This window comes from Pristiophorus japonicus, unplaced genomic scaffold, assembly GCF_044704955.1.
Source record: "Pristiophorus japonicus isolate sPriJap1 unplaced genomic scaffold, sPriJap1.hap1 HAP1_SCAFFOLD_366, whole genome shotgun sequence".
NCBI lineage: Eukaryota > Metazoa > Chordata > Chondrichthyes > Pristiophoridae > Pristiophorus > Pristiophorus japonicus.
The window spans coordinates 230,630-302,718 of NW_027253499.1; positions in this window are offsets into that span (position 1 = coordinate 230,630).

The following is a 72,089-nucleotide window of genomic DNA, read 5'->3' on the forward strand; positions in this document are numbered from 1 at the left end:
CTGCTCCCACACCATACCCAGAGACAGATCACTGCTCCCACACCATACCCAGAGACTGATCACTGCTCCCACACCATACCCAGAGACTGATCACTGCTCCCACACCATACCCAGAGACTGATCACTGCTCCCACACCATACCCAGAGGCTGATCACTGCTCCCACACCATACCCAGAGGCTGATCACTGCTCCCACACCATGCCCAGAGGCTGATCACTGCTCCCACACCATACCCAGAGACTGATCACTGCTCCCACACCATACCCAGAGACTGATCACTGCTCCCACACCAAGCCCAGAGACTGATCACTGCTCCCACACCATACCCAGAGACTGATCACTGCTCCCACACCATACCCAGAGACTGATCACTGCTCCCACACCAAGCCCAGAGACTGATCACTGCTCCCACACCATACCCAGAGACTGATCACTGCTCCCACACCATACCCAGAGACTGATCACTGCTGCCACACCATACCCAGAGACTGATCACTGCTCTCACACCATACCCAGAGGCTGATCACTGCTCCCACACCAAACCCAGAGACTGATCACTGCTCCCACACCATACCCAGAGACTGATCACTGCTCCAACACCATGCCCAGAGACTGATCACTGCTCCAACACCATGAGACTGATCACTGCTCTCACACCATACCCAGAGGCTGATCACTGCTCCCACACCATACCCAGAGACTGATCACTGCTCCCACATCATACCCAGAGACTGATCACTGCTCCCACACCATACCCAGAGACAGATCACTGCTCCCACACCATACCCAGAGACAGATCACTGCTCCCACACCATACCCAGAGACTGATCACTGCGCCCACACCATACCCAGAGACTGATCACTGCTCCCACACCATACCCAGAGACTGATCACTGCTCCCACACCATACCCAGAGGCTGATCACTGCTCCCACACCATACCCAGAGACTGATCACTGCTCCCACACCATAACCAGAGACTGATCACTGCTCCCACACCAAGCCCAGAGACTGATCACTGCTCCCACACCATACCCAGAGACTGATCACTGCTCCCACACCATACCCAGAGACTAATCACTGCTCCCACACCAAGCCCAGAGACTGATCACTGCTCCCACACCATACCCAGAGACTGATCACTGCTCCCACACCATACCCAGAGACTGATCACTGCTGCCACACCGTACCCAGAGACTGATCACTGCTCTCACACCATACCCAGAGGCTGATCACTGCTCCCACACCAAACCCAGAGACTGATCACTGCTCCCACACCATACCCAGAGACTGATCACTGCTCCAACACCATGCCCAGAGACTGATCACTGCTCCAACACCATGAGACTGATCACTGCTCCCACACCATACCCAGAGGCTGATCACTGCTCCAACACCATGAGACTGATCACTGCTCCCACACCATACCGAGAGGCTGATCACTGCTCCCACACCATACCCAGAGACTGATCACTGCTCCCACATCATATCCAGAGACTGATCACTGCTCCCACACCATACCCAGAGACAGATCACTGCTCCCACACCATACCCAGAGACAGATCACTGCTCCCACACCATACCCAGAGACTGACCAATGCTCCCACACCATACCCAGAGACTGATCACTGCTCCCACACCATACCCAGAGACTGATCACTGCTCCCACACCATACTCAGAGACTGATCACTGCTCCCACACCACACCCAGAGGCTGATCACTGCTCCCACACCAAACCCAGAGACTGATCACTGCTTCCACACCATACCCAGAGACTGATCACTGCTCCCACACCATACCCAGAGGCTGATAACTGCTCCCACACCATACCCAGAGGCTGATCACTGCTCCCACACCATACCCAGAGACTGATCACTGCTCCCACACCATACCCAGAGACTGATCACTGCTCCCACACCATACCCAGAGACTGATCACTGCTCCCACACCATACCCAGAGACTGATCACTGCTCCCACACCATACCCAGAGACTGATCACTGCTCCCACACCATACCCAGAGACTGATCACTGCTCCCACACCATACCCAGAGACAGATCACTGCTCCCACACCATACCCAGAGACAGATCACTGCTCCCACACCATACCCAGAGACTGATCACTGCTCCCACACCATGCCCAGAGATTGATCACTGCTCCCACACCATACCCAGAGACTGATCACTGCTCCCACACCATGCCCAGAGGCTGATCACTGCTCCCACACCATGCCCAGAGGCTGATCACTGCTCCCACACCATACCCAGAGGCTGAGCACTGCTCCCACACCACACCCAGAGGCTGATCACTGCTCCCACACCATACCCAGAGGCTGATCACTGCTCCCACACCATACCCAGAGACTGATCACTGCTCCCACACCATACCCAGAGACTGATCACTGCTCCCACACCATACCCAGAGACTGATCACTGCTCCCACACCATACCAAGAGACTGATCACTGCTCCCACACCATACCCAGAGACTGATCACTGCTCCCACACCATACCCAGAGGCTGATCACTGCTCCCACACCATACCCAGAGACTGATCACTGCTCCCACACCATACCCAGAGGCTGATCACTGCTCCCACACCATACCCAGAGACTGATCACTGCTCCCACACCACACCCAGAGGCTGATCACTGCTTCCACACCATACCCAGAGACTGATCACTGCTCCCACACCATACCCAGAGGCTGATCACTGCTCCCACACCATACCCAGAGACAGATCACTGCTCCCACACCATACCCAGAGACAGATCACTGCTCCCACACCATACCCAGAGACTGATCACTGCTCCCACACCATACCCAGAGACTGATCACTGCTCCCACACCATACCCAGAGACTGATCACTGCTCCCACACCATACCCAGAGACTGATCACTGCTACCACAACATACCCAGAGACTGATCACTGCTCCCACACCATACCCAGAGACTGATCACTGCTCCCACACCATACCCAGAGACTGATCACTGCTCCCACACCATACCCAGAGACTGATCACTGCTCCCACACCATACCCAGAGACTGATCACTACTCCCACACCATACCCAGGCCATGATCACTGCTCCCACAACATACCCAGAGACTGATCACTGCTCCCACACCATACCCAGAGACTGGTCACTGCTCCCACACCATACCCAGAGACTGATCACTGCTCCCACACCATGCCCAGAGGCTGATCACTGCTCCCACACCATGCCCAGAGGCTGATCACTGCTCCCACACCATACCCAGAGACTGATCACTGCTCCCACACCATACCCAGAGGCTGATCACTGCTCCCACACCATACCCAGAGACTGATCACTGCTCCCACACCATACCCAGAGACTGATCACTGCTCCCACACCATACCGAGAGACTGATCACTGCTCCCACACCATACCCAGAGGCTGATCACTGCTCCCACACCATACCCAGAGACTGATCATTGCTCCCACACCATACCCAGAGACTGATCACTGCTCCCACACCATACCCAGAGACTGATCACTGCTCCCACACCATACCCAGAGACAGATCACTGCTCCCACACCATACCCAGAGACAGATCACTGCTCCCACACCATACCCAGAGACAGATCACTGCTCCCACACCATACCCAGAGACAGATCACTGCTCCCACACCATACCCAGAGACTGATCACTGCTCCCACACCATACCCAGAGACTGATCACTGCTCCCACACCATACCCAGAGACAGATCACTGCTCCCACACCATACCCAGAGACAGATCACTGCTCCCACACCATGCCCAGAGACTGATCACTGCTCCCACACCATACCCAGAGGCTGATCACTGCTCCCACACCATACCCAGAGGCTGATCACTGCTCCCACACCATACCCAGAGGCTGAGCACTGCTCCCACACCACACCCAGAGGCTGATCACTGCTCCCACACCATGCCCAGAGACTGATCACTGCTCCCAAACCATACTCAGAGACTGATCACTGCTCCCACACCATACCCAGAGACTGATCACTGCTCCCACACCACGCCCAGAGGCTGATCACTGCTCCCACACCATACCCAGAGACTGATCACTGCTCCCACACCATACCCAGAGACTGATCACTGCTCCCACACCATACCCAGAGGCTGATCACTGCTCCCACACCATACCCAGAGACTGATCACTGCTCCCACACCATGCCCAGAGACTGATCACTGCTCCCACACCATACCCAGTGACTGATCACTGCTCCCACACCATACCCAGAGGCTGATCACTGCTCCCACACCATACCCAGTGACTGATCACTGCTCCCACACCATACCCAGAGGCTGATCACTGCTCCCACACCATACCCAGAGACTGATCACTGCTCCCACACCATACCCAGTGACTGATCACTGCTCCCACACCACACCCAGACGCTGATCACTGCTCCCACACCATACCCAGAGACTGATCACTGCTCCCACACCATACCCAGAGACTGATCACTGCTCCCACACCAAGCCCAGAGACTGATCACTGCTCCCACACCATACCCAGAGACTGATCACTGCTCCCATACCACACCCAGAGGCTGATCACTGCTCCCACACCAAACCCAGAGACTGATCACTGCTCCCACACCATACCCAGAGACTGATCACTGCTCCCACACCATACCCAGAGACTGATCACTGCTCCCACAACATACCCAGAGACAGATCACTGCTCCCACACCATACCCAGAGACTGATCACTGCTCCCACACCATACCCAGAGACTGATCACTGCTCCCACACCATACCCAGAGACTGATCACTGCTCCCACACCTTGCCCAGAGACTGATCACTGCTCCCACACCAAGCCCAGAGGCTGATCACTGCTCCCACAACATACCCAGAGACTGATCACTGCTCCCACACCATACCCAGAGACTGGTCACTGCTCCCACACCATACCCAGAGACTGATCACTGCTCCCACACCATGCCCAGAGGCTGATCACTGCTCCCACACCATGCCCAGAGGCTGATCACTGCTCCCACACCATACCCAGAGACTGATCACTGCTCCCACACCATACCCAGAGGCTGATCACTGCTCCCACACCATACCCAGAGACTGATCACTGCTCCCACACCATACCCAGAGACTGATCACTGCTCCCACACCATACCCAGAGACAGATCACTGCTCCCACACCATACCCAGAGACAGATCACTGCTCCCACACCATGCCCAGAGACTGATCACTGCTCCCACACCATACCCAGAGGCTGATCACTGCTCCCACACCATACCCAGAGGCTGATCACTGCTCCCACACCATACCCAGAGGCTGAGCACTGCTCCCACACCACACCCAGAGGCTGATCACTGCTCCCACACCATATCCAGAGGCTGATCACTGCTCCCACACCATACCCAGAGGCTGAGCACGGCTCCCACACCACACCCAGAGGCTGATCCCTGCTCCCACACCACACCCAGAGACTGATCACTGCTCCCACACCATGCCCAGAGACTGATCACTGCTCCCAAACCATACTCAGAGACTGATCACTGCTCCCACACCATACCCAGAGACTGATCACTGCTCCCACACCACGCCCAGAGGCTGATCACTGCTCCCACACCATACCCAGAGACTGATCACTGCTCCCACACCATACCCAGAGACTGATCACTGCTCCCACACCATACCCAGAGGCTGATCACTGCTCCCACACCATACCCAGAGACTGATCACTGCTCCCACACCATGCCCAGAGACTGATCACTGCTCCCACACCATACCCGGTGACTGATCACTGCTCCCACACCATACCCAGAGGCTGATCACTGCTCCCACACCATACCCAGTGACTGATCACTGCTCCCACACCATACCCAGAGGCTGATCACTGCTCCCACACCATACCCAGTGACTGATCACTGCTCCCACACCATACCCAGAGGCTGATCACTGCTCCCACACCATACCCAGAGACTGATCACTGCTCCCACACCATACCCAGTGACTGATCACTGCTCCCACACCACACCCAGACGCTGATCACTGCTCCCACACCATACCCAGAGACTGATCACTGCTCCCACACCATACCCAGAGACTGATCACTGCTCCCACACCAAGCTCAGAGACTGATCACTGCTCCCACACCATACCCAGAGACTGATCACTGCTCCCATACCACACCCAGAGGCTGATCACTGCTCCCACACCAAACCCAGAGACTGATCACTGCTCCCACACCATACCCAGAGACTGATCACTGCTCCCACACCATACCCAGAGACTGATCACTGCTCCCACACCATACCCAGAGACAGATCACTGCTCCCACACCATACCCAGAGACTGATCACTGCTCCCACACCATACCCAGAGACTGATCAATGCTCCCACACCATACCCAGAGACTGAATACTGCTCCCACACCATACCCAGAGGCTGATCACTGCTCCCACACCATACCCAGAGGCTGATCACTGCTCCCACACCATGCCCAGAGGCTGATCACTGCTCCCACACCATACCCAGAGACTGATCACTGCTCCCACACCATACCCAGAGACTGATCACTGCTCCCACACCAGACCCAGAGACTGATCACTGCTCCCACACCATACCCAGAGACTGATCACTGCTCCCACACCATACCCAGAGGCTGATCACTGCTCCCACACCATACCCAGAGGCTGATCACTGCTCCCACACCATGCCCAGAGGCTGATCACTGCTCCCACACCATACCCAGAGACTGATCACTGCTCCCACACCATACCCAGAGACTGATCACTGCTCCCACACCATACCCAGAGACTGATCACTGCTCCCACACCATACCCAGAGACTGATCACTGCTCCCACACCAAGCCCAGAGACTGATCACTGCTCCCACACCATACCCAGAGACTGATCACTGCTCCCACACCATACCCAGAGACTGATCACTGCTCCCACACCTTGCCCAGAGACTGATCACTGCTCCCACACCATGCCCAGAGACTGATCACTGCTCCAACACCATACCCAGAGACTGATCACTGCTCCCACACCATACCCAGAGACTGATCACTGCTCCCACACCATACCCAGAGACTGATCACTGCTCCCACACCTTGCCCAGAGACTGATCACTGCTCCCACACCAAGCCCAGAGGCTGATCACTGCTCCCACACCACACCCAGAGACTGATCACTGCTCCCACACCATGCCCAGAGACTGATCACTGCTCCAACACCATGCCCAGAGACTGATCACTGCTCCCACACCATGCCCAGAGACTGATCACTGCTCCCACACCATACCCAGAGACTGATCACTGCTCCCACACCATACCCAGAGACTGATCACTGCTCCCACACCACACCCAGAGGCTGATCACTGCTCCCACACCATACCCAGAGACTGATCACTGATCCCACACCATACCCAGAGACTGATCACTGCTCCCACACCATGACCAGAGACTGATCACTGCTCCAACACCATGAGGCTGATCACTGCTCCCACACCATACCCAGAGACTGATCACTGCTCCCACACCATACCCAGAGACTGATCACTGCTCCCACACCACACCCAGAGGCTGATCACTGCTCTCACACCATACCCAGAGACTGATCACTGCTCCCACACCATACCCAGCGACTGATCCCTGCTCCCACACCATACCCAGAGACTGATCACTGCTCCCACACCATACCCAGAGACTGATCACTGCTCCCATACCATACCCAGAGACTGATCACTGCTCCCACACCATACCCAGAGACTGATCACTGCTCCCACACCATACCCAGAGACTGATCACTGCTACCACAACATACCCAGAGACTGATCACTGCTCCCACACCATACCCAGAGACTGATCACTGCTCCCACACCATACCCAGAGACTGATCACTGCTCCCACACCATACCCAGAGACTGATCACTGCTCCCACACCATACCCAGAGACTGATCACTACTCCCACACCATACCCAGGCCATGATCACTGCTCCCACAACATACCCAGAGACTGATCACTGCTCCCACACCATACCCAGAGACTGATCACTGCTCCCATACCATACCCAGAGACTGATCACTGCTCCCACACCATACCCAGAGACTGATCACTGCTCCCACACCATACCCAGAGACTGATCACTGCTACCACAACATACCCAGAGACTGATCACTGCTCCCACACCATACCCAGAGACTGATCACTGCTCCCACACCATACCCAGAGACTGATCACTGCTCCCACACCATACCCAGAGACTGATCACTGCTCCCACACCATACCCAGAGACTGATCACTGCTCCCACACCATACCCAGAGGCTGATCACTGCTCCCACACCATACCCAGAGACTGATCATTGCTCCCACACCATACCCAGAGACTGATCACTGCTCCCACACCATACCCAGAGACTGATCACTGCTCCCACACCATACCCAGAGACAGATCACTGCTCCCACACCATACCCAGAGACAGATCACTGCTCCCACACCATACCCAGAGACTGATCACTGCTCCCACACCATACCCAGAGACTGATCACTGCTCCCACACCATACCCAGAGACTGATCACTGCTCCCACACCATACCCAGAGGCTGATCACTGCTCCCACACCATACCCAGAGGCTGATCACTGCTCCCACACCATGCCCAGAGGCTGATCACTGCTCCCACACCATACCCAGAGACTGATCACTGCTCCCACACCATACCCAGAGACTGATCACTGCTCCCACACCAAGCCCAGAGACTGATCACTGCTCCCACACCATACCCAGAGACTGATCACTGCTCCCACACCATACCCAGAGACTGATCACTGCTCCCACACCATACCCAGAGGCTGATCACTGCTCCCACACCATACCCAGAGACTGATCATTGCTCCCACACCATACTCAGAGACTGATCACTGCTCCCACACCATACCCAGAGACTGATCACTGCTCCCACACCATACCCAGAGACAGATCACTGCTCCCACACCATACCCAGAGACAGATCACTGCTCCCACACCATACCCAGAGACTGATCACTGCTCCCACACCATACCCAGAGACTGATCACTGCTCCCACACCATACCCAGAGACTGATCACTGCTCCCACACCATACCCAGAGGCTGATCACTGCTCCCACACCATACCCAGAGGCTGATCACTGCTCCCACACCATGCCCAGAGGCTGATCACTGCTCCCACACCATACCCAGAGACTGATCACTGCTCCCACACCATACCCAGAGACTGATCACTGCTCCCACACCAAGCCCAGAGACTGATCACTGCTCCCACACCATACCCAGAGACTGATCACTGCTCCCACACCATACCCAGAGACTGATCACTGCTCCCACACCAAGCCCAGAGACTGATCACTGCTCCCACACCATACCCAGAGACTGATCACTGCTCCCACACCATACCCAGAGACTGATCACTGCTGCCACACCATACCCAGAGACTGATCACTGCTCTCACACCATACCCAGAGGCTGATCACTGCTCCCACACCAAACCCAGAGACTGATCACTGCTCCCACACCATACCCAGAGACTGATCACTGCTCCAACACCATGCCCAGAGACTGATCACTGCTCCAACACCATGAGACTGATCACTGCTCTCACACCATACCCAGAGGCTGATCACTGCTCCCACACCATACCCAGAGACTGATCACTGCTCCCACATCATACCCAGAGACTGATCACTGCTCCCACACCATACCCAGAGACAGATCACTGCTCCCACACCATACCCAGAGACAGATCACTGCTCCCACACCATACCCAGAGACTGATCACTGCGCCCACACCATACCCAGAGACTGATCACTGCTCCCACACCATACCCAGAGACTGATCACTGCTCCCACACCATACCCAGAGGCTGATCACTGCTCCCACACCATACCCAGAGACTGATCACTGCTCCCACACCATAACCAGAGACTGATCACTGCTCCCACACCAAGCCCAGAGACTGATCACTGCTCCCACACCATACCCAGAGACTGATCACTGCTCCCACACCATACCCAGAGACTAATCACTGCTCCCACACCAAGCCCAGAGACTGATCACTGCTCCCACACCATACCCAGAGACTGATCACTGCTCCCACACCATACCCAGAGACTGATCACTGCTGCCACACCGTACCCAGAGACTGATCACTGCTCTCACACCATACCCAGAGGCTGATCACTGCTCCCACACCAAACCCAGAGACTGATCACTGCTCCCACACCATACCCAGAGACTGATCACTGCTCCAACACCATGCCCAGAGACTGATCACTGCTCCAACACCATGAGACTGATCACTGCTCCCACACCATACCCAGAGGCTGATCACTGCTCCAACACCATGAGACTGATCACTGCTCCCACACCATACCGAGAGGCTGATCACTGCTCCCACACCATACCCAGAGACTGATCACTGCTCCCACATCATATCCAGAGACTGATCACTGCTCCCACACCATACCCAGAGACAGATCACTGCTCCCACACCATACCCAGAGACAGATCACTGCTCCCACACCATACCCAGAGACTGACCAATGCTCCCACACCATACCCAGAGACTGATCACTGCTCCCACACCATACCCAGAGACTGATCACTGCTCCCACACCATACTCAGAGACTGATCACTGCTCCCACACCACACCCAGAGGCTGATCACTGCTCCCACACCAAACCCAGAGACTGATCACTGCTTCCACACCATACCCAGAGACTGATCACTGCTCCCACACCATACCCAGAGGCTGATAACTGCTCCCACACCATACCCAGAGGCTGATCACTGCTCCCACACCATACCCAGAGACTGATCACTGCTCCCACACCATACCCAGAGACTGATCACTGCTCCCACACCATACCCAGAGACTGATCACTGCTCCCACACCATACCCAGAGACTGATCACTGCTCCCACACCATACCCAGAGACTGATCACTGCTCCCACACCATACCCAGAGACTGATCACTGCTCCCACACCATACCCAGAGACAGATCACTGCTCCCACACCATACCCAGAGACAGATCACTGCTCCCACACCATACCCAGAGACTGATCACTGCTCCCACACCATGCCCAGAGACTGATCACTGCTCCCACACCATACCCAGAGACTGATCACTGCTCCCACACCATGCCCAGAGGCTGATCACTGCTCCCACACCATGCCCAGAGGCTGATCACTGCTCCCACACCATACCCAGAGGCTGAGCACTGCTCCCACACCACACCCAGAGGCTGATCACTGCTCCCACACCATACCCAGAGGCTGATCACTGCTCCCACACCATACCCAGAGACTGATCACTGCTCCCACACCATACCCAGAGACTGATCACTGCTCCCACACCATACCCAGAGACTGATCACTGCTCCCACACCATACCCAGAGGCTGATCACTGCTCCCACACCATACCCAGAGACTGATCACTGCTCCCACACCATACCCAGAGGCTGATCACTGCTCCCACACCATACCCAGAGACTGATCACTGCTCCCACACCACACCCAGAGGCTGATCACTGCTCCCACACCATACCCAGAGACAGATCACTGCTCCCACACCATACCCAGAGACAGATCACTGCTCCCACACCATACCCAGAGACTGATCACTGCTCCCACACCATACCCAGAGACTGATCACTGCTCCCACACCATACCCAGAGACTGATCACTGCTCCCACACCATACCCAGAGACTGATCACTGCTACCACAACATACCCAGAGACTGATCACTGCTCCCACACCATACCCAGAGACTGATCACTGCTCCCACACCATACCCAGAGACTGATCACTGCTCCCACACCATACCCAGAGACTGATCACTGCTCCCACACCATACCCAGAGACTGATCACTACTCCCACACCATACCCAGGCCATGATCACTGCTCCCACAACATACCCAGAGACTGATCACTGCTCCCACACCATACCCAGAGACTGGTCACTGCTCCCACACCATACCCAGAGACTGATCACTGCTCCCACACCATGCCCAGAGGCTGATCACTGCTCCCACACCATGCCCAGAGGCTGATCACTGCTCCCACACCATACCCAGAGACTGATCACTGCTCCCACACCATACCCAGAGGCTGATCACTGCTCCCACACCATACCCAGAGACTGATCACTGCTCCCACACCATACCCAGAGACTGATCACTGCTCCCACACCATACCCAGAGACTGATCACTGCTCCCACACCATACCCAGAGGCTGATCACTGCTCCCACACCATACCCAGAGACTGATCATTGCTCCCACACCATACCCAGAGACTGATCACTGCTCCCACACCATACCCAGAGACTGATCACTGCTCCCACACCATACCCAGAGACAGATCACTGCTCCCACACCATACCCAGAGACAGATCACTGCTCCCACACCATACCCAGAGACTGATCACTGCTCCCACACCATACCCAGAGACTGATCACTGCTCCCACACCATACCCAGAGACTGATCACTGCTCCCACACCATACCCAGAGGCTGATCACTGCTCCCACACCATACCCAGAGGCTGATCACTGCTCCCACACCATGCCCAGAGGCTGATCACTGCTCCCACACCATACCCAGAGACTGATCACTGCTCCCACACCATACCCAGAGACTGATCACTGCTCCCACACCAAGCCCAGAGACTGATCACTGCTCCCACACCATACCCAGAGACTGATCACTGCTCCCACACCATACCCAGAGACTGATCACTGCTCCCACACCAAGCCCAGAGACTGATCACTGCTCCCACACCATACCCAGAGACTGATCACTGCTCCCACACCATACCCAGAGACTGATCACTGCTGCCACACCATACCCAGAGACTGATCACTGCTCTCACACCATACCCAGAGGCTGATCACTGCTCCCACACCAAACCCAGAGACTGATCACTGCTCCCACACCATACCCAGAGACTGATCACTGCTCCAACACCATGCCCAGAGACTGATCACTGCTCCAACACCATGAGACTGATCACTGCTCTCACACCATACCCAGAGGCTGATCACTGCTCCCACACCATACCCAGAGACTGATCACTGCTCCCACATCATACCCAGAGACTGATCACTGCTCCCACACCATACCCAGAGACAGATCACTGCTCCCACACTATACCCAGAGACAGATCACTGCTCCCACACCATACCCAGAGACTGATCACTGCTCCCACACCATACCCAGAGACTGATCACTGCTCCCACACCATACCCAGAGACTAATCACTGCTCCCACACCAAGCCCAGAGACTGATCACTGCTCCCACACCATACCCAGAGACTGATCACTGCTCCCACACCATACCCAGAGACTGATCACTGCTGCCACACCGTACCCAGAGACTGATCACTGCTCTCACACCATACCCAGAGGCTGATCACTGCTCCCACACCAAACCCAGAGACTGATCACTGCTCCCACACCATACCCAGAGATTGATCACTGCTCCAACACCATGCCCAGAGACTGATCACTGCTCCAACACCATGAGACTGATCACTGCTCCCACACCATACCCAGAGGCTGATCACTGCTCCAACACCATGAGACTGATCACTGCTCCCACACCATACCGAGAGGCTGATCACTGCTCCCACACCATACCCAGAGACTGATCACTGCTCCCACATCATATCCAGAGACTGATCACTGCTCCCACACCATACCGAGAGACAGATCACTGCTCCCACACCATACCCAGAGACAGATCACTGCTCCCACACCATACCCAGAGACTGACCACTGCTCCCACACCATACCCAGAGACTGATCACTGCTCCCACACCATACCCAGAGACTGATCACTGCTCCCACACCATACTCAGAGACTGATCACTGCTCCCACACCACACCCAGAGGCTGATCACTGCTCCCACACCAAACCCAGAGACTGATCACTGCTTCCACACCATACCCAGAGACTGATCACTGCTCCCACACCATACCCAGAGGCTGATAACTGCTCCCACACCATACCCAGAGGCTGATCACTGCTCCCACACCATACCCAGAGACTGATCACTGCTCCCACACCATACCCAGAGACTGATCACTGCTCCCACACCATACCCAGAGACTGATCACTGCTCCCACACCATACCCAGAGACTGATCACTGCTCCCACACCATACCCAGAGACTGATCACTGCTCCCACACCATACCCAGAGACTGATCACTGCTCCCACACCATACCCAGAGACAGATCACTGCTCCCACACCATACCCAGAGACAGATCACTGCTCCCACACCATACCCAGAGACTGATCACTGCTCCCACACCATGCCCAGAGACTGATCACTGCTCCCACACCATACCCAGAGACTGATCACTGCTCCCACACCATGCCCAGAGGCTGATCACTGCTCCCACACCATGCCCAGAGGCTGATCACTGCTCCCACACCATACCCAGAGGCTGAGCACTGCTCCCACACCACACCCAGAGGCTGATCACTGCTCCCACACCATACCCAGAGGCTGATCACTGCTCCCACACCATACCCAGAGACTGATCACTGCTCCCACACCATACCCAGAGACTGATCACTGCTCCCACACCATACCCAGAGACTGATCACTGCTCCCACACCATACCCAGAGGCTGATCACTGCTCCCACACCATACCCAGAGACTGATCACTGCTCCCACACCATAACCAGAGACTGATCACTGCTCCCACACCAAGCCCAGAGACTGATCACTGCTCCCACACCATACCCAGAGACTGATCACTGCTCCCACACCATACCCAGAGACTAATCACTGCTCCCACACCAAGCCCAGAGACTGATCACTGCTCCCACACCATACCCAGAGACTGATCACTGCTCCCACACCATACCCAGAGACTGATCACTGCTGCCACACCGTACCCAGAGACTGATCACTGCTCTCACACCATACCCAGAGGCTGATCACTGCTCCCACACCAAACCCAGAGACTGATCACTGCTCCCACACCATACCCAGAGATTGATCACTGCTCCAACACCATGCCCAGAGACTGATCACTGCTCCAACACCATGAGACTGATCACTGCTCCCACACCATACCCAGAGGCTGATCACTGCTCCAACACCATGAGACTGATCACTGCTCCCACACCATACCGAGAGGCTGATCACTGCTCCCACACCATACCCAGAGACTGATCACTGCTCCCACATCATATCCAGAGACTGATCACTGCTCCCACACCATACCCAGAGACAGATCACTGCTCCCACACCATACCCAGAGACAGATCACTGCTCCCACACCATACCCAGAGACTGACCACTGCTCCCACACCATACCCAGAGACTGATCACTGCTCCCACACCATACCCAGAGACTGATCACTGCTCCCACACCATACTCAGAGACTGATCACTGCTCCCACACCACACCCAGAGGCTGATCACTGCTCCCACACCAAACCCAGAGACTGATCACTGCTTCCACACCATACCCAGAGACTGATCACTGCTCCCACACCATACCCAGAGGCTGATAACTGCTCCCACACCATACCCAGAGGCTGATCACTGCTCCCACACCATACCCAGAGACTGATCACTGCTCCCACACCATACCCAGAGACTGATCACTGCTCCCACACCATACCCAGAGACTGATCACTGCTCCCACACCATACCCAGAGACTGATCACTGCTCCCACACCATACCCAGAGACTGATCACTGCTCCCACACCATACCCAGAGACTGATCACTGCTCCCACACCATACCCAGAGACAGATCACTGCTCCCACACCATACCCAGAGACAGATCACTGCTCCCACACCATACCCAGAGACTGATCACTGCTCCCACACCATGCCCAGAGACTGATCACTGCTCCCACACCATACCCAGAGACTGATCACTGCTCCCACACCATGCCCAGAGGCTGATCACTGCTCCCACACCATGCCCAGAGGCTGATCACTGCTCCCACACCATACCCAGAGGCTGAGCACTGCTCCCACACCACACCCAGAGGCTGATCACTGCTCCCACACCATACCCAGAGGCTGATCACTGCTCCCACACCATACCCAGAGACTGATCACTGCTCCCACACCATACCCAGAGACTGATCACTGCTCCCACACCATACCCAGAGACTGATCACTGCTCCCACACCATACCAAGAGACTGATCACTGCTCCCACACCATACCCAGAGACTGATCACTGCTCCCACACCATACCCAGAGGCTGATCACTGCTCCCACACCATACCCAGAGACTGATCACTGCTCCCACACCATACCCAGAGGCTGAGCACTGCTCCCACACCATACCCAGAGACTGATCACTGCTCCCATACCATACCCAGAGGCTGATCACTGCTCCCACACCATACCCAGAGACAGATCACTGCTCCCACACCATACCCAGAGACAGATCACTGCTCCCACACCATACCCAGAGACTGATCACTGCTCCCACACCATACCCAGAGACTGATCACTGCTCCCACACCATACCCAGAGACTGATCACTGCTCCCACACCATACCCAGAGACTGATCACTGCTCCCACACCACACCCAGAGGCTGATCACTGCTCTCACACCATACCCAGAGACTGATCACTGCTCCCACACCATACCCAGCGACTGATCCCTGCTCCCACACCATACCCAGAGACTGATCACTGCTCCCACACCATACCCAGAGACTGATCACTGCTCCCATACCATACCCAGAGACTGATCACTGCTCCCACACCATACCCAGAGACTGATCACTGCTCCCACACCATACCCAGAGACTGATCACTGCTACCACAACATACCCAGAGACTGATCACTGCTCCCACACCATACCCAGAGACTGATCACTGCTCCCACACCATACCCAGAGACTGATCACTGCTCCCACACCATACCCAGAGACTGATCACTGCTCCCACACCATACCCAGAGACTGATCACTACTCCCACACCATACCCAGGCCATGATCACTGCTCCCACAACATACCCAGAGACTGATCACTGCTCCCACACCATACCCAGAGACTGGTCACTGCTCCCACACCATACCCAGAGACTGATCACTGCTCCCACACCATGCCCAGAGGCTGATCACTGCTCCCACACCATGCCCAGAGGCTGATCACTGCTCCCACACCATACCCAGAGACTGATCACTGCTCCCACACCATACCCAGAGGCTGATCACTGCTCCCACACCATACCCAGAGACTGATCACTGCTCCCACACCATACCCAGAGACTGATCACTGCTCCCACACCATACCCAGAGACTGATCACTGCTCCCACACCATACCCAGAGGCTGATCACTGCTCCCACACCATACCCAGAGACTGATCATTGCTCCCACACCATACCCAGAGACTGATCACTGCTCCCACACCATACCCAGAGACTGATCACTGCTCCCACACCATACCCAGAGACAGATCACTGCTCCCACACCATACCCAGAGACAGATCACTGCTCCCACACCATACCCAGAGACTGATCACTGCTCCCACACCATACCCAGAGACTGATCACTGCTCCCACACCATACCCAGAGACTGATCACTGCTCCCACACCATACCCAGAGGCTGATCACTGCTCCCACACCATACCCAGAGGCTGATCACTGCTCCCACACCATGCCCAGAGGCTGATCACTGCTCCCACACCATACCCAGAGACTGATCACTGCTCCCACACCATACCCAGAGACTGATCACTGCTCCCACACCAAGCCCAGAGACTGATCACTGCTCCCACACCATACCCAGAGACTGATCACTGCTCCCACACCATACCCAGAGACTGATCACTGCTCCCACACCAAGCCCAGAGACTGATCACTGCTCCCACACCATACCCAGAGACTGATCACTGCTCCCACACCATACCCAGAGACTGATCACTGCTGCCACACCATACCCAGAGACTGATCACTGCTCTCACACCATACCCAGAGGCTGATCACTGCTCCCACACCAAACCCAGAGACTGATCACTGCTCCCACACCATACCCAGAGACTGATCACTGCTCCAACACCATGCCCAGAGACTGATCACTGCTCCAACACCATGAGACTGATCACTGCTCTCACACCATACCCAGAGGCTGATCACTGCTCCCACACCATACCCAGAGACTGATCACTGCTCCCACACCATACCCAGAGACTGATCACTGCTCCCACACCATACCCAGAGACAGATCACTGCTCCCACACCATACCCAGAGACAGATCACTGCTCCCACACCATACCCAGAGACTGATCACTGCGCCCACACCATACCCAGAGACTGATCACTGCTCCCACACCATACCCAGAGACTGATCACTGCTCCCACACCATACCCAGAGGCTGATCACTGCTCCCACACCATACCCAGAGACTGATCACTGCTCCCACACCATAACCAGAGACTGATCACTGCTCCCACACCAAGCCCAGAGACTGATCACTGCTCCCACACCATACCCAGAGACTGATCACTGCTCCCACACCATACCCAGAGACTAATCACTGCTCCCACACCAAGCCCAGAGACTGATCACTGCTCCCACACCATACCCAGAGACTGATCACTGCTCCCACACCATACCCAGAGACTGATCACTGCTGCCACACCGTACCCAGAGACTGATCACTGCTCTCACACCATACCCAGAGGCTGATCACTGCTCCCACACCAAACCCAGAGACTGATCACTGCTCCCACACCATACCCAGAGACTGATCACTGCTCCAACACCATGCCCAGAGACTGATCACTGCTCCAACACCATGAGACTGATCACTGCTCCCACACCATACCCAGAGGCTGATCACTGCTCCAACACCATGAGACTGATCACTGCTCCCACACCATACCGAGAGGCTGATCACTGCTCCCACACCATACCCAGAGACTGATCACTGCTCCCACATCATATCCAGAGACAGATCACTGCTCCCACACCATACCCAGAGACAGATCACTGCTCCCACACCATACCCAGAGACAGATCACTGCTCCCACACCATACCCAGAGACTGACCAATGCTCCCACACCATACCCAGAGACTGATCACTGCTCCCACACCATACCCAGAGACTGATCACTGCTCCCACACCATACTCAGAGACTGATCACTGCTCCCACACCACACCCAGAGGCTGATCACTGCTCCCACACCAAACCCAGAGACTGATCACTGCTTCCACACCATACCCAGAGACTGATCACTGCTCCCACACCATACCCAGAGGCTGATAACTGCTCCCACACCATACCCAGAGGCTGATCACTGCTCCCACACCATACCCAGAGACTGATCACTGCTCCCACACCATACCCAGAGACTGATCACTGCTCCCACACCATACCCAGAGACTGATCACTGCTCCCACACCATACCCAGAGACTGATCACTGCTCCCACACCATACCCAGAGACTGATCACTGCTCCCACACCATACCCAGAGACTGATCACTGCTCCCACACCATACCCAGAGACAGATCACTGCTCCCACACCATACCCAGAGACAGATCACTGCTCCCACACCATACCCAGAGACTGATCACTGCTCCCACACCATGCCCAGAGACTGATCACTGCTCCCACACCATACCCAGAGACTGATCACTGCTCCCACACCATGCCCAGAGGCTGATCACTGCTCCCACACCATGCCCAGAGGCTGATCACTGCTCCCACACCATACCCAGAGGCTGAGCACTGCTCCCACACCACACCCAGAGGCTGATCACTGCTCCCACACCATACCCAGAGGCTGATCACTGCTCCCACACCATACCCAGAGACTGATCACTGCTCCCACACCATACCCAGAGACTGATCACTGCTCCCACACCATACCCAGAGACTGATCACTGCTCCCACACCATACCAAGAGACTGATCACTGCTCCCACACCATACCCAGAGACTGATCACTGCTCCCACACCATACCCAGAGGCTGATCACTGCTCCCACACCATACCCAGAGACTGATCACTGCTCCCACACCATACCCAGAGGCTGATCACTGCTCCCACACCATACCCAGAGACTGATCACTGCTCCCACACCACACCCAGAGGCTGATCACTGCTTCCACACCATACCCAGAGACTGATCACTGCTCCCACACCATACCCAGAGGCTGATCACTGCTCCCACACCATACCCAGAGACAGATCACTGCTCCCACACCATACCCAGAGACAGATCACTGCTCCCACACCATACCCAGAGACTGATCACTGCTCCCACACCATACCCAGAGACTGATCACTGCTCCCACACCATACCCAGAGACTGATCACTGCTCCCACACCATACCCAGAGACTGATCACTGCTACCACAACATACCCAGAGACTGATCACTGCTCCCACACCATACCCAGAGACTGATCACTGCTCCCACACCATACCCAGAGACTGATCACTGCTCCCACACCATACCCAGAGACTGATCACTGCTCCCACACCATACCCAGAGACTGATCACTACTCCCACACCATACCCAGGCCATGATCACTGCTCCCACAACATACCCAGAGACTGATCACTGCTCCCACACCATACCCAGAGACTGGTCACTGCTCCCACACCATACCCAGAGACTGATCACTGCTCCCACACCATGCCCAGAGGCTGATCACTGCTCCCACACCATGCCCAGAGGCTGATCACTGCTCCCACACCATACCCAGAGACTGATCACTGCTCCCACACCATACCCAGAGGCTGATCACTGCTCCCACACCATACCCAGAGACTGATCACTGCTCCCACACCATACCCAGAGACTGATCACTGCTCCCACACCATACCCAGAGACTGATCACTGCTCCCACACCATACCCAGAGGCTGATCACTGCTCCCACACCATACCCAGAGACTGATCATTGCTCCCACACCATACCCAGAGACTGATCACTGCTCCCACACCATACCCAGAGACTGATCACTGCTCCCACACCATACCCAGAGACAGATCACTGCTCCCACACCATACCCAGAGACAGATCACTGCTCCCACACCATACCCAGAGACTGATCACTGCTCCCACACCATACCCAGAGACTGATCACTGCTCCCACACCATACCCAGAGACTGATCACTGCTCCCACACCATACCCAGAGGCTGATCACTGCTCCCACACCATACCCAGAGGCTGATCACTGCTCCCACACCATGCCCAGAGGCTGATCACTGCTCCCACACCATACCCAGAGACTGATCACTGCTCCCACACCATACCCAGAGACTGATCACTGCTCCCACACCAAGCCCAGAGACTGATCACTGCTCCCACACCATACCCAGAGACTGATCACTGCTCCCACACCATACCCAGAGACTGATCACTGCTGCCACACCATACCCAGAGACTGATCACTGCTCTCACACCATACCCAGAGGCTGATCACTGCTCCCACACCAAACCCAGAGACTGATCACTGCTCCCACACCATACCCAGAGACTGATCACTGCTCCAACACCATGCCCAGAGACTGATCACTGCTCCAACACCATGAGACTGATCACTGCTCTCACACCATACCCAGAGGCTGATCACTGCTCCCACACCATACCCAGAGACTGATCACTGCTCCCACATCATACCCAGAGACTGATCACTGCTCGCACACCATACCCAGAGACAGATCACTGCTCCCACACCATACCCAGAGACTGATCACTGCTCCCACACCATACCCAGAGGCTGATCACTGCTCCCACACCATACCCAGAGACTGATCACTGCTCCCACACCATACCCAGAGACTGATCACTGCTCCCACACCATACCCAGAGACTGATCACTGCTCCCACACCATACCCAGAGGCTGATCACTGCTCCCACACCATACCCAGAGACTGATCATTGCTCCCACACCATACCCAGAGACTGATCACTGCTCCCACACCATACCCAGAGACTGATCACTGCTCCCACACCATACCCAGAGACAGATCACTGCTCCCACACCATACCCAGAGACAGATCACTGCTCCCACACCATACCCAGAGACTGATCACTGCTCCCACACCATACCCAGAGACTGATCACTGCTCCCACACCATACCCAGAGACTGATCACTGCTCCCACACCATACCCAGAGGCTGATCACTGCTCCCACACCATACCCAGAGGCTGATCACTGCTCCCACACCATGCCCAGAGGCTGATCACTGCTCCCACACCATACCCAGAGACTGATCACTGCTCCCACACCATACCCAGAGACTGATCACTGCTCCCACACCAAGCCCAGAGACTGATCACTGCTCCCACACCATACCCAGAGACTGATCACTGCTCCCACACCATACCCAGAGACTGATCACTGCTGCCACACCATACCCAGAGACTGATCACTGCTCTCACACCATACCCAGAGGCTGATCACTGCTCCCACACCAAACCCAGAGACTGATCACTGCTCCCACACCATACCCAGAGACTGATCACTGCTCCAACACCATGCCCAGAGACTGATCACTGCTCCAACACCATGAGACTGATCACTGCTCTCACACCATACCCAGAGACTGATCACTGCTCCCACACCATACCCAGAGGCTGATCACTGCTCCCACACCATACCCAGAGACAGATCACTGCTACCACAACATACCCAGAGACTGATCACTGCTCCCACACCATACCCAGAGACTGATCACTGCTCCCACACCATACCCAGAGACTGATCACTGCTCCCACACCATACCCAGAGACTGATCACTGCTCCCACACCATACCCAGAGACTGATCACTACTCCCACACCATACCCAGGCCATGATCACTGCTCCCACAACATACCCAGAGACTGATCACTGCTCCCACACCATACCCAGAGACTGGTCACTGCTCCCACACCATACCCAGAGACTGATCACTGCTCCCACACCATGCCCAGAGGCTGATCACTGCTCCCACACCATGCCCAGAGGCTGATCACTGCTCCCACACCATACCCAGAGACTGATCACTGCTCCCACACCATACCCAGAGGCTGATCACTGCTCCCACACCATACCCAGAGACTGATCACTGCTCCCACACCATACCCAGAGACTGATCACTGCTCCCACACCATACCCAGAGACTGATCACTGCTCCCACACCATACCCAGAGGCTGATCACTGCTCCCACACCATACCCAGAGACTGATCATTGCTCCCACACCATACCCAGAGACTGATCACTGCTCCCACACCATACCCAGAGACTGATCACTGCCCCCACACCATACCCAGAGACAGATCACTGCTCCCACACCATACCCAGAGACAGATCACTGCTCCCACACCATACCCAGAGACTGATCACTGCTCCCACACCATACCCAGAGACTGATCACTGCTCCCACACCATACCCAGAGACTGATCACTGCTCCCACACCATACCCAGAGGCTGATCACTGCTCCCACACCATACCCAGAGGCTGATCACTGCTCCCACACCATGCCCAGAGGCTGATCACTGCTCCCACACCATACCCAGAGACTGATCACTGCTCCCACACCATACCCAGAGACTGATCACTGCTCCCACACCAAGCCCAGAGACTGATCACTGCTCCCACACCATACCCAGAGACTGATCACTGCTCCCACACCATACCCAGAGACTGATCACTGCTGCCACACCATACCCAGAGACTGATCACTGCTCTCACACCATACCCAGAGGCTGATCACTGCTCCCACACCAAACCCAGAGACTGATCACTGCTCCCACACCATACCCAGAGACTGATCACTGCTCCAACACCATGCCCAGAGACTGATCACTGCTCCAACACCATGAGACTGATCACTGCTCTCACACCATACCCAGAGGCTGATCACTGCTCCCACACCATACCCAGAGACTGATCACTGCTCCCACATCATACCCAGAGACTGATCACTGCTCCCACACCATACCCAGAGACAGATCACTGCTCCCACACCATACCCAGAGACAGATCACTGCTCCCACACCATACCCAGAGACTGATCACTGCTCCCACACCATACCCAGAGACTGATCACTGCTCCCACACCATACCCAGAGACTAATCACTGCTCCCACACCAAGCCCAGAGACTGATCACTGCTCCCACACCATACCCAGAGACTGATCACTGCTCCCACACCATACCCAGAGACTGATCACTGCTGCCACACCGTACCCAGAGACTGATCACTGCTCTCACACCATACCCAGAGGCTGATCACTGCTCCCACACCAAACCCAGAGACTGATCACTGCTCCCACACCATACCCAGAGATTGATCACTGCTCCAACACCATGCCCAGAGACTGATCACTGCTCCAACACCATGAGACTGATCACTGCTCCCACACCATACCCAGAGGCTGATCACTGCTCCAACACCATGAGACTGATCACTGCTCCCACACCATACCGAGAGGCTGATCACTGCTCCCACACCATACCCAGAGACTGATCACTGCTCCCACATCATATCCAGAGACTGATCACTGCTCCCACACCATACCCAGAGACAGATCACTGCTCCCACACCATACCCAGAGACAGATCACTGCTCCCACACCATACCCAGAGACTGACCACTGCTCCCACACCATACCCAGAGACTGATCACTGCTCCCACACCATACCCAGAGACTGATCACTGCTCCCACACCATACTCAGAGACTGATCACTGCTCCCACACCACACCCAGAGGCTGATCACTGCTCCCACACCATACCCAGAGACTGATCACTGCTCCCACACCATACCCAGAGACTGATCACTGCTCCCACACCATACCCAGAGACAGATCACTGCTCCCACACCATACCCAGAGACAGATCACTGCTCCCACACCATACCCAGAGACTGATCACTGCTCCCACACCATACCCAGAGACTGATCACTGCTCCCACACCATACCCAGAGACTGATCACTGCTCCCACACCATACCCAGAGGCTGATCACTGCTCCCACACCATACCCAGAGGCTGATCACTGCTCCCACACCATGCCCAGAGGCTGATCACTGCTCCCACACCATACCCAGAGACTGATCACTGCTCCCACACCATACCCAGAGACTGATCACTGCTCCCACACCAAGCCCAGAGACTGATCACTGCTCCCACACCATACCCAGAGACTGATCACTGCTCCCACACCATACCCAGAGACTGATCACTGCTCCCACACCAAGCCCAGAGACTGATCACTGCTCCCACACCATACCCAGAGACTGATCACTGCTCCCACACCATACCCAGAGACTGATCACTGCTGCCACACCATACCCAGAGACTGATCACTGCTCTCACACCATACCCAGAGGCTGATCACTGCTCCCACACCAAACCCAGAGACTGATCACTGCTCCCACACCATACCCAGAGACTGATCACTGCTCCCACACCATACCCAGAGGCTGATCACTGCTCCCACACCATACCCAGAGACTGATCATTGCTCCCACACCATACCCAGAGACTGATCACTGCTCCCACACCATGCCCAGAGGCTGATCACTGCTCCCACACCATACCCAGAGACTGATCACTGCTCCCACACCATACCCAGAGGCTGATCACTGCTCCCACACCATACCCAGAGACTGATCACTGCTCCCACACCATACCCAGAGACTGATCACTGCTCCCACACCATACCCAGAGACTGATCACTGCTCCCACACCATACCCAGAGGCTGATCACTGCTCCCACACCATACCCAGAGACTGATCATTGCTCCCACACCATACCCAGAGACTGATCACTGCTCCCACACCATACCCAGAGACTGATCACTGCTCCCACACCATACCCAGAGACAGATCACTGCTCCCACACCATACCCAGAGACAGATCACTGCCCCCACACCATACCCAGAGACTGATCACTGCTCCCACACCATACCCAGAGACTGATCACTGCTCCCACACCATACCCAGAGACTGATCACTGCTCCCACACCATACCCAGAGGCTGATCACTGCTCCCACACCATACCCAGAGGCTGATCACTGCTCCCACACCATGCCCAGAGGCTGATCACTGCTCCCACACCATACCCAGAGACTGATCACTGCTCCCACACCATACCCAGAGACTGATCACTGCTCCCACACCAAGCCCAGAGACTGATCACTGCTCCCACACCATACCCAGAGACTGATCACTGCTCCCACACCATACCCAGAGACTGATCACTGCTCCCACACCAAGCCCAGAGACTGATCACTGCTCCCACACCATACCCAGAGACTGATCACTGCTCCCACACCATACCCAGAGACTGATCACTGCTGCCACACCATACCCAGAGACTGATCACTGCTCTCACACCATACCCAGAGGCTGATCACTGCTCCCACACCAAACCCAGAGACTGATCACTGCTCCCACACCATACCCAGAGACTGATCACTGCTCCAACACCATGCCCAGAGACTGATCACTGCTCCAACACCATGAGACTGATCACTGCTCTCACACCATACCCAGAGGCTGATCACTGCTCCCACACCATACCCAGAGACTGATCACTGCTCCCACATCATACCCAGAGACTGATCACTGCTCCCACACCATACCCAGAGACAGATCACTGCTCCCACACCATACCCAGAGACAGATCACTGCTCCCACACCATACCCAGAGACTGATCACTGCTCCCACACCATACCCAGAGACTGATCACTGCTCCCACACCATACCCAGAGACTAATCACTGCTCCCACACCAAGCCCAGAGACTGATCACTGCTCCCACACCATACCCAGAGACTGATCACTGCTCCCACACCATACCCAGAGACTGATCACTGCTGCCACACCGTACCCAGAGACTGATCACTGCTCTCACACCATACCCAGAGGCTGATCACTGCTCCCACACCAAACCCAGAGACTGATCACTGCTCCCACACCATACCCAGAGATTGATCACTGCTCCAACACCATGCCCAGAGACTGATCACTGCTCCAACACCATGAGACTGATCACTGCTCCCACACCATACCCAGAGGCTGATCACTGCTCCAACACCATGAGACTGATCACTGCTCCCACACCATACCGAGAGGCTGATCACTGCTCCCACACCATACCCAGAGACTGATCACTGCTCCCACATCATATCCAGAGACTGATCACTGCTCCCACACCATACCCAGAGACAGATCACTGCTCCCACACCATACCCAGAGACAGATCACTGCTCCCACACCATACCCAGAGACTGACCACTGCTCCCACACCATACCCAGAGACTGATCACTGCTCCCACACCATACCCAGAGACTGATCACTGCTCCCACACCATACTCAGAGACTGATCACTGCTCCCACACCACACCCAGAGGCTGATCACTGCTCCCACACCATACCCAGAGGCTGATAACTGCTCCCACACCATACCCAGAGGCTGATCACTGCTCCCACACCATACCCAGAGACTGATCACTGCTCCCACACCATACCCAGAGACTGATCACTGCTCCCACACCATACCCAGAGACTGATCACTGCTCCCACACCATACCCAGAGACTGATCACTGCTCCCACACCATACCCAGAGACTGATCACTGCTCCCACACCATACCCAGAGACTGATCACTGCTCCCACACCATACCCAGAGACAGATCACTGCTCCCACACCATACCCAGAGACAGATCACTGCTCCCACACCATACCCAGAGACTGATCACTGCTCCCACACCATGCCCAGAGACTGATCACTGCTCCCACACCATACCCAGAGACTGATCACTGCTCCCACACCATGCCCAGAGGCTGATCACTGCTCCCACACCATGCCCAGAGGCTGATCACTGCTCCCACACCATACCCAGAGGCTGAGCACTGCTCCCACACCACACCCAGAGGCTGATCACTGCTCCCACACCATACCCAGAGGCTGATCACTGCTCCCACACCATACCCAGAGACTGATCACTGCTCCCACACCATACCCAGAGACTGATCACTGCTCCCACACCATACCCAGAGACTGATCACTGCTCCCACACCATACCCAGAGGCTGATCACTGCTCCCACACCATACCCAGAGACTGATCACTGCTCCCACACCATAACCAGAGACTGATCACTGCTCCCACACCAAGCCCAGAGACTGATCACTGCTCCCACACCATACCCAGAGACTGATCACTGCTCCCACACCATACCCAGAGACTAATCACTGCTCCCACACCAAGCCCAGAGACTGATCACTGCTCCCACACCATACCCAGAGACTGATCACTGCTCCCACACCATACCCAGAGACTGATCACTGCTGCCACACCGTACCCAGAGACTGATCACTGCTCTCACACCATACCCAGAGGCTGATCACTGCTCCCACACCAAACCCAGAGACTGATCACTGCTCCCACACCATACCCAGAGATTGATCACTGCTCCAACACCATGCCCAGAGACTGATCACTGCTCCAACACCATGAGACTGATCACTGCTCCCACACCATACCCAGAGGCTGATCACTGCTCCAACACCATGAGACTGATCACTGCTCCCACACCATACCGAGAGGCTGATCACTGCTCCCACACCATACCCAGAGACTGATCACTGCTCCCACATCATATCCAGAGACTGATCACTGCTCCCACACCATACCCAGAGACAGATCACTGCTCCCACACCATACCCAGAGACAGATCACTGCTCCCACACCATACCCAGAGACTGACCACTGCTCCCACACCATACCCAGAGACTGATCACTGCTCCCACACCATACCCAGAGACAGATCACTGCTCCCACACCATACCCAGAGACTGATCACTGCTCCCACACCATACCCAGAGGCTGATCACTGCTCCCACACCATACCCAGAGACTGATCATTGCTCCCACACCATACCCAGAGACTGATCACTGCTCCCACACCATACCCAGAGACTGATCACTGCTCCCACACCATACCCAGAGACAGATCACTGCTCCCACACCATACCCAGAGACAGATCACTGCTCCCACACCATACCCAGAGACTGATCACTGCTCCCACACCATACCCAGAGACTGATCACTGCTCCCACACCATACCCAGAGACTGATCACTGCTCCCACACCATACCCAGAGGCTGATCACTGCTCCCACACCATACCCAGAGGCTGATCACTGCTCCCACACCATGCCCAGAGGCTGATCACTGCTCCCACACCATACCCAGAGACTGATCACTGCTCCCACACCATACCCAGAGACTGATCACTGCTCCCACACCAAGCCCAGAGACTGATCACTGCTCCCACACCATACCCAGAGACTGATCACTGCTCCCACACCATACCCAGAGACTGATCACTGCTGCCACACCATACCCAGAGACTGATCACTGCTCTCACACCATACCCAGAGGCTGATCACTGCTCCCACACCAAACCCAGAGACTGATCACTGCTCCCACACCATACCCAGAGACTGATCACTGCTCCAACACCATGCCCAGAGACTGATCACTGCTCCAACACCATGAGACTGATCACTGCTCTCACACCATACCCAGAGACTGATCACTGCTCCCACACCATACCCAGAGGCTGATCACTGCTCCCACACCATACCCAGAGACAGATCACTGCTACCACAACATACCCAGAGACTGATCACTGCTCCCACACCATACCCAGAGACTGATCACTGCTCCCACACCATACCCAGAGACTGATCACTGCTCCCACACCATACCCAGAGACTGATCACTGCTCCCACACCATACCCAGAGACTGATCACTACTCCCACACCATACCCAGGCCATGATCACTGCTCCCACAACATACCCAGAGACTGATCACTGCTCCCACACCATACCCAGAGACTGGTCACTGCTCCCACACCATACCCAGAGACTGATCACTGCTCCCACACCATGCCCAGAGGCTGATCACTGCTCCCACACCATGCCCAGAGGCTGATCACTGCTCCCACACCATACCCAGAGACTGATCACTGCTCCCACACCATACCCAGAGGCTGATCACTGCTCCCACACCATACCCAGAGACTGATCACTGCTCCCACACCATACCCAGAGACTGATCACTGCTCCCACACCATACCCAGAGACTGATCACTGCTCCCACACCATACCCAGAGGCTGATCACTGCTCCCACACCATACCCAGAGACTGATCATTGCTCCCACACCATACCCAGAGACTGATCACTGCTCCCACACCATACCCAGAGACTGATCACTGCCCCCACACCATACCCAGAGACAGATCACTGCTCCCACACCATACCCAGAGACAGATCACTGCTCCCACACCATACCCAGAGACTGATCACTGCTCCCACACCATACCCAGAGACTGATCACTGCTCCCACACCATACCCAGAGACTGATCACTGCTCCCACACCATACCCAGAGGCTGATCACTGCTCCCACACCATACCCAGAGGCTGATCACTGCTCCCACACCATGCCCAGAGGCTGATCACTGCTCCCACACCATACCCAGAGACTGATCACTGCTCCCACACCATACCCAGAGACTGATCACTGCTCCCACACCAAGCCCAGAGACTGATCACTGCTCCCACACCATACCCAGAGACTGATCACTGCTCCCACACCATACCCAGAGACTGATCACTGCTGCCACACCATACCCAGAGACTGATCACTGCTCTCACACCATACCCAGAGGCTGATCACTGCTCCCACACCAAACCCAGAGACTGATCACTGCTCCCACACCATACCCAGAGACTGATCACTGCTCCAACACCATGCCCAGAGACTGATCACTGCTCCAACACCATGAGACTGATCACTGCTCTCACACCATACCCAGAGGCTGATCACTGCTCCCACACCATACCCAGAGACTGATCACTGCTCCCACATCATACCCAGAGACTGATCACTGCTCCCACACCATACCCAGAGACAGATCACTGCTCCCACACCATACCCAGAGACAGATCACTGCTCCCACACCATACCCAGAGACTGATCACTGCTCCCACACCATACCCAGAGACTGATCACTGCTCCCACACCATACCCAGAGACTAATCACTGCTCCCACACCAAGCCCAGAGACTGATCACTGCTCCCACACCATACCCAGAGACTGATCACTGCTCCCACACCATACCCAGAGACTGATCACTGCTGCCACACCGTACCCAGAGACTGATCACTGCTCTCACACCATACCCAGAGGCTGATCACTGCTCCCACACCAAACCCAGAGACTGATCACTGCTCCCACACCATACCCAGAGATTGATCACTGCTCCAACACCATGCCCAGAGACTGATCACTGCTCCAACACCATGAGACTGATCACTGCTCCCACACCATACCCAGAGGCTGATCACTGCTCCAACACCATGAGACTGATCACTGCTCCCACACCATACCGAGAGGCTGATCACTGCTCCCACACCATACCCAGAGACTGATCACTGCTCCCACATCATATCCAGAGACTGATCACTGCTCCCACACCATACCCAGAGACAGATCACTGCTCCCACACCATACCCAGAGACAGATCACTGCTCCCACACCATACCCAGAGACTGACCACTGCTCCCACACCATACCCAGAGACTGATCACTGCTCCCACACCATACCCAGAGACTGATCACTGCTCCCACACCATACTCAGAGACTGATCACTGCTCCCACACCACACCCAGAGGCTGATCACTGCTCCCACACCATACCCAGAGACTGATCACTGCTCCCACACCATACCCAGAGACTGATCACTGCTCCCACACCATACCCAGAGACAGATCACTGCTCCCACACCATACCCAGAGACAGATCACTGCTCCCACACCATACCCAGAGACTGATCACTGCTCCCACACCATACCCAGAGACTGATCACTGCTCCCACACCATACCCAGAGACTGATCACTGCTCCCACACCATACCCAGAGGCTGATCACTGCTCCCACACCATACCCAGAGGCTGATCACTGCTCCCACACCATGCCCAGAGGCTGATCACTGCTCCCACACCATACCCAGAGACTGATCACTGCTCCCACACCATACCCAGAGACTGATCACTGCTCCCACACCAAGCCCAGAGACTGATCACTGCTCCCACACCATACCCAGAGACTGATCACTGCTCCCACACCATACCCAGAGACTGATCACTGCTCCCACACCAAGCCCAGAGACTGATCACTGCTCCCACACCATACCCAGAGACTGATCACTGCTCCCACACCATACCCAGAGACTGATCACTGCTGCCACACCATACCCAGAGACTGATCACTGCTCTCACACCATACCCAGAGGCTGATCACTGCTCCCACACCAAACCCAGAGACTGATCACTGCTCCCACACCATACCCAGAGACTGATCACTGCTCCCACACCATACCCAGAGGCTGATCACTGCTCCCACACCATACCCAGAGACTGATCATTGCTCCCACACCATACCCAGAGACTGATCACTGCTCCCACACCATGCCCAGAGGCTGATCACTGCTCCCACACCATACCCAGAGACTGATCACTGCTCCCACACCATACCCAGAGGCTGATCACTGCTCCCACACCATACCCAGAGACTGATCACTGCTCCCACACCATACCCAGAGACTGATCACTGCTCCCACACCATACCCAGAGACTGATCACTGCTCCCACACCATACCCAGAGGCTGATCACTGCTCCCACACCATACCCAGAGACTGATCATTGCTCCCACACCATACCCAGAGACTGATCACTGCTCCCACACCATACCCAGAGACTGATCACTGCTCCCACACCATACCCAGAGACAGATCACTGCTCCCACACCATACCCAGAGACAGATCACTGCCCCCACACCATACCCAGAGACTGATCACTGCTCCCACACCATACCCAGAGACTGATCACTGCTCCCACACCATACCCAGAGACTGATCACTGCTCCCACACCATACCCAGAGGCTGATCACTGCTCCCACACCATACCCAGAGGCTGATCACTGCTCCCACACCATGCCCAGAGGCTGATCACTGCTCCCACACCATACCCAGAGACTGATCACTGCTCCCACACCATACCCAGAGACTGATCACTGCTCCCACACCAAGCCCAGAGACTGATCACTGCTCCCACACCATACCCAGAGACTGATCACTGCTCCCACACCATACCCAGAGACTGATCACTGCTCCCACACCAAGCCCAGAGACTGATCACTGCTCCCACACCATACCCAGAGACTGATCACTGCTCCCACACCATACCCAGAGACTGATCACTGCTGCCACACCATACCCAGAGACTGATCACTGCTCTCACACCATACCCAGAGGCTGATCACTGCTCCCACACCAAACCCAGAGACTGATCACTGCTCCCACACCATACCCAGAGACTGATCACTGCTCCAACACCATGCCCAGAGACTGATCACTGCTCCAACACCATGAGACTGATCACTGCTCTCACACCATACCCAGAGGCTGATCACTGCTCCCACACCATACCCAGAGACTGATCACTGCTCCCACATCATACCCAGAGACTGATCACTGCTCCCACACCATACCCAGAGACAGATCACTGCTCCCACACCATACCCAGAGACAGATCACTGCTCCCACACCATACCCAGAGACTGATCACTGCTCCCACACCATACCCAGAGACTGATCACTGCTCCCACACCATACCCAGAGACTAATCACTGCTCCCACACCAAGCCCAGAGACTGATCACTGCTCCCACACCATACCCAGAGACTGATCACTGCTCCCACACCATACCCAGAGACTGATCACTGCTGCCACACCGTACCCAGAGACTGATCACTGCTCTCACACCATACCCAGAGGCTGATCACTGCTCCCACACCAAACCCAGAGACTGATCACTGCTCCCACACCATACCCAGAGATTGATCACTGCTCCAACACCATGCCCAGAGACTGATCACTGCTCCAACACCATGAGACTGATCACTGCTCCCACACCATACCCAGAGGCTGATCACTGCTCCAACACCATGAGACTGATCACTGCTCCCACACCATACCGAGAGGCTGATCACTGCTCCCACACCATACCCAGAGACTGATCACTGCTCCCACATCATATCCAGAGACTGATCACTGCTCCCACACCATACCCAGAGACAGATCACTGCTCCCACACCATACCCAGAGACAGATCACTGCTCCCACACCATACCCAGAGACTGACCACTGCTCCCACACCATACCCAGAGACTGATCACTGCTCCCACACCATACCCAGAGACTGATCACTGCTCCCACACCATACTCAGAGACTGATCACTGCTCCCACACCACACCCAGAGGCTGATCACTGCTCCCACACCATACCCAGAGGCTGATAACTGCTCCCACACCATACCCAGAGGCTGATCACTGCTCCCACACCATACCCAGAGACTGATCACTGCTCCCACACCATACCCAGAGACTGATCACTGCTCCCACACCATACCCAGAGACTGATCACTGCTCCCACACCATACCCAGAGACTGATCACTGCTCCCACACCATACCCAGAGACTGATCACTGCTCCCACACCATACCCAGAGACTGATCACTGCTCCCACACCATACCCAGAGACAGATCACTGCTCCCACACCATACCCAGAGACAGATCACTGCTCCCACACCATACCCAGAGACTGATCACTGCTCCCACACCATGCCCAGAGACTGATCACTGCTCCCACACCATACCCAGAGACTGATCACTGCTCCCACACCATGCCCAGAGGCTGATCACTGCTCCCACACCATGCCCAGAGGCTGATCACTGCTCCCACACCATACCCAGAGGCTGAGCACTGCTCCCACACCACACCCAGAGGCTGATCACTGCTCCCACACCATACCCAGAGGCTGATCACTGCTCCCACACCATACCCAGAGACTGATCACTGCTCCCACACCATACCCAGAGACTGATCACTGCTCCCACACCATACCCAGAGACTGATCACTGCTCCCACACCATACCCAGAGGCTGATCACTGCTCCCACACCATACCCAGAGACTGATCACTGCTCCCACACCATAACCAGAGACTGATCACTGCTCCCACACCAAGCCCAGAGACTGATCACTGCTCCCACACCATACCCAGAGACTGATCACTGCTCCCACACCATACCCAGAGACTAATCACTGCTCCCACACCAAGCCCAGAGACTGATCACTGCTCCCACACCATACCCAGAGACTGATCACTGCTCCCACACCATACCCAGAGACTGATCACTGCTGCCACACCGTACCCAGAGACTGATCACTGCTCTCACACCATACCCAGAGGCTGATCACTGCTCCCACACCAAACCCAGAGACTGATCACTGCTCCCACACCATACCCAGAGATTGATCACTGCTCCAACACCATGCCCAGAGACTGATCACTGCTCCAACACCATGAGACTGATCACTGCTCCCACACCATACCCAGAGGCTGATCACTGCTCCAACACCATGAGACTGATCACTGCTCCCACACCATACCGAGAGGCTGATCACTGCTCCCACACCATACCCAGAGACTGATCACTGCTCCCACATCATATCCAGAGACTGATCACTGCTCCCACACCATACCCAGAGACAGATCACTGCTCCCACACCATACCCAGAGACAGATCACTGCTCCCACACCATACCCAGAGACTGACCACTGCTCCCACACCATACCCAGAGACTGATCACTGCTCCCACACCATACCCAGAGACTGATCACTGCTCCCACACCATACTCAGAGACTGATCACTGCTCCCACACCACACCCAGAGGCTGATCACTGCTCCCACACCAAACCCAGAGACTGATCACTGCTTCCACACCATACCCAGAGACTGATCACTGCTCCCACACCATACCCAGAGGCTGATAACTGCTCCCACACCATACCCAGAGGCTGATCACTGCTCCCACACCATACCCAGAGACTGATCACTGCTCCCACACCATACCCAGAGACTGATCACTGCTCCCACACCATACCCAGAGACTGATCACTGCTCCCACACCATACCCAGAGACTGATCACTGCTCCCACACCATACCCAGAGACTGATCACTGCTCCCACACCATACCCAGAGACTGATCACTGCTCCCACACCATACCCAGAGACAGATCACTGCTCCCACACCATACCCAGAGACAGATCACTGCTCCCACACCATACCCAGAGACTGATCACTGCTCCCACACCATGCCCAGAGACTGATCACTGCTCCCACACCATACCCAGAGACTGATCACTGCTCCCACACCATGCCCAGAGGCTGATCACTGCTCCCACACCATGCCCAGAGGCTGATCACTGCTCCCACACCATACCCAGAGGCTGAGCACTGCTCCCACACCACACCCAGAGGCTGATCACTGCTCCCACACCATACCCGGAGGCTGATCACTGCTCCCACACCATACCCAGAGACTGATCACTGCTCCCACACCATACCCAGAGACTGATCACTGCTCCCACACCATACCCAGAGACTGATCACTGCTCCCACACCATACCAAGAGACTGATCACTGCTCCCACACCATACCCAGAGACTGATCACTGCTCCCACACCATACCCAGAGGCTGATCACTGCTCCCACACCATACCCAGAGACTGATCACTGCTCCCACACCATACCCAGAGGCTGAGCACTGCTCCCACACCATACCCAGAGACTGATCACTGCTCCCATACCATACCCAGAGGCTGATCACTGCTCCCACACCATACCCAGAGACAGATCACTGCTCCCACACCATACCCAGAGACAGATCACTGCTCCCACACCATACCCAGAGACTGATCACTGCTCCCACACCATACCCAGAGACTGATCACTGCTCCCACACCATACCCAGAGACTGATCACTGCTCCCACACCATACCCAGAGACAGATCACTGCTCCCACACCATACCCAGAGACAGATCACTGCTCCCACACCATGCCCAGAGACTGATCACTGCTCCCACACCATACCCAGAGGCTGATCACTGCTCCCACACCATACCCAGAGGCTGATCACTGCTCCCACACCATACCCAGAGGCTGAGCACTGCTCCCACACCACACCCAGAGGCTGATCACTGCTCCCACACCATACCCAGAGGCTGATCACTGCTCCCACACCATACCCAGAGGCTGAGCACTGCTCCCACACCACACCCAGAGGCTGATCCCTGCTCCCACAGCACACCCAGAGACTGATCACTGCTCCCACACCATGCCCAGAGACTGATCACTGCTCCCAAACCATACCCAGAGACTGATCACTGCTCCCACACCATACCCAGAGACTGATCACTGCTCCCACACCACGCCCAGAGGCTGATCACTGCTCCCACACCATACCCAGAGACTGATCACTGCTCCCACACCATACCCAGAGACTGATCACTGCTCCCACACCATACCCAGAGGCTGATCACTGCTCCCACACCATACCCAGAGACTGATCACTGCTCCCACACCATGCCCAGAGACTGATCACTGCTCCCACACCATACCCAGTGACTGATCACTGCTCCCACACCATACCCAGAGGCTGATCACTGCTCCCACACCATACCCAGTGACTGATCACTGCTCCCACACCATACCCAGAGGCTGATCACTGCTCCCACACCATACCCAGTGACTGATCACTGCTCCCACACCATACCCAGAGGCTGATCACTGCTCCCACACCATACCCAGAGACTGATCACTGCTCCCACACCATACCCAGTGACTGATCACTGCTCCCACACCACACCCAGACGCTGATCACTGCTCCCACACCATACCCAGAGACTGATCACTGCTCCCACACCATACCCAGAGACTGATCACTGCTCCCACACCAAGCCCAGAGACTGATCACTGCTCCCACACCATACCCAGAGACTGATCACTGCTCCCATACCACACCCAGAGGCTGATCACTGCTCCCACACCAAACCCAGAGACTGATCACTGCTCCCACACCATACCCAGAGACTGATCACTGCTCCCACACCATACCCAGAGACTGATCACTGCTCCCACACCATACCCAGAGACAGATCACTGCTCGCACACCATACCCAGAGACTGATCACTGCTCCCACACCATACCCAGAGACTGATCAATGCTCCCACACCATACCCAGAGACTGAATACTGCTCCCACACCATACCCAGAGGCTGATCACTGCTCCCACACCATACCCAGAGGCTGATCACTGCTCCCACACCATGCCCAGAGGCTGATCACTGCTCCCACACCATACCCAGAGACTGATCACTGCTCCCACACCATACCCAGAGACTGATCACTGCTCCCACACCATACCCAGAGACTGATCACTGCTCCCACACCATACCCAGAGACTGATCACTGCTCCCACACCATACCCAGAGGCTGATCACTGCTCCCACACCATACCCAGAGGCTGATCACTGCTCCCACACCATGCCCAGAGGCTGATCACTGCTCCCACACCATACCCAGAGACTGATCACTGCTCCCACACCATACCCAGAGACTGATCACTGCTCCCACACCATACCCAGAGACTGATCACTGCTCCCACACCATACCCAGAGACTGATCACTGCTCCCACACCAAGCCCAGAGACTGATCACTGCTCCCACACCATACCCAGAGACTGATCACTGCTCCCACACCATACCCAGAGACTGATCACTGCTCCCACACCTTGCCCAGAGACTGATCACTGCTCCCACACCATGCCCAGAGACTGATCACTGCTCCAACACCATACCCAGAGACTGATCACTGCTCCCACACCATACCCAGAGACTGATCACTGCTCCCACACCATACCCAGAGACTGATCACTGCTCCCACACCTTGCCCAGAGACTGATCACTGCTCCCACACCAAGCCCAGAGGCTGATCACTGCTCCCACACCACACCCAGAGACTGATCACTGCTCCCACACCATGCCCAGAGACTGATCACTGCTCCCACACCATACCCAGAGACTGATCACTGCTCCCACACCATACCCAGAGACTGATCACTGCTCCCACACCACACCCAGAGGCTGATCACTGCTCCCACACCATACCCAGAGACTGATCACTGCTCCCACACCATACCCAGAGACTGATCACTGCTCCCACACCATGACCAGAGACTGATCACTGCTCCAACACCATGAGGCTGATCACTGCTCCCACACCATACCCAGAGACTGATCACTGCTCCCACACCATACCCAGAGACTGATCACTGCTCCCACACCACACCCAGAGGCTGATCACTGCTCTCACACCATACCCAGAGACTGATCACTGCTCCCACACCATACCCAGAGACTGATCCCTGCTCCCACACCATACCCAGAGACTGATCACTGCTCCCACACCATACCCAGAGACTGATCACTGCTCCCATACCATACCCAGAGACTGATCACTGCTCCCACACCATACCCAGAGACTGATCACTGCTCCCACACCATACCCAGAGACTGATCACTGCTCCCACAACATACCCAGAGACTGATCACTGCTCCCACACCATACCCAGAGACTGATCACTGCTCCCACACCATACCCAGAGACTGATCACTGCTCCCACACCATACCCAGAGACTGATCACTGCTCCCACACCATACCCAGAGACTGATCACTACTCCCACACCATACCCAGGCCATGATCACTGCTCCCACAACATACCCAGAAACCGATCACTGCTCCCACACCATACCCAGAGACTGGTCACTGCTCCCACACCATACCCAGAGACTGATCACTGCTCCCACACCATGCCCAGAGGCTGATCACTGCTCCCACACCATGCCCAGAGGCTGATCACTGCTCCCACACCATACCCAGAGACTGATCACTGCTCCCACACCATACCCAGAGGCTGATCACTGCTCCCACACCATACCCAGAGACTGATCACTGCTCCCACACCATACCCAGAGACTGATCACTGCTCCCACACCATACCCAGAGACAGATCACTGCTCCCACACCATACCCAGAGACAGATCACTGCTCCCACACCATGCCCAGAGACTGATCACTGCTCCCACACCATACCCAGAGGCTGATCACTGCTCCCACACCATACCCAGAGGCTGATCACTGCTCCCACACCATACCCAGAGGCTGAGCACTGCTCCCACACCACACCCAGAGGCTGATCACTGCTCCCACACCATACCCAGAGGCTGATCACTGCTCCGACACCATACCCAGAGGCTGAGCACTGCTCCCACACCACACCCAGAGGCTGATCCCTGCTCCCACACCACACCCAGAGACTGATCACTGCTCCCACACCATGCCCAGAGACTGATCACTGCTCCCAAACCATACTCAGAGACTGATCACTGCTCCCACACCATACCCAGAGACTGATCACTGCTCCCACACCACGCCCAGAGGCTGATCACTGCTCCGACACCATACCCAGAGACTGATCACTGCTCCCACACCATACCCAGAGACTGATCACTGCTCCCACACCATACCCAGAGGCTGATCACTGCTCCCACACCATACCCAGAGACTGATCACTGCTCCCACACCATGCCCACAGACTGATCACTGCTCCCACACCATACCCAGTCACTGATCACTGCTCCCACACCATACCCAGAGGCTGATCACTGCTCCCACACCATACCCAGTGACTGATCACTGCTCCCACACCATACCCAGAGGCTGATCACTGCTCCCACACCATACCCAGTGACTGATCACTGCTCCCACACCATACCCAGAGGCTGATCACTGCTCCCACACCATACCCAGAGACTGATCACTGCTCCCACACCATACCCAGTGACTGATCACTGCTCCCACACCACACCCAGACGCTGATCACTGCTCCCACACCATACCCAGAGACTGATCACTGCTCCCACACCATACCCAGAGACTGATCACTGCTCCCACACCAAGCCCAGAGACTGATCACTGCTCCCACACCACACCCAGAGACTGATCACTGCTCCCATACCACACCCAGAGGCTGATCACTGCTCCCACACCAAACCCAGAGACTGATCACTGCTCCCACACCATACCCAGAGACTGATCACTGCTCCCACACCATACCCAGAGACTGATCACTGCTCCCACAACATACCCAGAGACAGATCACTGCTCCCACACCATACCCAGAGACTGATCACTGCTCCCACACCATACCCAGAGACTGATCACTGCTCCCACACCATACCCAGAGACTGATCACTGCTCCCACACCTTGCCCAGAGAATGATCACTGCTCCCACACCAAGCCCAGAGGCTGATCACTGCTCCCACAACATACCCAGAGACTGATCACTGCTCCCACACCATACCCAGAGACTGGTCACTGCTCCCACACCATGCCCAGAGGCTGATCACTGCTCCCACACCATACCCAGAGACTGATCACTGCTCCCACACCATACCCAGAGGCTGATCACTGCTCCCACACCATACCCAGAGACTGATCACTGCTCCCACACCATACCCAGAGACTGATCACTGCTCCCACACCATACCCAGAGACTGATCACTGCTCCCACACCATACCCAGAGACTGATCACTGCTCCCACACCATACCCAGAGGCTGATCACTGCTCCCACACCATACCCAGAGACTGATCATTGCTCCCACACCATACCCAGAGACTGATCACTGCTCCCACACCATACCCAGAGACTGATCACTGCTCCCACACCATACCCAGAGACAGATCACTGCTCCCACACCATACCCAGAGACAGATCACTGCTCCCACACCATACCCAGAGACTGATCACTGCTCCCACACCATACCCAGAGACTGATCACTGCTCCCACACCATACCCAGAGACTGATCACTGCTCCCACACCATACCCAGAGGCTGATCACTGCTCCCACACCATACCCAGAGGCTGATCACTGCTCCCACACCATGCCCAGAGGCTGATCACTGCTCCCACACCATACCCAGAGACTGATCACTGCTCCCACACCATACCCAGAGACTGATCACTGCTCCCACACCAAGCCCAGAGACTGATCACTGCTCCCACACCATACCCAGAGACTGATCACTGCTCCCACACCATACCCAGAGACTGATCACTGCTGCCACACCATACCCAGAGACTGATCACTGCTCTCACACCATACCCAGAGGCTGATCACTGCTCCCACACCAAACCCAGAGACTGATCACTGCTCCCACACCATACCCAGAGACTGATCACTGCTCCAACACCATGCCCAGAGACTGATCACTGCTCCAACACCATGAGACTGATCACTGCTCTCACACCATACCCAGAGACTGATCACTGCTCCCACACCATACCCAGAGGCTGATCACTGCTCCCACACCATACCCAGAGACAGATCACTGCTACCACAACATACCCAGAGACTGATCACTGCTCCCACACCATACCCAGAGACTGATCACTGCTCCCACACCATACCCAGAGACTGATCACTGCTCCCACACCATACCCAGAGACTGATCACTGCTCCCACACCATACCCAGAGACTGATCACTACTCCCACACCATACCCAGGCCATGATCACTGCTCCCACAACATACCCAGAGACTGATCACTGCTCCCACACCATACCCAGAGACTGGTCACTGCTCCCACACCATACCCAGAGACTGATCACTGCTCCCACACCATGCCCAGAGGCTGATCACTGCTCCCACACCATGCCCAGAGGCTGATCACTGCTCCCACACCATACCCAGAGACTGATCACTGCTCCCACACCATACCCAGAGGCTGATCACTGCTCCCACACCATACCCAGAGACTGATCACTGCTCCCACACCATACCCAGAGACTGATCACTGCTCCCACACCATACCCAGAGACTGATCACTGCTCCCACACCATACCCAGAGGCTGATCACTGCTCCCACACCATACCCAGAGACTGATCATTGCTCCCACACCATACCCAGAGACTGATCACTGCTCCCACACCATACCCAGAGACTGATCACTGCTCCCACACCATACCCAGAGACAGATCACTGCTCCCACACCATACCCAGAGACAGATCACTGCTCCCACACCATACCCAGAGACTGATCACTGCTCCCACACCATACCCAGAGACTGATCACTGCTCCCACACCATACCCAGAGACTGATCACTGCTCCCACACCATACCCAGAGGCTGATCACTGCTCCCACACCATACCCAGAGGCTGATCACTGCTCCCACACCATGCCCAGAGGCTGATCACTGCTCCCACACCATACCCAGAGACTGATCACTGCTCCCACACCATACCCAGAGACTGATCACTGCTCCCACACCAAGCCCAGAGACTGATCACTGCTCCCACACCATACCCAGAGACTGATCACTGCTCCCACACCATACCCAGAGACTGATCACTGCTGCCACACCATACCCAGAGACTGATCACTGCTCTCACACCATACCCAGAGGCTGATCACTGCTCCCACACCAAACCCAGAGACTGATCACTGCTCCCACACCATACCCAGAGACTGATCACTGCTCCAACACCATGCCCAGAGACTGATCACTGCTCCAACACCATGAGACTGATCACTGCTCTCACACCATACCCAGAGGCTGATCACTGCTCCCACACCATACCCAGAGACTGATCACTGCTCCCACATCATACCCAGAGACTGATCACTGCTCCCACACCATACCCAGAGACAGATCACTGCTCCCACACCATACCCAGAGACAGATCACTGCTCCCACACCATACCCAGAGACTGATCACTGCTCCCACACCATACCCAGAGACTGATCACTGCTCCCACACCATACCCAGAGACTAATCACTGCTCCCACACCAAGCCCAGAGACTGATCACTGCTCCCACACCATACCCAGAGACTGATCACTGCTCCCACACCATACCCAGAGACTGATCACTGCTGCCACACCGTACCCAGAGACTGATCACTGCTCTCACACCATACCCAGAGGCTGATCACTGCTCCCACACCAAACCCAGAGACTGATCACTGCTCCCACACCATACCCAGAGATTGATCACTGCTCCAACACCATGCCCAGAGACTGATCACTGCTCCAACACCATGAGACTGATCACTGCTCCCACACCATACCCAGAGGCTGATCACTGCTCCAACACCATGAGACTGATCACTGCTCCCACACCATACCGAGAGGCTGATCACTGCTCCCACACCATACCCAGAGACTGATCACTGCTCCCACATCATATCCAGAGACTGATCACTGCTCCCACACCATACCCAGAGACAGATCACTGCTCCCACACCATACCCAGAGACAGATCACTGCTCCCACACCATACCCAGAGACTGACCACTGCTCCCACACCATACCCAGAGACTGATCACTGCTCCCACACCATACCCAGAGACTGATCACTGCTCCCACACCATACTCAGAGACTGATCACTGCTCCCACACCACACCCAGAGGCTGATCACTGCTCCCACACCATACCCAGAGACTGATCACTGCTCCCACACCATACCCAGAGACTGATCACTGCTCCCACACCATACCCAGAGACAGATCACTGCTCCCACACCATACCCAGAGACAGATCACTGCTCCCACACCATACCCAGAGACTGATCACTGCTCCCACACCATACCCAGAGACTGATCACTGCTCCCACACCATACCCAGAGACTGATCACTGCTCCCACACCATACCCAGAGGCTGATCACTGCTCCCACACCATACCCAGAGGCTGATCACTGCTCCCACACCATGCCCAGAGGCTGATCACTGCTCCCACACCATACCCAGAGACTGATCACTGCTCCCACACCATACCCAGAGACTGATCACTGCTCCCACACCAAGCCCAGAGACTGATCACTGCTCCCACACCATACCCAGAGACTGATCACTGCTCCCACACCATACCCAGAGACTGATCACTGCTCCCACACCAAGCCCAGAGACTGATCACTGCTCCCACACCATACCCAGAGACTGATCACTGCTCCCACACCATACCCAGAGACTGATCACTGCTGCCACACCATACCCAGAGACTGATCACTGCTCTCACACCATACCCAGAGGCTGATCACTGCTCCCACACCAAACCCAGAGACTGATCACTGCTCCCACACCATACCCAGAGACTGATCACTGCTCCCACACCATACCCAGAGGCTGATCACTGCTCCCACACCATACCCAGAGACTGATCATTGCTCCCACACCATACCCAGAGACTGATCACTGCTCCCACACCATGCCCAGAGGCTGATCACTGCTCCCACACCATACCCAGAGACTGATCACTGCTCCCACACCATACCCAGAGGCTGATCACTGCTCCCACACCATACCCAGAGACTGATCACTGCTCCCACACCATACCCAGAGACTGATTACTGCTCCCACACCATACCCAGAGACTGATCACTGCTCCCACACCATACCCAGAGGCTGATCACTGCTCCTACACCATACCCAGAGACTGATCATTGCTCCCACACCATACCCAGAGACTGATCACTGCTCCCACACCATACCCAGAGACTGATCACTGCTCCCACACCATACCCAGAGACAGATCACTGCTCCCACACCATACCCAGAGACAGATCACTGCCCCCACACCATACCCAGAGACTGATCACTGCTCCCACACCATACCCAGAGACTGATCACTGCTCCCACACCATACCCAGAGACTGATCACTGCTCCCACACCATACCCAGAGGCTGATCACTGCTCCCACACCATACCCAGAGGCTGATCACTGCTCCCACACCATGCCCAGAGGCTGATCACTGCTCCCACACCATACCCAGAGACTGATCACTGCTCCCACACCATACCCAGAGACTGATCACTGCTCCCACACCAAGCCCAGAGACTGATCACTGCTCCCACACCATACCCAGAGACTGATCACTGCTCCCACACCATACCCAGAGACTGATCACTGCTCCCACACCAAGCCCAGAGACTGATCACTGCTCCCACACCATACCCAGAGACTGATCACTGCTCCCACACCATACCCAGAGACTGATCACTGCTCCCACACCATACCCAGAGACTGATCACTGCTCTCACACCATACCCAGAGGCTGATCACTGCTCCCACACCAAACCCAGAGACTGATCACTGCTCCCACACCATACCCAGAGACTGATCACTGCTCCAACACCATGCCCAGAGACTGATCACTGCTCCAACACCATGAGACTGATCACTGCTCTCACACCATACCCAGAGGCTGATCACTGCTCCCACACCATACCCAGAGACTGATCACTGCTCCCACATCATACCCAGAGACTGATCACTGCTCCCACACCATACCCAGAGACAGATCACTGCTCCCACACCATACCCAGAGACAGATCACTGCTCCCACACCATACCCAGAGACTGATCACTGCTCCCACACCATACCCAGAGACTGATCACTGCTCCCACACCATACCCAGAGACTAATCACTGCTCCCACACCAAGCCCAGAGACTGATCACTGCTCCCACACCATACCCAGAGACTGATCACTGCTCCCACACCATACCCAGAGACTGATCACTGCTGCCACACCGTACCCAGAGACTGATCACTGCTCTCACACCATACCCAGAGGCTGATCACTGCTCCCACACCAAACCCAGAGACTGATCACTGCTCCCACACCATACCCAGAGATTGATCACTGCTCCAACACCATGCCCAGAGACTGATCACTGCTCCAACACCATGAGACTGATCACTGCTCCCACACCATACCCAGAGGCTGATCACTGCTCCAACACCATGAGACTGATCACTGCTCCCACACCATACCGAGAGGCTGATCACTGCTCCCACACCATACCCAGAGACTGATCACTGCTCCCACATCATATCCAGAGACTGATCACTGCTCCCACACCATACCCAGAGACAGATCACTGCTCCCACACCATACCCAGAGACAGATCACTGCTCCCACACCATACCCAGAGACTGACCACTGCTCCCACACCATACCCAGAGACTGATCACTGCTCCCACACCATACCCAGAGACTGATCACTGCTCCCACACCATACTCAGAGACTGATCACTGCTCCCACACCACACCCAGAGGCTGATCACTGCTCCCACACCATACCCAGAGGCTGATAACTGCTCCCACACCATACCCAGAGGCTGATCACTGCTCCCACACCATACCCAGAGACTGATCACTGCTCCCACACCATACCCAGAGACTGATCACTGCTCCCACACCATACCCAGAGACTGATCACTGCTCCCACACCATACCCAGAGACTGATCACTGCTCCCACACCATACCCAGAGACTGATCACTGCTCCCACACCATACCCAGAGACTGATCACTGCTCCCACACCATACCCAGAGACAGATCACTGCTCCCACACCATACCCAGAGACAGATCACTGCTCCCACACCATACCCAGAGACTGATCACTGCTCCCACACCATGCCCAGAGACTGATCACTGCTCCCACACCATACCCAGAGACTGATCACTGCTCCCACACCATGCCCAGAGGCTGATCACTGCTCCCACACCATGCCCAGAGGCTGATCACTGCTCCCACACCATACCCAGAGGCTGAGCACTGCTCCCACACCACACCCAGAGGCTGATCACTGCTCCCACACCATACCCAGAGGCTGATCACTGCTCCCACACCATACCCAGAGACTGATCACTGCTCCCACACCATACCCAGAGACTGATCACTGCTCCCACACCATACCCAGAGACTGATCACTGCTCCCACACCATACCCAGAGGCTGATCACTGCTCCCACACCATACCCAGAGACTGATCACTGCTCCCACACCATAACCAGAGACTGATCACTGCTCCCACACCAAGCCCAGAGACTGATCACTGCTCCCACACCATACCCAGAGACTGATCACTGCTCCCACACCATACCCAGAGACTAATCACTGCTCCCACACCAAGCCCAGAGACTGATCACTGCTCCCACACCATACCCAGAGACTGATCACTGCTCCCACACCATACCCAGAGACTGATCACTGCTGCCACACCGTACCCAGAGACTGATCACTGCTCTCACACCATACCCAGAGGCTGATCACTGCTCCCACACCAAACCCAGAGACTGATCACTGCTCCCACACCATACCCAGAGATTGATCACTGCTCCAACACCATGCCCAGAGACTGATCACTGCTCCAACACCATGAGACTGATCACTGCTCCCACACCATACCCAGAGGCTGATCACTGCTCCAACACCATGAGACTGATCACTGCTCCCACACCATACCGAGAGGCTGATCACTGCTCCCACACCATACCCAGAGACTGATCACTGCTCCCACATCATATCCAGAGACTGATCACTGCTCCCACACCATACCCAGAGACAGATCACTGCTCCCACACCATACCCAGAGACAGATCACTGCTCCCACACCATACCCAGAGACTGACCACTGCTCCCACACCATACCCAGAGACTGATCACTGCTCCCACACCATACCCAGAGACTGATCACTGCTCCCACACCATACTCAGAGACTGATCACTGCTCCCACACCACACCCAGAGGCTGATCACTGCTCCCACACCAAACCCAGAGACTGATCACTGCTTCCACACCATACCCAGAGACTGATCACTGCTCCCACACCATACCCAGAGGCTGATAACTGCTCCCACACCATACCCAGAGGCTGATCACTGCTCCCACACCATACCCAGAGACTGATCACTGCTCCCACACCATACCCAGAGACTGATCACTGCTCCCACACCATACCCAGAGACTGATCACTGCTCCCACACCATACCCAGAGACTGATCACTGCTCCCACACCATACCCAGAGACTGATCACTGCTCCCACACCATACCCAGAGACTGATCACTGCTCCCACACCATACCCAGAGACAGATCACTGCTCCCACACCATACCCAGAGACAGATCACTGCTCCCACACCATACCCAGAGACTGATCACTGCTCCCACACCATGCCCAGAGACTGATCACTGCTCCCACACCATACCCAGAGACTGATCACTGCTCCCACACCATGCCCAGAGGCTGATCACTGCTCCCACACCATGCCCAGAGGCTGATCACTGCTCCCACACCATACCCAGAGGCTGAGCACTGCTCCCACACCACACCCAGAGGCTGATCACTGCTCCCACACCATACCCGGAGGCTGATCACTGCTCCCACACCATACCCAGAGACTGATCACTGCTCCCACACCATACCCAGAGACTGATCACTGCTCCCACACCATACCCAGAGACTGATCACTGCTCCCACACCATACCAAGAGACTGATCACTGCTCCCACACCATACCCAGAGACTGATCACTGCTCCCACACCATACCCAGAGGCTGATCACTGCTCCCACACCATACCCAGAGACTGATCACTGCTCCCACACCATACCCAGAGGCTGAGCACTGCTCCCACACCATACCCAGAGACTGATCACTGCTCCCATACCATACCCAGAGGCTGATCACTGCTCCCACACCATACCCAGAGACAGATCACTGCTCCCACACCATACCCAGAGACAGATCACTGCTCCCACACCATACCCAGAGACTGATCACTGCTCCCACACCATACCCAGAGACTGATCACTGCTCCCACACCATACCCAGAGACTGATCACTGCTCCCACACCATACCCAGAGACAGATCACTGCTCCCACACCATACCCAGAGACAGATCACTGCTCCCACACCATGCCCAGAGACTGATCACTGCTCCCACACCATACCCAGAGGCTGATCACTGCTCCCACACCATACCCAGAGGCTGATCACTGCTCCCACACCATACCCAGAGGCTGAGCACAGCTCCCACACCACACCCAGAGGCTGATCACTGCTCCCACACCATACCCAGAGGCTGATCACTGCTCCCACACCATACCCAGAGGCTGAGCACTGCTCCCACACCACACCCAGAGGCTGATCCCTGCTCCCACACCACACCCAGAGACTGATCACTGCTCCCACACCATGCCCAGAGACTGATCACTGCTCCCAAACCATACCCAGAGACTGATCACTGCTCCCACACCATACCCAGAGACTGATCACTGCTCCCACACCACGCCCAGAGGCTGATCACTGCTCCCACACCATACCCAGAGACTGATCACTGCTCCCACACCATACCCAGAGACTGATCACTGCTCCCACACCATACCCAGAGGCTGATCACTGCTCCCACACCATACCCAGAGACTGATCACTGCTCCCACACCATGCCCAGAGACTGATCACTGCTCCCACACCATACCCAGTGACTGATCACTGCTCCCACACCATACCCAGAGGCTGATCACTGCTCCCACACCATACCCAGTGACTGATCACTGCTCCCACACCATACCCAGAGGCTGATCACTGCTCCCACACCATACCCAGTGACTGATCACTGCTCCCACACCATACCCAGAGGCTGATCACTGCTCCCACACCATACCCAGAGACTGATCACTGCTCCCACACCATACCCAGTGACTGATCACTGCTCCCACACCACACCCAGACGCTGATCACTGCTCCCACACCATACCCAGAGACTGATCACTGCTCCCACACCATACCCAGAGACTGATCACTGCTCCCACACCAAGCCCAGAGACTGATCACTGCTCCCACACCATACCCAGAGACTGATCACTGCTCCCATACCACACCCAGAGGCTGATCACTGCTCCCACACCAAACCCAGAGACTGATCACTGCTCCCACACCATACCCAGAGACTGATCACTGCTCCCACACCATACCCAGAGACTGATCACTGCTCCCACACCATACCCAGAGACAGATCACTGCTCCCACACCATACCCAGAGACTGATCACTGCTCCCACACCATACCCAGAGACTGATCAATGCTCCCACACCATACCCAGAGACTGAATACTGCTCCCACACCATACCCAGAGGCTGATCACTGCTCCCACACCATACCCAGAGGCTGATCACTGCTCCCACACCATGCCCAGAGGCTGATCACTGCTCCCACACCATACCCAGAGACTGATCACTGCTCCCACACCATACCCAGAGACTGATCACTGCTCCCACACCATACCCAGAGACTGATCACTGCTCCCACACCATACCCAGAGACTGATCACTGCTCCCACACCATACCCAGAGGCTGATCACTGCTCCCACACCATACCCAGAGGCTGATCACTGCTCCCACACCATGCCCAGAGGCTGATCACTGCTCCCACACCATACCCAGAGACTGATCACTGCTCCCACACCATACCCAGAGACTGATCACTGCTCCCACACCATACCCAGAGACTGATCACTGCTCCCACACCATACCCAGAGACTGATCACTGCTCCCACACCAAGCCCAGAGACTGATCACTGCTCCCACACCATACCCAGAGACTGATCACTGCTCCCACACCATACCCAGAGACTGATCACTGCTCCCACACCTTGCCCAGAGACTGATCACTGCTCCCACACCATGCCCAGAGACTGATCACTGCTCCAACACCATACCCAGAGACTGATCACTGCTCCCACACCATACCCAGAGACTGATCACTGCTCCCACACCATACCCAGAGACTGATCACTGCTCCCACACCTTGCCCAGAGACTGATCACTGCTCCCACACCAAGCCCAGAGGCTGATCACTGCTCCCACACCACACCCAGAGACTGATCACTGCTCCCACACCATGCCCAGAGACTGATCACTGCTCCCACACCATACCCAGAGACTGATCACTGCTCCCACACCATACCCAGAGACTGATCACTGCTCCCACACCACACCCAGAGGCTGATCACTGCTCCCACACCATACCCAGAGACTGATCACTGCTCCCACACCATACCCAGAGACTGATCACTGCTCCCACACCATGACCAGAGACTGATCACTGCTCCAACACCATGAGGCTGATCACTGCTCCCACACCATACCCAGAGACTGATCACTGCTCCCACACCATACCCAGAGACTGATCACTGCTCCCACACCACACCCAGAGGCTGATCACTGCTCTCACACCATACCCAGAGACTGATCACTGCTCCCACACCATACCCAGAGACTGATCCCTGCTCCCACACCATACCCAGAGACTGATCACTGCTCCCACACCATACCCAGAGACTGATCACTGCTCCCATACCATACCCAGAGACTGATCACTGCTCCCACACCATACCCAGAGACTGATCACTGCTCCCACACCATACCCAGAGACTGATCACTGCTCCCACAACATACCCAGAGACTGATCACTGCTCCCACACCATACCCAGAGACTGATCACTGCTCCCACACCATACCCAGAGACTGATCACTGCTCCCACACCATACCCAGAGACTGATCACTGCTCCCACACCATACCCAGAGACTGATCACTACTCCCACACCATACCCAGGCCATGATCACTGCTCCCACAACATACCCAGAAACCGATCACTGCTCCCACACCATACCCAGAGACTGGTCACTGCTCCCACACCATACCCAGAGACTGATCACTGCTCCCACACCATGCCCAGAGGCTGATCACTGCTCCCACACCATGCCCAGAGGCTGATCACTGCTCCCACACCATACCCAGAGACTGATCACTGCTCCCACACCATACCCAGAGGCTGATCACTGCTCCCACACCATACCCAGAGACTGATCACTGCTCCCACACCATACCCAGAGACTGATCACTGCTCCCACACCATACCCAGAGACAGATCACTGCTCCCACACCATACCCAGAGACTGATCACTGCTCCCACACCATGCCCAGAGACTGATCACTGCTCCCACACCATACCCAGAGGCTGATCACTGCTCCCACACCATACCCAGAGGCTGATCACTGCTCCCACACCATACCCAGAGGCTGAGCACTGCTCCCACACCACACCCAGAGGCTGATCACTGCTCCCACACCATACCCAGAGGCTGATCACTGCTCCGACACCATACCCAGAGGCTGAGCACTGCTCCCACACCACACCCAGAGGCTGATCCCTGCTCCCACACCACACCCAGAGACTGATCACTGCTCCCACACCATGCCCAGAGACTGATCACTGCTCCCAAACCATACTCAGAGACTGATCACTGCTCCCACACCATACCCAGAGACTGATCACTGCTCCCACACCACGCCCAGAGGCTGATCACTGCTCCGACACCATACCCAGAGACTGATCACTGCTCCCACACCATACCCAGAGACTGATCACTGCTCCCACACCATACCCAGAGGCTGATCACTGCTCCCACACCATACCCAGAGACTGATCACTGCTCCCACACCATGCCCAGAGACTGATCACTGCTCCCACACCATACCCAGTCACTGATCACTGCTCCCACACCATACCCAGAGGCTGATCACTGCTCCCACACCATACCCAGTGACTGATCACTGCTCCCACACCATACCCAGAGGCTGATCACTGCTCCCACACCATACCCAGTGACTGATCACTGCTCCCACACCATACCCAGAGGCTGATCACTGCTCCCACACCATACCCAGAGACTGATCACTGCTCCCACACCATACCCAGTGACTGATCACTGCTCCCACACCACACCCAGACGCTGATCACTGCTCCCACACCATACCCAGAGACTGATCACTGCTCCCACACCATACCCAGAGACTGATCACTGCTCCCACACCAAGCCCAGAGACTGATCACTGCTCCCACACCACACCCAGAGACTGATCACTGCTCCCATACCACACCCAGAGGCTGATCACTGCTCCCACACCAAACCCAGAGACTGATCACTGCTCCCACACCATACCCAGAGACTGATCACTGCTCCCACACCATACCCAGAGACTGATCACTGCTCCCACAACATACCCAGAGACAGATCACTGCTCCCACACCATACCCAGAGACTGATCACTGCTCCCACACCATACCCAGAGACTGATCACTGCTCCCACACCATACCCAGAGACTGATCACTGCTCCCACACCTTGCCCAGAGACTGATCACTGCTCCCACACCAAGCCCAGAGGCTGATCACTGCTCCCACAACATACCCAGAGACTGATCACTGCTCCCACACCATACCCAGAGACTGGTCACTGCTCCCACACCATACCCAGAGACTGATCACTGCTCCCACACCATGCCCAGAGGCTGATCACTGCTCCCACACCATGCCCAGAGGCTGATCACTGCTCCCACACCATACCCAGAGACTGATCACTGCTCCCACACCATACCCAGAGGCTGATCACTGCTCCCACACCATACCCAGAGACTGATCACTGCTCCCACACCATACCCAGAGACTGATCACTGCTCCCACACCATACCCAGAGACAGATCACTGCTCCCACACCATACCCAGAGACAGATCACTGCTCCCACACCATGCCCAGAGACTGATCACTGCTCCCACACCATACCCAGAGGCTGATCACTGCTCCCACACCATACCCAGAGGCTGATCACTGCTCCCACACCATACCCAGAGGCTGAGCACTGCTCCCACACCACACCCAGAGGCTGATCACTGCTCCCACACCATACCCAGAGGCTGATCACTGCTCCCACACCATACCCAGAGGCTGAGCACGGCTCCCACACCACACCCAGAGGCTGATCCCTGCTCCCACACCACACCCAGAGACTGATCACTGCTCCCACACCATGCCCAGAGACTGATCACTGCTCCCAAACCATACTCAGAGACTGATCACTGCTCCCACACCATACCCAGAGACTGATCACTGCTCCCACACCACGCCCAGAGGCTGATCACTGCTCCCACACCATACCCAGAGACTGATCACTGCTCCCACACCATACCCAGAGACTGATCACTGCTCCCACACCATACCCAGAGGCTGATCACTGCTCCCACACCATACCCAGAGACTGATCACTGCTCCCACACCATGCCCAGAGACTGATCACTGCTCCCACACCATACCCAGTGACTGATCACTGCTCCCACACCATACCCAGAGGCTGATCACTGCTCCCACACCATACCCAGTGACTGATCACTGCTCCCACACCATACCCAGAGGCTGATCACTGCTCCCACACCATACCCAGTGACTGATCACTGCTCCCACACCATACCCAGAGGCTGATCACTGCTCCCACACCATACCCAGAGACTGATCACTGCTCCCACACCATACCCAGTGACTGATCACTGCTCCCACACCACACCCAGACGCTGATCACTGCTCCCACACCATACCCAGAGACTGATCACTGCTCCCACACCATACCCAGAGACTGATCACTGCTCCCACACCAAGCTCAGAGACTGATCACTGCTCCCACACCATACCCAGAGACTGATCACTGCTCCCATACCACACCCAGAGGCTGATCACTGCTCCCACACCAAACCCAGAGACTGATCACTGCTCCCACACCATACCCAGAGACTGATCACTGCTCCCACACCATACCCAGAGACTGATCACTGCTCCCACACCATACCCAGAGACAGATCACTGCTCCCACACCATACCCAGAGACTGATCACTGCTCCCACACCATACCCAGAGACTGATCAATGCTCCCACACCATAGCCAGAGACTGAATACTGCTCCCACACCATACCCAGAGGCTGATCACTGCTCCCACACCATACCCAGAGGCTGATCACTGCTCCCACACCATGCCCAGAGGCTGATCACTGCTCCCACACCATACCCAGAGACAGATCACTGCTCCCACACCATACCCAGAGACTGATCACTGCTCCCACACCATACCCAGAGACTGATCACTGCTCCCACACCATACCCAGAGGCTGATCACTGCTCCCACACCATACCCAGAGGCTGATCACTGCTCCCACACCATGCCCAGAGGCTGATCACTGCTCCCACACCATACCCAGAGACTGATCACTGCTCCCACACCATACCCAGAGACTGATCACTGCTCCCACACCATACCCAGAGACTGATCACTGCTCCCACACCATACCCAGAGACTGATCACTGCTCCCACACCAAGCCCAGAGACTGATCACTGCTCCCACACCATACCCAGAGACTGATCACTGCTCCCACACCATCCCCAGAGACTGATCACTGCTTCCACACCTTGCCCAGAGACTGATCACTGCTCCCACACCTTGCCCAGAGACTGATCACTGCTCCCACACCATGCCCAGAGACTGATCACTGCTCCAACACCATACCCAGAGACTGATCACTGCTCCCACACCATACCCAGAGACTGATCACTGCTCCCACACCATACCCAGAGACTGATCACTGCTCCCACACCTTGCCCAGAGACTGATCACTGCTCCCACACCAAGCCCAGAGGCTGATCACTGCTCCCACACCACACCCAGAGACTGATCACTGCTCCCACACCATGCCCAGAGACTGATCACTGCTCCAACACCATGCCCAGAGACTGATCACTGCTCCCACACCATGCCCAGAGACTGATCACTGCTCCCACACCATACCCAGAGACTGATCACTGCTCCCACACCATACCCAGAGACTGATCACTGCTCCCACACCACACCCAGAGGCTGATCACTGCTCCCACACCATACCCAGAGACTGATCACTGATCCCACACCATACCCAGAGACTGATCACTGCTCCCACACCATGACCAGAGACTGATCACTGCTCCAACACCATGAGGCTGATCACTGCTCCCACACCATACCCAGAGACTGATCACTGCTCCCACACCATACCCAGAGACTGATCACTGCTCCCACACCACACCCAGAGGCTGATCACTGCTCTCACACCATACCCAGAGACTGATCACTGCTCCCACACCATACCCAGCGACTGATCCCTGCTCCCACACCATACCCAGAGACTGATCACTGCTCCCACACCATACCCAGAGACTGATCACTGCTCCCATACCATACCCAGAGACTGATCACTGCTCCCACACCATACCCAGAGACTGATCACTGCTCCCACACCATACCCAGAGACTGATCACTGCTCCCACACCATACCCAGAGACTGATCACTGCTCCCACACCATACCCAGAGACTGATCACTACTCCCACACCATACCCAGGCCATGATCACTGCTCCCACAACATACCCAGAGACTGATCACTGCTCCCACACCATACCCAGAGACTGGTCACTGCTCCCACACCATACCCAGAGACTGATCACTGCTCCCACACCATGCCCAGAGGCTGATCACTGCTCCCACACCATGCCCAGAGGCTGATCACTGCTCCCACACCATACCCAGAGACTGATCACTGCTCCCACACCATACCCAGAAGCTGATCACTGCTCCCACACCATACCCAGAGACTGATCACTGCTCCCACACCATACCCAGAGACTGATCACTGCTCCCACACCATACCCAGAGACTGATCACTGCTCCCACACCATACCCAGAGGCTGATCACTGCTCCCACACCATACCCAGAGACTGATCATTGCTCCCACACCATACCCAGAGACTGATCACTGCTCCCACACCATACCCAGAGACTGATCACTGCTCCCACACCATACCCAGACAGATCACTGCTCCCACACCATACCCAGAGACAGATCACTGCTCCCACACCATACCCAGAGACTGATCACTGCTCCCACACCATACCCAGAGACTGATCACTGCTCCCACACCATACCCAGAGACTGATCACTGCTCCCACACCATACCCAGAGGCTGATCACTGCTCCCACACCATACCCAGAGGCTGATCACTGCTCCCACACCATGCCCAGAGGCTGATCACTGCTCCCACACCAAGCCCAGAGACTGATCACTGCTCCCACACCATACCCAGAGACTGATCACTGCTCCCACACCAAGCCCAGAGACTGATCACTGCTCCCACACCATACCCAGAGACTGATCACTGCTCCCACACCATACCCAGAGACTGATCACTGCTGCCACACCATACCCAGAGACTGATCACTGCTCTCACACCATACCCAGAGGCTGATCACTGCTCCCACACCAAACCCAGAGACTGATCACTGCTCCCACACCATACCCAGAGACTGATCACTGCTCCAACACCATGCCCAGAGACTGATCACTGCTCCAACACCATGAGACTGATCACTGCTCTCACACCATACCCAGAGGCTGATCACTGCTCCCACACCATACCCAGAGACTGATCACTGCTCCCACATCATACCCAGAGACTGATCACTGCTCCCACACCATACCCAGAGACAGATCACTGCTCCCACACCATACCCAGAGACAGATCACTGCTCCCACACCATACCCAGAGACTGATCACTGCTCCCACACCATACCCAGAGACTGATCACTGCTCCCACACCATACCCAGAGACTGATCACTGCTCCCACACCACACTCAGAGACTGATCACTGCTCCCACACCACACCCAGAGGCTGATCACTGCTCCCACACCAAACCCAGAGACTGATCACTGCTCCCACACCATACCCAGAGACTGATCACTGCTCCCACACCATACCCAGAGGCTGATAACTGCTCCCACACCATACCCAGAGACTGATCACTGCTCCCACACCATACCCAGAGACTGATCACTGCTGCCACACCATACCCAGAGACTGATCACTGCTCTCACACCATACCCAGAGGCTGATCACTGCTCCCACACCAAACCCAGAGACTAAACACTGCTCACACACCATACCCAGAGACTGATCACTGCTCCAACACCATGCCAGAGACTGATCACTGCTCCAACACCATGAGACTGATCACTGCTCCCACACCATACCCAGAGGCTGATCACTGCTCCAACACCATGAGACTGATCACTGCTCCCACACCATACCCAGAGACAGATCACTGCTCCCACACCATACCCAGAGACTGATCACTGCTCCCACACCATGCCCAGAGACTGATCACTGCTCCCACACCATACCCAGAGACTGATCACTCCTCCCACACCATGCCCAGAGGCTGATCACTGCTCCCACACCATGCCCAGAGGCTGATCACTGCTCCCACACCATACCCAGAGGCTGAGCACTGCTCCCACACCACACCCAGAGGCTGATCACTGCTCCCACACCATACCCAGAGGCTAATCACTGCTCCCACACCATACCCAGAGACTGATCACTGCTCCCACACCATACCCAGAGACTGATCACTGCTCCCACACCATACCCAGAGACTGATCACTGCTCCCACACCATACCCAGAGACTGATCACTGCTCCCACACCATACCCAGAGACTGATCACTGCTCCCACACCATACCCAGAGGCTGATCACTGCTCCCACACCATACCCACAGACTGATCACTGCTCCCACACCATACCCAGAGGCTGAGCACTGCTCCCACACCATACCCAGAGACTGATCACTGCTCCCACACCATACCCAGAGGCTGATCACTGCTCCCACACCATACCCAGAGACAGATCACTGCTCCCACACCATACCCAGAGACAGATCACTGCTCCCACACCATACCCAGAGACTGATCACTGCTCCCACACCATACCCAGAGACTGATCACTGCTCCCACACCATACCCAGAGACTGATCACTGCTCCCACACCATACCCAGAGACAGATCACTGCTCCCACACCATACCCAGAGACAGATCACTGCTCCCACACCATGCCCAGAGACTGATCACTGCTCCCACACCATACCCAGAGGCTGATCACTGCTCCCACACCATACCCAGAGGCTGATCACTGCTCCCACACCATACCCAGAGGCTGAGCACTGCTCCCACACCACACCCAGAGGCTGATCACTGCTCCCACACCATACCCAGAGGCTGATCACTGCTCCCACACCATACCCAGAGGCTGAGCACTGCTCCCACACCATGCCCAGAGACTGATCACTGCTCCCAAACCATACCCAGAGACTGATCACTGCTCCCACACCATACCCAGAGACTGATCACTGCTCCCACACCACACCCAGAGGCTGATCACTGCTCCCACACCATACCCAGAGACTGATCACTGCTCCCACACCATACCCAGAGACTGATCACTGCTCCCACACCATACCCAGAGGCTGATCACTGCTCCCACACCATACCCAGAGACTGATCACTGCTCCCACACCATGCCCAGAGACTGATCACTGCTCCCACACCATACCCAGTGACTGATCACTGCTCCCACACCATACCCAGAGGCTGATCACTGCTCCCACACCATACCCAGTGACTGATCACTGCTCCCACACCATACCCAGAGGCTGATCACTGCTCCCACACCATACCCAGTGACTGATCACTGCTCCCACACCATACCCAGAGGCTGAGCACTGCTCCCACACCATACCCAGAGACTGATCACTGCTCCCACACCATACCCAGAGGCTGATCACTGCTCCCACACCATACCCAGAGACAGATCACTGCTCCCACACCATACCCAGAGACAGATCACTGCTCCCACACCATACCCAGAGACTGATCACTGCTCCCACACCATACCCAGAGACTGATCACTGCTCCCACACCATACCCAGAGACTGATCACTGCTCCCACACCATACCCAGAGACAGATCACTGCTCCCACACCATACCCAGAGACAGATCACTGCTCCCACACCATGCCCAGAGACTGATCACTGCTCCCACACCATACCCAGAGGCTGATCACTGCTCCCACACCATACCCAGAGGCTGATCACTGCTCCCACACCATACCCAGAGGCTGAGCACTGCTCCCACACCACACCCAGAGGCTGATCACTGCTCCCACACCATACCCAGAGGCTGATCACTGCTCCCACACCATACCCAGAGGCTGAGCACTGCTCCCACACCACACCCAGAGGCTGATCCCTGCTCCCACACCACACCCAGAGACTGATCACTGCTCCCACACCATGCCCAGAGACTGATCACTGCTCCCAAACCATACCCAGAGACTGATCACTGCTCCCACACCATACCCAGAGACTGATCACTGCTCCCACACCACACCCAGAGGCTGATCACTGCTCCCACACCATACCCAGAGACTGATCACTGCTCCCACACCATACCCAGAGACTGATCACTGCTCCCACACCATACCCAGAGGCTGATCACTGCTCCCACACCATACCCAGAGACTGATCACTGCTCCCACACCATGCCCAGAGACTGATCACTGCTCCCACACCATACCCAGTGACTGATCACTGCTCCCACACCATACCCAGAGGCTGATCACTGCTCCCACACCATACCCAGTGACTGATCACTGCTCCCACACCATACCCAGAGGCTGATCACTGCTCCCACACCATACCCAGTGACTGATCACTGCTCCCACACCATACCCAGAGGCTGATCACTGCTCCCACACCATACCCAGAGACTGATCACTGCTCCCACACCATACCCAGTGACTGATCACTGCTCCCACACCACACCCAGACGTTGATCACTGCTCCCACACCATACCCAGAGACTGATCACTGCTCCCACACCATACCCAGAGACTGATCACTGCTCCCACACCAAGCCCAGAGACTGATCACTGCTCCCACACCATACCCAGAGGCTGATCACTGCTCCCACACCATACCCAGAGGCTGGTCACTGCTCCCACACCATGCCCAGAGGCTGATCACTGCTCCCACACCATACCCAGAGACTGATCACTGCTCCCACACCATACCCAGAGACTGATCACTGCTCCCACACCAAGCCCAGAGACTGATCACTGCTCCCACACCATACCGAGAGACTGATCACTGCTCCCACACCAAGCCCTGAGACTGATCACTGCTCCCACACCATACCCAGAGGCTGATCACTGCTCCCACACCATGCCCAGAGGCTGATCACTGCTCCCACACCATGCCCAGAGGCTGATCACTGCTCCCACACCATACCCAGAGACTGATCACTGCTCCCACACCATACCCAGAGACTGATCACTGCTCCCACACCATACCCAGAGACTGATCACTACTCCCACACCATACCCAGAGGCTGATCACTGCTCCCACACCATACCCAGAGGCTGATCACTGCTCCCACACCATGCCCAGAGGCTGATCACTGCTCCCACACCATACCCAGAGACTGATCACTGCTCCCACACCATACCCAGAGACTGATCACTGCTCCCACACCATACCCAGAGACTGATCACTGCTCCCACACCATACCCAGAGACTGATCACTGCTCCCACACCAAGCCCAGAGACTGATCACTGCTCCCACACCATGCCCAGAGACTGATCACTGCTCCCACACCATGCCCAGAGACTGATCACTGCTCCCACACCATACCCAGAGACTGATCACTGCTCCCACACCACACCCAGAGGCTGATCACTGCTCCCACACCATACCCAGAGGCTGATCACTGCTCCCACACCATACCCAGAGGCTGAGCACTGCTCCCACACCACACCCAGAGGCTGATCCCTGCTCCCACACCACACCCAGAGACTGATCACTGCTCCCACACCATGCCCAGAGACTGATCACTGCTCCCAAACCATACCCAGAGACTGATCACTGCTCCCACACCATACCCAGAGACTGATCACTGCTCCCACACCACACCCAGAGGCTGATCACTGCTCCCACACCATACCCAGAGACTGATCACTGCTCCCACACCATACCCAGAGACTGAGCACTGCTCCCACACCATACCCAGAGACTGATCACTGCTCCCATACCATACCCAGAGACTGATCACTGCTCCCACACCATACCCAGAGACTGATCACTGCTCCCACACCATACCCAGAGACTGATCACTGCTCCCACAACATACCCAGAGACTGATCACTGCTCCCACACCATACCCAGAGACTGATCACTGCTCCCACACCATACCCAGAGACTGATCACTGCTCCCACACCATACCCAGAGACTGATCACTGCTCCCACACCATACCCAGAGACTGATCACTACTCCCACACCATACCCAGGCCATGATCACTGCTCCCACAACATACCCAGAGACTGATCACTGCTCCCACACCATACCCAGAGACTTGTCACTGCTCCCACACCATACCCAGAGACTGATCACTGCTCCCACACCATGCCCAGAGGCTGATCACTGCTCCCACACCATGCCCAGAGGCTGATCACTGCTCCCACACCATACCCAGAGACTGATCACTGCTCCCACACCATACCCAGAGGCTGATCACTGCTCCCACACCATACCCAGAGACTGATCACTGCTCCCACACCATACCCAGAGACTGATCACTGCTCCCACACCATACCCAGAGACTGATCACTGCTCCCACACCATACCCAGAGACTGATCACTGCTCCCACACCATACCCAGAGACTGAGCACTGCTCCCACACCATACCCAGAGGCTGATCACTGCTCCCACACCATACCCAGAGGCTGATCACTGCTCCCACACCATGCCCAGAGGCTGATCACTGCTCCCACACCATACCCAGAGACTGATCACTGCTCCCACACCATACCCAGAGACTGATCACTGCTCCCACACCATACCCAGAGACTGATCACTGCTCCCACACCATACCCAGTGACTGATCACTGCTCCCACACCACACCCAGACGTTGATCACTGCTCCCACACCATACCCAGAGACTGATCACTGCTCCCACACCATACCCAGAGACTGATCACTGCTCCCACACCAAGCCCAGAGACTGATCACTGCTCCCACACCATACCCAGAGGCTGATCACTGCTCCCACACCATACCCAGAGGCTGGTCACTGCTCCCACACCATGCCCAGAGGCTGATCACTGCTCCCACACCATACCCAGAGACTGATCACTGCTCCCACACCATACCCAGAGACTGATCACTGCTCCCACACCAAGCCCAGAGACTGATCACTGCTCCCACACCATACCGAGAGACTGATCACTGCTCCCACACCAAGCCCTGAGACTGATCACTGCTCCCACACCATACCCAGAGGCTGATCACTGCTCCCACACCATGCCCAGAGGCTGATCACTGCTCCCACACCATGCCCAGAGGCTGATCACTGCTCCCACACCATACCCAGAGACTGATCACTGCTCCCACACCATACCCAGAGACTGATCACTGCTCCCACACCATACCCAGAGACTGATCACTACTCCCACACCATACCCAGAGGCTGATCACTGCTCCCACACCATACCCAGAGGCTGATCACTGCTCCCACACCATGCCCAGAGGCTGATCACTGCTCCCACACCATACCCAGAGACTGATCACTGCTCCCACACCATACCCAGAGACTGATCACTGCTCCCACACCATACCCAGAGACTGATCACTGCTCCCACACCATACCCAGAGACTGATCACTGCTCCCACACCAAGCCCAGAGACTGATCACTGCTCCCACACCATGCCCAGAGACTGATCACTGCTCCCACACCATGCCCAGAGACTGATCACTGCTCCCACACCATACCCAGAGACTGATCACTGCTCCCACACCACACCCAGAGGCTGATCACTGCTCCCACACCATACCCAGAGGCTGATCACTGCTCCCACACCATACCCAGAGGCTGAGCACTGCTCCCACACCACACCCAGAGGCTGATCCCTGCTCCCACACCACACCCAGAGACTGATCACTGCTCCCACACCATGCCCAGAGACTGATCACTGCTCCCAAACCATACCGAGAGACTGATCACTGCTCCCACACCAAGCCCAGAGACTGATCACTGCTCCCACACCATGCCCAGAGACTGATCACTGCTCCCACACCATGCCCAGAGACTGATCACTGCTCCCACACCATACCCAGAGACTGATCACTGCTCCCACACCACACCCAGAGGCTGATCACTGCTCCCACACCATACCCAGAGGCTGATCACTGCTCCCACACCATACCCAGAGGCTGAGCACTGCTCCCACACCACACCCAGAGGCTGATCCCTGCTCCCACACCACACCCAGAGACTGATCACTGCTCCCACACCATGCCCAGAGACTGATCACTGCTCCCAAACCATACCCAGAGACTGATCACTGCTCCCACACCATACCCAGAGACTGATCACTGCTCCCACACCACACCCAGAGGCTGATCACTGCTCCCACACCATACCCAGAGACTGATCACTGCTCCCACACCATACCCAGAGACTGAGCACTGCTCCCACACCATACCCAGAGACTGATCACTGCTCCCATACCATACCCAGAGACTGATCACTGCTCCCACACCATACCCAGAGACTGATCACTGCTCCCACACCATACCCAGAGACTGATCACTGCTCCCACAACATACCCAGAGACTGATCACTGCTCCCACACCATACCCAGAGACTGATCACTGCTCCCACACCATACCCAGAGACTGATCACTGCTCCCACACCATACCCAGAGACTGATCACTGCTCCCACACCATACCCAGAGACTGATCACTACTCCCACACCATACCCAGGCCATGATCACTGCTCCCACAACATACCCAGAGACTGATCACTGCTCCCACACCATACCCAGAGACTTGTCACTGCTCCCACACCATACCCAGAGACTGATCACTGCTCCCACACCATGCCCAGAGGCTGATCACTGCTCCCACACCATGCCCAGAGGCTGATCACTGCTCCCACACCATACCCAGAGACTGATCACTGCTCCCACACCATACCCAGAGGCTGATCACTGCTCCCACACCATACCCAGAGACTGATCACTGCTCCCACACCATACCCAGAGACTGATCACTGCTCCCACACCATACCCAGAGACTGATCACTGCTCCCACACCGTACCCAGAGACTGATCACTGCTCCCACACCATACCCAGAGACTGAGCACTGCTCCCACACCATACCCAGAGGCTGATCACTGCTCCCACACCATACCCAGAGGCTGATCACTGCTCCCACACCATGCCCAGAGGCTGATCACTGCTCCCACACCATACCCAGAGACTGATCACTGCTCCCACACCATACCCAGAGACTGATCACTGCTCCCACACCATACCCAGAGACTGATCACTGCTCCCACACCATACCCAGAGACTGATCACTGCTCCCACACCAAGCCCAGAGACTGATCACTGCTCCCACACCATGCCCAGAGACTGATCACTGCTCCCACACCATGCCCAGAGACTGATCACTGCTCCCACACCATACCCAGAGACTGATCACTGCTCCCACACCACACCCAGAGGCTGATCACTGCTCCCACACCATACCCAGAGGCTGATCACTGCTCCCACACCATACCCAGAGGCTGAGCACTGCTCCCACACCACACCCAGAGGCTGATCCCTGCTCCCACACCACACCCAGAGACTGATCACTGCTCCCACACCATGCCCAGAGACTGATCACTGCTCCCAAACCATACCCAGAGACTGATCACTGCTCCCACACCATACCCAGAGACTGATCACTGCTCCCACACCACACCCAGAGGCTGATCACTGCTCCCACACCATACCCAGAGACTGATCACTGCTCGCACACCATACCCAGAGACTGAGCACTGCTCCCACACCATACCCAGAGACTGATCACTGCTCCCATACCATACCCAGAGACTGATCACTGCTCCCACACCATACCCAGAGACTGATCACTGCTCCCACACCATACCCAGAGACTGATCACTGCTCCCACAACATACCCAGAGACTGATCACTGCTCCCACACCATACCCAGAGACTGATCACTGCTCCCACACCATACCCAGAGACTGATCACTGCTCCCACACCATACCCAGAGACTGATCACTGCTCCCACACCATACCCAGAGACTGATCACTACTCCCACACCATACCCAGGCCATGATCACTGCTCCCACAACATACCCAGAGACTGATCACTGCTCCCACACCATACCCAGAGACTTGTCACTGCTCCCACACCATACCCAGAGACTGATCACTGCTCCCACACCATGCCCAGAGGCTGATCACTGCTCCCACACCATGCCCAGAGGCTGATCACTGCTCCCACACCATACCCAGAGACTGATCACTGCTCCCACACCATACCCAGAGGCTGATCACTGCTCCCACACCATACCCAGAGACTGATCACTGCTCCCACACCATACCCAGAGACTGATCACTGCTCCCACACCATACCCAGAGACTGATCACTGCTCCCACACCATACCCAGAGGCTGATCACTGCTCCCACACCATACCCAGAGACTGATCACTGCTCCCACACCATACCCAGAGACTGATCACTGCTCCCACACCATACCCAGAGACTGATTACTGCTCCCACACCATACCCAGAGACAGATCACTGCTCCCACACCATACCCAGAGACAGATCACTGCTCCCACACCATACCCAGAGACTGATCACTGCTCCCACACCATACCCAGAGACTGATCACTGCTCCCACACCATACCCAGAGACTGATCACTGCTCCCACACCATACCCAGAGGCTGATCACTGCTCCCACACCATACCCAGAGGCTGATCACTGCTCCCACACCATGCCCAGAGGCTGATCACTGCTCCCACACCATACCCAGAGACTGATCACTGCTCCCACACCATACCCAGAGACTGATCACTGCTCCCACACCAAGCCCAGAGACTGATCACTGCTCCCACACCATACCCAGAGACTGATCACTGCTCCCACACCATACCCAGAGACTGATCACTGCTCCCACACCAAGCCCAGAGACTGATCACTGCTCCCACACCATACCCAGAGACTGATCACTGCTCCCACACCATACCCAGAGACTGATCACTGCTGCCACACCATACCCAGAGACTGATCACTGCTCTCACATCATACCCAGAGGCTGATCACTGCTCCCACACCAAACCCAGAGACTGATCACTGCTCCCACACCATACCCAGAGACTGATCACTGCTCCAACACCATGCCCAGAGACTGATCACTGCTCCAACACCATGAGACTGATCACTGCTCCCACACCATACCCAGAGGCTGATCACTGCTCCCACACCATACCCAGAGACTGATCACTGCTCCCACATCATACCCAGAGACTGATCACTGCTCCCACACCATACCCAGAGACAGATCACTGCTCCCACACCATACCCAGAGACAGATCACTGCTCCACACCATACCCAGAGACTGATCACTGCTCCCACACCATACCCAGAGACTGATCACTGCTCCCACACCATACCCAGAGACTGATCACTGCTCCCACACCATACTCAGAGACTGATCACTGCTCCGACACCACACCCAGAGGCTGATCACTGCTCCCACACCAAACCCAGAGACTGATCACTGCTCCCACACCATACCCAGAGACTGATCACTGCTCCCACACCATACCCAGAGGCTGATAACTGCTCCCACACCATACCCAGAGGCTGATCACTGCTCCCACACCATACCCAGAGACTGATCACTGCTGCCACACCATACCCAAAGACTGATCACTGCTCTCACACCATACCCAGAGGCTGATCACTGCTCCCACACCAAACCCAGAGACTGATCACTGCTCCCACACCATACCCAGAGACTGATCACTGCTCCAACACCATGCCCAGAGACTGATCACTGCTCCCACACCATACCCAGAGACTGATCACTGCTCCCACAACATACCCAGAGACTGATCACTGCTCCCACACCATACCCAGAGACTGATCACTGCTCCCACACCATACCCAGAGACTGATCACTGCTCCCACACCATACCCAGAGACTGATCACTGCTCCCACACCATACCCAGAGACTGATCACTACTCCCACACCATGCCCAGAGACTGATCACTGCTCCCACACCATGCCCAGAGGCTGATCACTGCTCCCACACCATGCCCAGAGGCTGATCACTGCTCCCACACCATACCCAGAGACTGATCACTGCTCCCACACCATACCCAGGCCATGATCACTGCTCCCACAACATACCCAGAGACTGATCACTGCTCCCACACCATACCCAGAGACTTGTCACTGCTCCCACACCATACCCAGAGACTGATCACTGCTCCCACACCATGCCCAGAGGCTGATCACTGCTCCCACACCATGCCCAGAGGCTGATCACTGCTCCCACACCATACCCAGAGACTGATCACTGCTCCCACACCATACCCAGAGGCTGATCACTGCTCCCACACCATACCCAGAGACTGATCACTGCTCCCACACCATACCCAGAGACTGATCACTGCTCCCACATCATACCCAGAGACTGATCACTGCTCCCACACCATACCCAGAGGCTGATCACTGCTCCCACACCATACCCAGAGACTGATCACTGCTCCCACACCATACCCAGAGACTGATCACTGCTCCCACACCATACCCAGAGACTGATTACTGCTCCCACACCATACCCAGAGACAGATCACTGCTCCCACACCATACCCAGAGACAGATCACTGCTCCCACACCATACCCAGAGACTGATCACTGCTCCCACACCATACCCAGAGACTGATCACTGCTCCCACACCATACCCAGAGACTGATCACTGCTCCCACACCATACCCAGAGGCTGATCACTGCTCCCACACCATACCCAGAGGCTGATCACTGCTCCCACACCATGCCCAGAGGCTGATCACTGCTCCCACACCATACCCAGAGACTGATCACTGCTCCCACACCATACCCAGAGACTGATCACTGCTCCCACACCAAGCCCAGAGACTGATCACTGCTCCCACACCATACCCAGAGACTGATCACTGCTCCCACACCATACCCAGAGACTGATCACTGCTCCCACACCAAGCCCAGAGACTGATCACTGCTCCCACACCATACCCAGAGACTGATCACTGCTCCCACACCATACCCAGAGACTGATCACTGCTGCCACACCATACCCAGAGACTGATCACTGCTCTCACATCATACCCAGAGGCTGATCACTGCTCCCACACCAAACCCAGAGACTGATCACTGCTCCCACACCATACCCAGAGACTGATCACTGCTCCAACACCATGCCCAGAGACTGATCACTGCTCCAACACCATGAGACTGATCACTGCTCCCACACCATACCCAGAGGCTGATCACTGCTCCCACACCATACCCAGAGACTGATCACTGCTCCCACATCATACCCAGAGACTGATCACTGCTCCCACACCATACCCAGAGACAGATCACTGCTCCCACACCATACCCAGAGACAGATCACTGCTCCACACCAAACCCAGAGACTGATCACTGCTCCCACACCATACCCAGAGACTGATCACTGCTCCCACACCATACCCAGAGACTGATCACTGCTCCCACACCATACTCAGAGACTGATCACTGCTCCGACACCACACCCAGAGGCTGATCACTGCTCCCACACCAAACCCAGAGACTGATCACTGCTCCCACACCATACCCAGAGACTGATCACTGCTCCCACACCATACCCAGAGGCTGATAACTGCTCCCACACCATACCCAGAGGCTGATCACTGCTCCCACACCATACCCAGAGACTGATCACTGCTGCCACACCATACCCAAAGACTGATCACTGCTCTCACACCATACCCAGAGGCTGATCACTGCTCCCACACCAAACCCAGAGACTGATCACTGCTCCCACACCATACCCAGAGACTGATCACTGCTCCAACACCATGCCCAGAGACTGATCACTGCTCCCACACCATACCCAGAGACTGATCACTGCTCCCACAACATACCCAGAGACTGATCACTGCTCCCACACCATACCCAGAGACTGATCACTGCTCCCACACCATACCCAGAGACTGATCACTGCTCCCACACCATACCCAGAGACTGATCACTGCTCCCACACCATACCCAGAGACTGATCACTACTCCCACACCATGCCCAGAGACTGATCACTGCTCCCACACCATGCCCAGAGGCTGATCACTGCTCCCACACCATGCCCAGAGGCTGATCACTGCTCCCACACCATACCCAGAGACTGATCACTGCTCCCACACCATACCCAGAGACTGATCACTGCACCCACACCATACCCAGAGACTGATCACTGCTCCCACACCATACCCAGAGGCTGATCACTGCTCCCACACCATACCCAGAGACTGATCACTGCTCCCACACCATACCCAGAGACTGATCACTGCTCCCACACCATACCCAGAGACTGATTACTGCTCCCACACCATACCCAGAGACAGATCACTGCTCCCACACCATACCCAGAGACAGATCACTGCTCCCACACCATACCCAGAGACTGATCACTGCTCCCACACCATACCCAGAGACTGATCACTGCTCCCACACCATACCCAGAGACTGATCACTGCTCCCACACCATACCCAGAGACAGATCACTGCTCCCACACCATACCCAGAGACTGATCACTGCTCCCACACCATACCCAGAGACTGATCACTGCTCCCACACCATACCCAGAGACTGATCACTGCTCCCACACCATACCCAGAGACTGATTACTGCTCCCACACCATACCCAGAGACAGATCACTGCTCCCACACCATACCCAGAGACAGATCACTGCTCCCACACCATACCCAGAGACTGATCACTGCTCCCACACCATACCCAGAGACTGATCACTGCTCCCACACCATACCCAGAGACTGATCACTGCTCCCACACCATACCCAGAGACAGATCACTGCTCCCACACCATACCCAGAGACTGATCACTGCTCCAACACCATGAGACTGATCACTGCTCCCACACCATACCCAGAGGCTGATCACTGCTCCCACACCATACCCAGAGACTGATCACTGCTCCCACATCATACCCAGAGACTGATCACTGCTCCCACATCATACCCAGAGACAGATCACTGCTCCCACACCATACCCAGAGACAGATCACTGCTCCACACCATACCCAGAGACTGATCACTGCTCCCACACCATACCCAGAGACTGATCACTGCTCCCACACCATACCCAGAGACTGATCACTGCTCCCACACCATACTCAGAGACTGATCACTGCTCCGACACCACACCCAGAGGCTGATCACTGCTCCCACACCAAACCCAGAGACTGATCACTGCTCCCACACCATACCCAGAGACTGATCAC